This window comes from Mercenaria mercenaria, unplaced genomic scaffold (genome assembly GCF_021730395.1).
Source record: "Mercenaria mercenaria strain notata unplaced genomic scaffold, MADL_Memer_1 contig_737, whole genome shotgun sequence".
NCBI lineage: Eukaryota > Metazoa > Mollusca > Bivalvia > Venerida > Veneridae > Mercenaria > Mercenaria mercenaria.
Window position 1 is genome coordinate 1 of NW_026463634.1, and position 61,001 is coordinate 61,001.

At 34.5% G+C, this 61,001-nt stretch overlaps 1 protein-coding gene and 1 long non-coding RNA gene across 2 annotated transcripts; both read right to left on the bottom strand.

The window, feature by feature from the left end:
* Window positions 1-4,733: 4,733 nt before the first annotated feature.
* On the bottom strand, window positions 4,734-38,939 carry LOC128554780 (usherin-like; the record flags this gene model as incomplete). The annotated part of the gene is made up of 9 exons (XM_053536087.1): window positions 38,906-38,939; window positions 38,297-38,449; window positions 33,428-33,580; window positions 27,028-27,180; window positions 23,580-23,720; window positions 17,667-17,981; window positions 14,040-14,339; window positions 11,441-11,638; window positions 4,734-4,826 (listed from the first exon to the last, which is right to left on the bottom strand). Coding segments are annotated over exons 1-9 (1,540 nt in total), but the record flags the coding sequence as incomplete, so codon positions are not given.
* A 10,810-nt stretch (window positions 38,940-49,749) lies between these two features.
* Window positions 49,750-51,483, bottom strand: LOC128554779 (uncharacterized). The gene is made up of 2 exons (XR_008369693.1): window positions 50,995-51,483; window positions 49,750-50,202 (listed from the first exon to the last, which is right to left on the bottom strand). It is a non-coding gene; the product is annotated as an uncharacterized LOC128554779 (long non-coding RNA).
* Between the last annotated feature and the right edge of the window lie 9,518 nt (window positions 51,484-61,001).

Sequence of the window (61,001 nt, forward strand, 5' to 3'; positions counted from 1 at the left end):
CTTCGGCTCAATGGTTAGAGCATTGGCCTTCCCTCCGAGCGACACGGGTTCGAATCCTGCCACAGGCACTTAGGGGTTTTCTTCATTAAGAAAAGACAGTTTCATGTAAAATTGCAGTGAATTAAATCTTATGATCTTACGTTATTTTAATGTTCGATGATTAACATACTTCTTATTATTATAAACCTTATGATACCTTGATTTATTTTGGATATCATTATATCATTCTGTGAAATGAAATTCGCAGTCACGTTGTGACGTTGTAGACGTCATGTTTTATTGATATATGACCTTTATAAGAAAGTTCCACATACCTTTTTGTTTAATGAATTTTAAGAACATACATTAATAGAGATATCTTTCTATGCACACACTTTCAAATCTTTCACTTCAGTGATACATTTTATTTTTATTTTTACTGCAGTGAGACATATTTTCTATATTTTCACTGATTTTCCAGAACCAGTTTTATTAAATTAGTACTTTAGGGCAGTGAGTTTGGTAGAGAAAAATGTAAAAGGATAGTGAAGAAAACTATTTCATATCAAAATATCAAATTCATAACGATCATAAGTAGCTTATGACACATTCTATTGGGTGTGCATTAGTACAAGTCATTATCTTTCTACAAAGGGAAATCACTCAGGAGCCTATTTCGCTTTCAACCTGTAATGCCAAAAAATATGACCGCAACAGTGTGTTGAATTCATCAGTAACTACAAGCTGTAATGAAATATTTATTGTTATTGTTGTCGTTCGTTCAAGAAGTAAACAGTAAAACAAACAACGTTTTCATTTCAATCACAATTCAAGTTTTTGTCATAACTATGGTTTTTATTTTCATCAAAAATAAAATATGTCACTAGATTCGTATTAACAAAAAAAACTTGAATGTCCACAATACATCTCTCATGTGCCATTTTGATGCAGACTATATATTTCCTACAAGAGCTATTTTAAGGTACAATTTTCAAAGGTTTTGTTTCTATAATAGCCGTAAAGGGAAAAAGAACGAGAACAATAGAATATATATTATATATCCATACGACATACAGTATTTCACTGTACTCAATATTTGGAAAAAAACAGCAATTAATTCGACTTAATTCATACACGAATACCAGCAATTTTTGGGGGATTTCAGGCTTTCCAATTAAAACAAAAAATTTCTGTTGTGGCTGGGATTAATGCACTGTTTTTATGCAGATAGATAGTCACTGTACAAGTTAATCTACCCTAAAACCTTACTAGTTGTTTTCCGGTTTTCAACTCTAAATGATTTATAACACGTTTGCAGCTTCTTGATTAGATTGTTTTCGTATCAATTTTGTCTGCCTTTGCACGGGCGAGGAAGTGTTACACGAAGGACGGAGTTCTTCTGATAAACCTATCATGTTTTCTTCTGATAACTGTTACGGAGTTCCTGGAAAACGTTACAGAGTTCTTCTGTTTTCTGTATGATAAAACAAAGAATCGGTCGACGAAATGGTAATTATCGATTTTTTAAAAGAGAGAATGGGTGTAAAACTTAAGTCTGATGATCAAGGTTGCCTAATGTTTTGTGCTATGTGTCAGAATAAATTGTTTAGTCCAATAAACAGCGCCACTTCTCTGAAATCAAGACATTTTCAGTAAAATATCGAAATCGTTTGCTTATTCATACACATTAATCTACTCATTCACGTTCTTCAACCTCACCACAAGCAATAGCCTAATTTTAGTGCAAAGCTGCAAACATAAACCACTATCTAACAATTTTATGCCCGATTTTTCAAATGTTACGGAGTTCAGGTGATAACTTTTGTTACTGCCAGGGTGTTTCTTGAGCAATGTTAAGATACTTTTTAGCTAATTTTATTAGTTAGAAAGGGTGTTAACCATGTTCTAATGTAATATGTTTATACACGGCACAGTATTGTGGTTATATAATGTATGATATGAGTCTTTTGTAAAGTTTAAAACTATGTGCAGTATAATGACATATATATAGTAAAATACGAATGGGTAACAAATGCAGTAAATTGTAATGTTCGTTCTATCAATGGATGTGCCAATGTTCGTCAACAACGGTTTAGTGGATTCCGTTTGGATTAAATTCAAATCCTTTATCTTTAATTTAGGGTACATCTAAATGCTGAATTTGCAGAAGCTGTTTTTTTCTGAAGTGGTTTATTTGCATTACCATATATTACTGCTGTTGTCATCTCATGCGATTCAATTGCTTGTCTTGCTATGCATATTCATATTATGACCTTTACGTTGAGTTGATATGTGGTAGGTTGAAAAAGCCAGTATGCTAGGTAAAACTTCAGATAACTGTCCTTTTTTCGGAATGCAACATTCAGATGTAAATGCTGTCACAAAAGATTCCTGACACCGCCTGACAACAATGAGGCCGTGTGGTAAAATTAAACCATGCGTGACCATGCTATGACAAGAAGGAAATGATTCTAAATTAAAATTGTTATTTTATGATATTTGTTGGTTAGGGACCATAATTTGCCACGCGACTGTAGATTACTCAATAATCAACAAAAATCGTACAATAACTAATTAATACGTAAACGGCGACAAGAAATTATACTAAAACACACACAAATTATAGCTTCAAATGTAAATGACAATATACATATAATTTATCAAGGATAATTGTGTGCAAGCGATTTCGTTAATGTTTATCGCATGACCATTTTCATCAAGTTATAGACCCAAAACATTTGGCCTTAATCCGAACGCTTTCGCATACTATGCATACAGTTGTATTCATATCAAAAGATTTTCATAAAGAATATAATAATGGTAATAATAATGCTATATATCATCAGTAACAAAATAATAAGTTTGCGATCATAATTCTTCTAATCTTCATATAGTAAAATTTTAAAAGTTGACGTTGAAAGAATACAGTCACAATGCGACATTACACAGAGGGTGAATTTAAATGTGACTGGCGTAAATTCTGCGATTAAACTTAATTGGTATTGTCATAGCATCTTACAGAATGCATATAATTTTCGATGCGCTGATCATGAATTCTGCGTACCAAAAAGGGGCTTGTCATCCTCATACATGCATATACTATTTGTCTTAAAAACATCATAATGCATATTAATGTGAATTTGAAAGTGCTATCTATATCAATCCTTCACCAGAAACGACATTTGCATCTGCCAAAATGCTATAAGATGAATAGAAGTGCATTTTGAGTTTAGTTGGAAATATTGTAAAGAAAGAGGAATAGTTAGCTAGATCATCATTATGAGCGTACACAGTCCCTTTAAAAGTAACATCTAGTTAGAATTAAAAATATAACACTAAAACGTTATCACTGGAACTCAAAAACACGCATACCATACATCATACAACCACAATACTGTGCCTTGGATAAATTTCTTACATTAGAACATGATTAACACCCTTTCTAAAAAATAAAATTAGCTAAAAGGTATCTTAACATAACTCAAGAAACACCCTGGCAGTAGCAAAAGTTATCATAAGAACTCTGTGACATCTTCAGAGTTATCACCTGAACTCCGTAACATTTGAAAAATCGTGCATGAAATTGTTAGACAGTGGTTTATGTTGGCAACTTTGCACTAAAATTAGGCTATTGCGTGTTGTGCGGATGAAGAACGTGAATGAATAGATCAATATGTATGAATAAGCAAACGATTTCGATATTTTACTCAAAATATCTTGATTTCAAAGAAGTGGCGCTGATTATTAGACTAAACAGTCTTTTCTGATGTATAGCACAAAACATTAGGCAACTTTGATCATCAAACCTTAGTTTTAAACCCCATTCTCTCTTTCTAAAGATTGATAATTACCATTTTGCCGACCGATTCCTTGTTTTGTCATACAGATATCAGAAGAACTCAGTAACGTTTTCCAGGAACTCCGTAACAGTTATCAGAAGAAAACATGACATGTTATCAGAAGAACTCCGTCTTTCGTATCACACTTCCTCCCCCGTGCTTTGAAAATTAGCAAACCCGAAGAAATGTTGTACGAAAAAGATTAAAAAACAACAATTTCTTTTAGTTTACTCTCCGAAACTGAAACACGCATGACTCCTAAACATCCGAGTACCACCATCTGTGGGAAATCGTTGTAATTTTTAGTAAATCAAGGGAAATTCTGCAAAAATAGCTTTGATATCTTGGTGGAGTTCCTATATAGTGTGATGAATCTATGGAATTAAGGAATCCTACTTTTAGTAAACTGCCATTTCTGTTCAAACTTTCCATAAAAGTAATTTTTGTCTATTTACTCATAATACTGATTATGTTCATGATTTAAAACGAATTTTAAAACATTAAAGTTATAAACTTCTTGATAACATGTCGGAGGCAAGTAAAGATATAAGTATCTAAATTTCATTCTAAGGTCACTATGACGTTGCCCTTTGATGTACATGCACTGAACTATAAAACTACAGAAACAATCTTCTGACTGCATGATTCAGTTATTGTATAAAACAAATATGCATTAAATATTGACGAATGAGTTTTACAATAAATCCATGTTAAGGCGTAAACTTTCGTTTTGAAACTTGTGCATGATTATCAAAATGTACATTTAACATGTACCATAAATATTACAAATAAAAAGCATTTTTTCAAGATTAATGTTGTATATCAAAGTCAATCAACTCTATTCAAGATGTTAACTAAAACTACGAAAAAGTAGCTTCCTATATGAACTTGTGATGATGGGAATAAAATACTTACATTTTGGCTTTGTCATGCAAAACATCGATTGTCCATAGTTTGTTGAGATGTATTGTTCATTTTCTGTAAACACTTTAAACCTGTATGACGTTTCTGAAAAGAAGATTTATTTTTCAAATTGTGGAATGTGGATCTGACACCTATGCACAAAAGCGTACTTATTTGAAAATCCATTTAACTGTTTCAGAGGTATGACTATCGAAATGATTTAGGACACAAATTCCAGCACTAAATACCTCTGTATTTGCATATGTTGCCTCACGACATTGCATGATTATCCAAATAGGAAATATCTAATTCATCTCCATTGCTAAGAAATCAAAACTGGAAAGTCAGTTTGAACTTGCATTATACCTATAAGAGTGTTAACAAAATTGAATGTTAATGTCTAATGACATTTATGACATTTTATTGGTGTTTCTTTGACACGTGCGCTGTACAAACTATAGAACACCTTGGAAAGTAGTTATTCGATATTGATTTTGAATGCGCATATTTAATTAAATGGATATAAGAAGAGTTATCAAAGCTGAATATTATCTTTAATGGCATTAATGATCTTTACATAATTAAAGTAATATATTAGAGTCTGATTGATGTTTCTTTGATCCATGTGATATAAATAAATTATAGGACACCTTAGTCGGCCGCTAAAAGAAGACAAAAGAAAATAGATACGGGTAGATTTCTCGGAAGCACAGAGCACCTAAAACACAGCCTCGGACTCACGCATTAGCAAAGTAGGCCCAAAACAAAAAGAAGCTGTACATGTAATGGAAAAATATTACAGACGGGTTGCTTCAAACATCGTACATATTACTTTATGTGGAATAGATAGGGGTGGGGGGTTGGGGGGGGGGGGGTAAAATGGGGGGGGTGGGGGGTGGGGAAGGAATTTGAAGTAGAAAGAAGAACAAGGATGAATATACTAAGGGAATGCTAAATTCCTTAATAACAGTCACACTACAAAAGGACAGACACTTATATACCAAAATCAAACGCACAACCATACCCAACTAAATAACATAGAAAGTAGTAGGGCACCGTCTTAGACTCACAATCACATTAAAACTATTTTTCTGATCTCTAAAGTAGGCCAAGCGCACACAGATCAAGTTTGGTGAGATCAATATTTTAGTGAAGAATCTAATGCTTTTTGGTCTTTAAATTTCATTGAGGAAAGATGTAAAATGTATGCTAAAGATTACGCTTGGTGAAAATATATCGGGTGGTTCATACCGCGGAGTAGTTTTTATGTTGTTTGTAGTTCTCACGGTCCCGGTATAGGGCAAAGAAACATAATTTGAAAAACACTGCAGAGAGGTCAAGGGATGCTACAGAACAGATTTGGAGACGATTCATGTAATTGCTCACGTAAAGATGATTTAAAATATATTTTTCTGTTTTTAGTTCCCTACAGTGTTTTTATATCTTACTTGTCTATTTATCTAGGTAAGTAAGTTGCGAGTGCGTGTGCGATTGTTTCTGTGTGTGACTGTGCGTATTCGTGTGTCCTTGTGCGTGCGTGTGCGTGTTTCCCTTTTGTACGTGTCTGCCCTGCTGGGGTTTACTTTGTAGGGTAACTGAGATTAAATATTTACATAACGTAACATTCCCTTTTGAATATTCATCATTGTTCCACTTTCCTCTTCCTTGCCCCGTCCCATTTCTACGCTTACCCCTTCCTCTCCCTTTTTCCATAATTTGCACCTACAAGATTTTTGAAGCAACCCGTCTATAATATTTTTTTTCCGTTAAAGCTTCTTTTTGTTGTGGGTCTACTTTGCTAATGCTTGCCTCTGGGGCTGTTTTTGTGGTGTTTTGTGCTTCCACGAAACCTGCCCTTACCTATTACTTCTGGTAGCCCCCCCCCCCCCCCCCCCCCCCCTAACATGGGTTATGCAAAACTACTTGACTTGAACAAAGTCTAGGACGGTTCATACAAAGACGCTGTAGCAAAGGTTAAGCATATATCTATCAAGTGGTTTGTGAGAAGTCTTTTAAGTTCAAGAAGCCCAAGTTAATCAATTTTTGAAGAATTTAAGGATACTTCATGAAGATCTATCAAGTAGCAAATGAAAGTCGCTTAACGTTTATATAGCATTTAGGTTGCTCCTTAAAGTAGCAAAGCTTTTCAATTTGTAGTCGAGTGTGGTCCGTGACAGAGTACTATTTTCCGTTTGGGCACCTAGGATAATCTTCCTACATTATAAGCTGGGAAATCGCCATATACCAATACTTGTGTTGGTATGACGTTAACCCCAACATCATCAAAGCCCGGAGAGGACTGTAAGCGTAGCTGAACCGGTACGCATTTTTATCGAGATTCCAGGCAAGAAAAGATTCCATCATTTTGCAATAGTTCACTAAGTGCTTCCAGTTTTTATAACCTAACTGAACCAAAGGTAATCCACATCAAGACCAAAGTCAGTAAAGCTTACTCCAGTCATAATCTTTGACTTGACTCTAGATCTAATAAGGAACAAATGTATGTATGTTTGAAGTCTAATCATCGGTAAAAGCAAACGAAGGCTTTAAAGGTCGATTTGACCTCGACACCAAAATCAATAGGGAATGTTTATGCCCTTTGAAAGATTCTAAGAAAATCAATCGGATAAATAAAGTTTTCCGTGAGTCATATGCAATGGTCACGTTACAAATATTTACCGCGTAATACAAGTAGCTCAACACGTACACAAAAAACAACAACAAAACATTTATATAATTTGCAAATGTATCTGATCAAAACCACATTTTTATTTAAAAATCAGTAAGTGTTCACATTTATTGCATATCCATAATAATTGCATGGATCTGTTTACTCTCATTATCTCATATCTTTCAATTCATTATAAGTATTGAGCTACTTTTACGGCGCATGCACGAAGAAAGGTAGCGCTGAAGCTGAACCATGTGTTCTTGGCCTTGGTCACTTGATTAATATTTACATCGTAAAGTAGTAAAACGCATAGGCAAAAGAGTTTACAAAAACTTAGGCTGTTTCCGATTCATCAATCCTGGGGTAGAGCAAGAGATTTTGTGCGCATGCGCACTTAAATTTCGAATCGAACGTATCGAGTGACATGATGTAGTTTTTGTGCGCATGCGCACTTAAAGTTCGAATCGAACGCATCGAATGACTGGATGTAAACAACAAATATAGCACTGAAAGACGTGTTTTTATGTCTTAAAGAATTATTAGACAAGCACTTCTGTTTTAAACAGATGAATCAAGTTTTAACAAATAAATATCTCGCGCTTTTTCCACCGGTTGCTCGATTTACTCCGAATTTTCCCGAGATCAAACTCTTGACCTTTGACATCGACGCTAGCGTCAAACCTTGGCGTACGATTGGCTTTTGAGTCGTACTAGAGTCGTTCGAGTGGTCGAAACGAAAACAGCCTTATAATCCATGCCATTTTTTCATTTACAAATCATGAGTACGAGAGGTGTTCAGTTTATTATGAAACACTATCAAAACACACCTATAAGATTTTTCAGCTAACAAAACCTCGTGTAAAGCGATTAATTCATGTAAAGCAGTGTACGGTACACATACTCAACACATTTGAATTCAAAATTCAATATAGTTAGACCAAAAATAAATGAATTAGTTTAGGGCACTAATTTAGGGTTCTCGAAGCAAAAAATGTCCTACAGTAACATGGGACATAATGTTTCTGTTGCTGCTGTGCATCGCATTCAACATGGTAACGGTGTTATTCGAAATAGCGTAAGCAAAACAGGTAAAAGTGGACCATTTACCAAACTTCGTACAGCAGCTACTGCTGACGTCGTACGGAAAATCCGTAATATGATAAACTGGTGAATCCGCCAACACAAAGAGAAATGGCAGCTAAGTGTGGAGTGTCTCTAGGCACTGGTAACAGAATTATAACCAGATTTATTAGAGCCAAACTCAGGGAAAAATGCCGTGTTCATCGACGTGCTCGATCATGGCGTCTATATCTCCGTCTTAACTGTGGAAAACGGAAAAACCTAGTCACTACTGATGAGGCTATGTTCTATATGGGCGGTAGTTATGACTTAAACAAACTGAAGTTCGTAAAACGAAATGCATTTGCACCTGCGTTTATGGTTTGGGTCGGTGTTTCTACGGCAATATATCTTTGATTTGTATCAATAAAGGGGTGAAAGTCAATGCAAAGTATCAAACAGGCAAGGATCTAAAGCCATTTCTGAGAAAAAAGATGTTCAGCGCCTTTTTCCTGGAAGAGAGAATGATATGATGTTCCATCAAGACTCGGCTTCTAGTCACACGCTAAAATGACCATTGATTTTCTCAACAAACAAAAGTTAATTATATAACTCCTGCAGAATGGATGTCAAAAGGCCCTCATGGACTTTGGTATTTGGGGCATACGGAAACGTAGACTACAAAAACGTAAGGTCTATACCATGACTGATCTTAAAAAGGCTCTTAAAAACAAATGGAACAAACTTGAGCAGTCGTGCATAAACCGGGCTTTAAAAAGCTGGCATTTCATATTGCCATGGATCCCGGATTCAGCATCTGTTGTAATAAAACGTATGCGAGTTTAATTAAGCTGTGTTTAAAACTGTTTCATAATAAATTGAACACCACTCGTATTCACATTTATTTCATATGCTAAATAAATAGTATCGATCGGTTTTCTCTCAAACCATGAATTTCATAGAAGTACTGCACTTCTTTCATATCGTCGGTATACGTAGTTTGGCGACTTTGGGAAGGCTAAGCTTCCCAAAATATCCTTTAAGTAGTTTCAGAGGAGAGGAGAAGTAAGTCTTCTGCGAAGGAAGAGGGACAATAAACCATCTCTCTGTACTAACAGCTAAAACCTGAAGAAAGGCGGGATGCTGTTTGGTAGAGCGTGTATTTGTTATAGTGTAGTCCTGAGTGAAGTGTAGGGCTGTTATGATAAACTCTTATACATAAATGCAGATCCTAAACGCCCCGTGTGGTTCTCGGACGATCTGTGTATGAAAAGAATTAGAACCACTGCCTCACCCTTGCATGATCGTAATCGGCGACTAATAGGGTCTTAACACTTGGTTTTGCTGTAACTCTGTGATTCCAGCAAGTGTGCAAATTTTGATTCCATACCTCATGTTTTTATTTCGAGGTAAATGAGATGTAAAACCAAAATTTGTAGTCCTGTTTGGCGCCATATAACCCAAGTAAATAAATAAATGATGACTGTTAAATTATTATCTTATGGGGTTTAAGCAGTTGAGGAGTGGTATGAAAGAAAGCAATAAACATTTAAAAAGTTTGCTATAAAATGAGAGGAACCACATTGGGCAACGGATGTTGTAGCTACAGTACTCGTGACGTGAGTGAAAAGGTAGGGAAATAATGGATTCAAAGAAACAATACGAGATGGCAGTTAGTGTGATTAATGAGAAATAAGTGTACAATGTAATTAAAAAAGATTTTTTGGGAGTGAGAGAAACAGTATAAAATAGTTATAAGGTACAGTGTAACGAAAAACAGCATTTCATAAATAAAAAAAACACTGTTACAAAAGCAGCTCCAGTGACGTCAGTCTTAAGGAGTAGCTAAGTTAAACTCTAATCCAAAATATATGTCTGAAGACACTCACCAAGATCAATCTTAATGTTACGATCTGAGAATACCAGAGCACTAGTTAAGAAATAATGAACTTTGGCAGCTTACCATGAATCTAAAACCAACATTAATACAGTTTCTTATCGTGTTACTTAAGTGATTGTCCATAATATAAACCAAAACTGTGTCTGCGTTTAAGCAAGCATTCTCCTTATGCGAAGGTTGTTGACTAGTGGTAAAAGTAGTAAAGAAAATATAATGAAACTGAGAAGCTTGCCATACATTTTTCATATAAAAACAATAGTGACAGAGAAATCATAGCAAGTATAATAGCCATTTTTACTATTTGCCTAGTCAATCGAGAAACAAAAATAAAAGATTCATAGCGTCACAATGCGATACATCAAGCCTAGAAGTCAGAGAGGTTTCACGTTAATCCGTGAATGTTTAATATTCTCCTCCAATTCAGTATGATGATGTTTACTTAATATGAATAATTAAACTATTATATGCCGTCAAACGTTGTAAAGAATATAAATAGCATTCTTTATTTCACTATAAAATTTTGTTGAACCGTTGTACCATTTTCTGCGTATCAGTGTTTGATATTCGGAATGAAATTCCAGGGTGATGATGCATACACTTAGGCCAGACAGTATTTCAAGGTTATCCAAACTGGCAACTACTATACAAGTTTGAAATCGAAAAATGAATAATAATGGCAAAATTGAAAACGGGTTTTTAAAACAGTAAACAAGTCCCGCAGAACAAGTTTGTCTGCTACGAAGACCACTCATTTTTCCAAACAGATGTCAGTTTGGTCCCAATGTCTCATTCCTTACTCAAGTTATTTAGTTGAAACAGTTTACAATCAACCCAGTCAGTAATGATCAACTTCGGAAAACGACAAAAGTGTAATTTGGTGACAGATGGTTTTTTCAAGAACTCCTGCCGTTCTCAGATAATCAGACAAAAAACTTAAAGTTTTTACCTACAGCAGTTTTACGACTTTAAAATACTAATGTTTTAGATATTGCTCCGCTTTTAGCAAGGGATAACAATTATTATCATTAAAGTATATAATACATGTATAAGTATATAATCAGTTACAAAGAATACAGCATATATTATTACCTGGGATCAGAGAGACGACTGTATGGCTTTCCACAACCTGTTCTGTGCTTGTATTAAACAGCGGTTGTTGGTTGAGATTTAAGACCTGTATGATATATTTGACAAGATCTCCGTTTGGAAACAAAGACCCAATCCATGTCACGGTAATTGATTCATCTTTGATAGTGTCACATAGTACAGAACTTGGACCGCTCGGCACTGGAATTAAAATGTTTACGTTACGGATAAATCATATTACATACAAACGTTTGTATTGGTATATAAACACAATCATAAACTTTTTTGAACGACACAGATCAAGAAATAAGAAACTTAAAACAGAATGATCACAATTCGCTAAAACGATAGTTATATATCAAAATTCATACACCATACTTTGATAGTCTGTTACAAATATACTTAACGCTGTTGAATATGATAAACGTATGTTAAACAGGTTTGTTATTACATATTTGTAGAAAGGTAATACAGTGAAATCAATAATATAAAAGGGAAACAAATTTTAGCCGATTTCGTAGATATATTCATCAATGCAATTTAACATCAAGAAATATTAAAACTTCATATGAGTTCCACCTTAAAAAAAATCCTTGCAAAAAGTCACGTTGGTCAAAACCAAAAGAATTTCTTTCATGCTGATGCAATTAAATGATTTCTCAATACGTTTACATTTTTACAAACGTTATTTATATACATAAAGGAAACAACTAGCACGCTTCCTGACTGCCATGCTTTTGTACAAACAAAAATAGTTTGAACAGTTTGTAAGAGAAGTGGATCATTTGTGTGGAATTATTTCAAAATCGTGTCGGTGGATTTATACAATAGAGAAAAGTTGAAACTTCACAGGTCGCTCAACACGACAAAAACGAAAATGTTGCAGACTCGGTTTGATTGAGCCTGTTCATGGAGGTAGTGGAAATGCATGCTACCGTCCACGCCCTCTAGCCCCGGGTTGAGCAGAACTCAACATTTACACATGCTAAAAGTACAAAAAGCAATTTAGAGACATCCGCAGATGTATTCAAACGGCGGTGAACATGGAACCTTCAATGATACACGTGTTGAGGCGTGTAATTCCTTGAAGAGCGGCGTTTGGTCCCCAGATAAAGTAAAGGGTTTGCCCCAAACGAGAAAACAATGGGCAGAACTAAACTAACTGGAATTTAGGAAGGGGATCTGAGGTTATGGAGCCTGCGTATCACAGGAACTGTCAAAAGACAAAATTAAAAAGCAGGCACCATATCCAAGGGGTGATTAAACAGTACCCAAGGCTATGAAAGCGGGGGTATTGGAACCACCCAGGCCGAAATGGTCATGTTGAGAAACTAAACAGTACCAATAACACGACATAAAAGTCGTGCTGAACGATCTGAGAAGATCGAAATATAACAGCCCTGATTGAATGTACGGGGAGACTTTTTACGGCCGCAACACGGCACAAACAACGCTGCTGTGATAATAAAATAGAGAAAAGTTGAAACTTCACAGGTCGCTCAACACGACGAAAACGAAAATGTTGCAGGCTCGGTTTGATTGAGCCTGTTCATGGAGGTAGTGGAAATGCATGCTACCGTCCACGCCCTCTAGCCCCGGGTTGAGCAGAACTCAACATTTACACATGCTAAAAGTACAAAAAGCAATTTAGAGACATCCGCAGATGTATTCAAACGGCGGTGAACATGGAACCTTCAATGATACACGTGTTGAGGCGTGTAATTCCATGAAGAGCGGCGTTTGGTCCCCAGATAAAGTAAAGGGTTTGCCCCAAACGAGAAAACAATGGGCAAAACTAAACTAACTGAAATTTAGGAAGGGACATATATTTGTACGGTTTTCACTTTATACTTCTTAAGAACAGTAAACACGCCCCCGCAAGGTCATGTACTTTTACGAATCGATAAAAACAAAACAAAAAAATCAATCGACCAATTTGGGTACACTAAGGACCATTTGTGTGACAGTGTTTCGAAAGCCGGCAAGCAATCTAACACTAGAAACATTTTAAAAGTATCCATAAAATACATTTAAGGAAAAGTGATCATGCCCACTTGTGGCCATGATTTCTTACAAATCATAATATTTTGAACAATCTTGGTAGAGGGTCACAGAAGGACCATTTGTGTGAAATAAATTCAAACTCTTACCATCGGTTTAAGAGAAGACACTGTTTTTTTTTTTTTGTTTTTTTTTTCAAACTTCTATGGCTCTGTTGCGAAACCATTTGAATAATGTTGAAAGAAGACAAACCAAGAAGCATCCAAATCAAATTTTATAACAATCCACACGATTTCAGAGGAGATTTTGGTCGAAGACGAGTGTTAGTTGATTTGACGGACGGACGACGGACGGACATAGGCCAGTGACAGTTCATAATAACTCACCCCGAGCACCTTGTGTTCAGGTGAACTAAAATGTAACACTGTCACTAAAATTGTCCATATATTTCTGTAGGCTGAGAATTGAGATTGCGGTCCAAAGTACAGAGTGAAAAGCGTAATACACTTTTACATTACAGACAGTATAAAAGATTCTATAGTATGAAAACCCTATGACAGATATAATACCAACAAGTAACTAATACATTTTAACACATTACCTTGAACTACAGTCTTGATCTCTTCCTCATAGAAGTTACCCCAGACATAGTTTGTACCATTATATGCTTCACTCTTTGATGTAATTGTTATATTATATCTATATCCATTTTTTATTTTTGAGCTAGAAAAGCTGACTGTCAAGGATGATCGTTCTACACCAATTATCTCATTTGTGCCATCTAGTAACCGAATCCTGTAACTAGATGCCACACCAATTGCAGGAGCACTCCATCCAATGCTTATAGTGCCATCTTCAGCATTTAAATCTGGTGTTGTCAAAGACCTTGGGATGTTTGGTTCTAAAATTTCAAGAAAAAAAGTAGTGATCAATAATATAGTAGAACTTGTATTATGAGATCTAGATTTTTTAAAGTAAATGGTATCTTAGTACTACAAAATGCGTTCTTTAACATGGAAAAAGCCAGTATTTTGTAAACACACCGCCTTGACGACTCTTACAATGCAGATCGTTCCATGACCTGGGAAATTTTAAATGAAGTTTGACCAATAAATATGACGTTGACCTTTGTGGCAGAGATGCGCTTGACAGATTATCTAGGCAAATATGTCCGCTAGATAAAGATAAGATAATTGCAAGATAAATGTAAACTTTCTCTCATTGATATCTTCATTTCTTTTATATATAAACAAAAGTTATCGATGTATATAAAAAGAATGGCTTGGACAAGGTCTGTTACTTTCTTTAACTCAAACTGTGCCCTTAAAGTTTTGAGACAGGTACATGCTCATTGAGGTACCTATTCCTGAATAAACTATTTCATGGATATCAACGTTATAGCCCGGACAAGATCTGAAATGACGTTAGACTATTACGGGTTACTAAGACCTTTCAGATAGGAATTTGGTGGCTTGTACGAGAGTCACTCAGTCTCATCAAGGTAACATTTTTGCCAGATTAAATCAAAATTGCCACGAAGAACTGATATCGTTTCACAGCTCAAATAGGTAACAAAAGAAACAGTTTTGCCAAAGTACTGCATAAGGATTTCAAAGCGGTACATATAGGTAAAGCTAGATGAACCAATGTTTTGAACGATTAGTTTTGCGTTTCACAATTTGAGTAGAGCGTAATCTATACATTATAACTATGAAATATTTACGAAATAACACAAGTAGTTTAGGGGATAATGTCGTTTAAAGGTTTACGTAGCTGTGGTGGCAAAGTTTTTGTTTGAGAAATCTGGATAACGGCAGATGATCACACATGATCACACATATCTTTGCCTTTTTTAAATCAGTTGGATGTAGTGCAACGGCTTAGATTATTAGGGAATACTTTCATTTTGATCTCTGACTGCCATATTTGTTTGAAGAATCTGAATACTTCGAATACTATTGGAAAACAATTATAATAATAATACTTTTATTATTTGCGTAAAATCATTCAAAAATCGGGCTGGTAGTATTTGTCAAGATGTATAAAATGTCCAAATATGCAAACAATGAAAACCTGTTCTTATTTGTAGAGAGTAACCCAAGCAACAAGAGGTCTATGATGGTCCTATATAGGTAAGCTGACACTGTTCGTAAATATATGCGATGAAAGAATATTTGTAAAATCAAAGAACTGTCTAGAATAAACGTTTGAAGACTTTTTTTTTTCAATTTTAACAATCATTTGTCATTCAAAAATATTCTCATTAATATTTATGGCCAAACGAGTTTATGAAAATAAGTCACTGCGAACAAAAGGCCACCTCTATTTTGGTACTACATTTATTGATTTATTACCTAAAACTATACGGTTGTACGGTTGTTGCCTTTAACACAGTGTAAAAAATATACAGTTCATGGAAACATATATTTCATTTTTCATTCATTTGGTCCTGCCTTAACATTTGTGCATATCAAACAATTGAAAGAGATGCATTATAGAACTTACAGTGCCCGCGAAATGATGGTTAAGTGACTGCATAACGGTACTTTCTCTTTGATGTCATTCATTCCGTTCTGTTTATGTGACTATTTTTCTTTTTATGTGACTGTTAGAACAATAGAGAGAACAATGGGGGAGTCACATAAAGACCGTTTCGTTAGAACGTGCAGTCCAATGTCTAAGACAAATTTGAACAATCTTTGTAGAGATCAACCTAAGGCCGTTTGAGTGGTGAAATTATTTATTCGGGCCAACATTTTGCTAAGATGATTCACATACGGAACCTGACAACGCCCTTTGGTTATGTCTGAAGACTTAAGGGGTTACCAACTTGATTATTTGTGTAACATTATCTTAAAACTGGACCATTAGTTTCTGAGGACACAGTTTATATGGGTAAAATGACTATGCTTACCAACATTCATTTTTGACAAAATAATTCAAATAACCTTGATATAATGACAACCAAGGAGCATTCCTATCATTATACATCAAATTGTGAGAAGATGTTGTTTTGTGTGTTAATGGTGTGATATTCCAGTGAGAAGCTGGGCACTAAGCTCACTGCTAAAAGTAGACATCGTCGTTTATATGACATATAAATTGTTGAAAAAGACGTTAAACCGGAACACATACATATAATCCCAAAGCTATATCCCTTTTAGAAGATAAAATGGATTTAAACAAATACAAATAACTAAGAAATTTATATTTTCTAAAGTTATGATTAGAACTCACCAATTGCAAGGGTTAAGGTGCAAGGTCTATATACACATCTAATAATGATAAACAAGTGTAAAAAGTTTCAAAGCTGTAGCCCTTTCACCGGAATGTGTACCTAAACCTAAATTTCAACAAAGAAATTCTAATCTTCTAGATTCTAAATTGGCATAGTTCTTACAAAATATATCAAGAATTTGTAGAAAGTCTACCACTATTAAAACCTTAACCAACTTAGCCACTGGCAACGCCGACAATCACAAGATGTAAGTACCTAACAAAAATTGTGATAGTTAAATGAGCTAGATAATCACAATAATCATATCAACGTTATTATCGAGACAAAACTTGAACACACTTGCTCGCACATATACTACACAGCCGTTTAGTTAAATATGTCAATTCATTTTAAAATCTAAATGATAACTTCTCACATCATGGGCGAATAACTGAGTTGTTAAGTCAGTATTTATGAAATGACTCTCGTGAAACTAGACCATACAATAAAAAAAAATTCTGCTTTTTACTTTTGACAGTGTCTTAATCTCACTAAGTAGTGGTACGTGCAATATCTCACTCCCCCCTTACCAGTGTCAGCAGACCTTCATTCCAATCAACATTGTGTAGACTCCATAATCCATGAAAAGACCAGAAAATATAAAAACACTTAAGTTATTGTTCTCAAACTTTCGTAGAAGAGAGAATGTTTAAAGTCGTTTCACAGCTGTGTAGATCTAATTATATCCACTTTCAACCAAATTAGACAGACATTGAAATAAATGACTACGTTTTTTCATTAAAAATGCCAAAGTATATATTTTTTTTCACTCCCTTTCAACAGAAATAACCCGAACACTACGACGTCTAGCACTATATTTTAATTGTGTTTCCGTTATTCCGTCTTACTGAGATCTTTTAAACTGTTTACAAATATTTAGAATAAGACCGTGTGACTCAATAGGAAAATGCCGTCAAAGGTATAATTATTTTTAACAAACTGTAAACTTACTTGCAGCTTGTTCCTTTGACAATGATGTTGTTCTAGATGCTCCAGACTGTGTCCAAATATTTCTTGACGTTACAGTAACGGTATATGTTTTACCAGATGTGACGCCAGTATTGATCATCAAGGATGTCGCCGTTCTTAGAACTTCTTTGCTTCCGCCAGCTAGACTATTTCCTTGTGTTTTCAATTTCCATTCTATAACATAACTACTTATATGTGAAGCTTTGTTTGCGGATGGAGGTGTCCAAACAACTTTGAATCCAGAAGTGTTTATGGTGTCTGACGGAAAGGTGATCGCTAATACTTTCAATTCCAAGACTACGACGAAATAATAGACCAGCATTATTATTAAAATGTATCAAATTGATCTGTTAAATACCTAAACATTTAAATATAACCTTTTGAAATCTAACAACTGATACGTGAAGATAAGCATTTATACAGGAAATTTTGCTTATTTAAACTATCCACTTCATTTCCACAAACAAAACAGTAGAATACTGAGTTTTGTGCAAATTATCATAAATTAATTTTAAAATAATTTTAGTATAACGTTTCATCTGATATTCTGTCTAATCAAAGTCGTCTTTAGCTAAATGCAGGGCCAGTGGAGTTGACTGAAATCATTTTTCGTGCTTCATACCTCTCGCTTCACAGTCCAAACTTCATGACTCACACTTCTCTGTTAACACTTCATAATTCATATTCTCAGCACATCTGATACTTCACAAACACATTTTGCACAGAAAACTATAAAATCGCGAAAGTCTTAACTGATGATGCCTATAAGATTCTTTCACTGGTTGTAGTGCAGATGGGAATAACCGGCCTCGATGGTAACTATTAAGGCGGTAACAAGGCTCCCTGAACAGTTACCCGAGAGACGGATATTTCCATCTGCACATATATCAAGTGACAGAATCTTTTTCTTGCATACCGATTTCAAAAAATAATAATAAAAATAAAATCAATCGAACGGCTTTCTTTTTAAAACTATTTCTTATGGCAGTGTACATGTATTTAAACAAAGCGCGGGAAGCCAACGTCCGTAAACAAGAAATACGTCATGACGTTTCCAAAGAAACAACAATGCTTAGTTCCGGTTTTGTTTTATCAGCTGAAGCGTAACGTTATGAATTTTTGGTAAAATAATGTGATTTGAATCGAGAAATATACAATCAGGAACAAATAGGAACTGTCAAGGTACTGAATTTTTATTCCGTTTTTTAAATAAAATATAAATTACTACATAAATTTTCTACATATGTGTAGTTCGTTATACGTCATTTACAGCATGAGAGTCATCTTACACCACGGGGTGTAAGATAGATTTTTCCAGCATCGGTAAAGATACCGGAGATCCCCGTCTTGTATGCAAGAAATGTCTGTTAGTTTGTTTCATAAGAGCCATTTTCTCTCAATAACCTTCAATTGATAACAATATCTAATTAGTATTTATATGTTACGTGATCGGTATCAAGCACCTTATCATCTACAATACAACTTCTGAGAAGCAGCGCGTTGAAAAGGTGTATGCATCTAATTACTTTGAAATAGAACAAGACCTTCGCAAAGCTGGGCAATATTGTCCGAAATTCTAGATCAGAGGAGAAAAGTTAAAATTTAAAAAAAAATGGAATATGTGTGTGCCGGAGGTGGGGATGTAATGTTTTGATGGATTTGTGTTGGGGATTTTGTATGCTAGTAGGAATGAAATTCAAAGGCATAAGAAGTAAAAGTGATATTTTGTTGGAGCAGAGGTAGGTTTATGGGATAGATGAGAACTACATTTGTGTACTTGAACTAAGACTACCAACCCAGATCATGTCTTTGTCTTATCGCCACCTATCTATAACCCAAGTTTGAAGTCAATACATTGTGTGGTTATTAAGTTTTGCTATGGGGCACAAATTGCGATGTACATATTTTACTTTACTGAAACCGGGAGCTTTGATCTATCGACCTCGTTGACGTACCAAGACGTCACCTGAGTTAAACGATGCTCTATCTACCATTTTTTGAACGAGGAGAAAATCACTTCCAAAGATCGACTCGTGACTAGTTTCTTTATTTCTTGGCAAAAATTATAACAAATACATCTACTTGTTCCTTGCGTTTAGTTTATTCTGTCTATAAATATTTTTTCAAACCTATTCATTAAAACTTTTCTGCAGTTATACATTTTTCACTTTGGAGATAATTTGACAAAAATAATAAAAAATGTCAAAGGTGTATTGCTCTACCAGGAGATGGAGCACTATAAAATTACAACATTGGGCATTGCTCAAAATAATACTTATCATACAGAAATCAGGGCCATGAATTTCGAATGACCTTTTAAACAGTAATGACAGACACTGTTCTCATTTTGAATTTTCAGGAGGATTGGTTTTGTTTTACATGGGTTATCGTCAAACCGATACATTTAAGTATAGGCCATATTGCAACTTTCAAGCATTTCATTGCGGAGAAAGCCCCTAGGTGCATTATTCCGTTGGAACGTGCTGTCACCTAACTTTATACATGTCAGCTGGATGGCTTCTTCAGATGAAATAATTCTACACTCAAAGTGAGGTTTTGAACAGTTATTTTGCCAAATTCTTTACCATGCTGCCCAACAAGATAAAGATATTGAACTTTAATTACTCGATAACAGCAGTAATGAGCAGTAATGACTGTCAACAATGAACCCTTAATCTTAAAATCTTTTTGGTCATATCTATTTTATATCTCATTACGCTAAGTAAGTAAGTTTAACTTTAACATAGTGTTAAGCATTATGACAATACCTAATAACATTGACTTTGCAACTTAATATTCTCAGTTATTGATATTATCTTACACAAAAACAACCGTTTTTATTTTACTCTTAGTTTTCTTTAGCAGCTGTTCAGTGCATCAAACTTTGTCATTTATACCCATACGCTTAGCAGAACACAACCAATGTTATTTTCATGTCAATTTATTATTTATAAGGTCCACTCCCAATTTTATACATATGGGGGCACATGGCCACTTCCAGGCCACTAGAGCTAATGTTAGAAATACAAATCAAACATGACTATAGCATCATTATAAGGACCTCTCCCAATTTTGTTCAAATCGGAAGGAACGGTCCCTTTTAAGGGATTTTGGTACGTGGCATTCCCTGTTTGATATTTGTCTTTGTTTTTACCAGCGCCAATAAAATTATAAATGCCTTTAAATGATTCCATTTCATGAACAACTCAATTGATCTTTTTCAAACTTGATTTGTAGCATCATTATAATTTCCTTTACTAATATTGTTCAGTTGGTGGCACTTGGCCTATTTCAGGAGCTACTAGAGTTAAAAGTAGATATACTTGTACAAATCTTCTCACGAACCACTTGATGGATCTTCATCAGACTTGGTCTAGGGATCAGTATAAGGTTCTTTAAAAAAATCGATTGGGGACATTTGGTCGCTTTTAGGGCCACTTTGTCTTTAAATAGAAAAACCTATTTCTCATGAACCGCTTCTTGGAATTCCATTCTCCTATGGGATCATTAAAAGGTTATCTCCTACCTTTATTCAAGCGGAAGCAATTTGCTCCTTCCATGGTGCACTAAGGCATACTTATTAGATCCAGTTATCATATATTGTCAGTTGGGGGCACTAACAATAATATAATACACTAGAGCAAGCTTCCTTATCAGAATCATATGTTGGAAAATACCGTAATTATATATATTTAGTGTTGGCATTTCTTAAGATTCAGCTTCAGAATGACGAAACAATTTCTATCCGATATACACGTATCTACAGGACTGTTGCAGATCATGCAAGTATTTCCATGTCAATAGCTCCACAAAAGCTATGTGTTTGTATAAGTAATAAAATGATAAAATAGTTTTCGTAAGCTATTAAAAGCAATTTACTTTCGCATGTCGTGTAGATAGGAATTCTAAGTATATTTGTACGCTTTATATTCTCAATGTTTTGTTATTATTACATGCACGTAACTGCGCTTTCGATCAAGATTCAATGACTTTACTTGGAGATAGAGAACTCCTTTGCAAAGATGATCACGTGATGTTAGTTTATGTGTATGATTGGTCAGGAATAATTCTAAACAGTACAGTGCTCCGAGTCCTGGAGTACTTTAACCGTTTCTGTAACATTCGAACGGAGAACATTGAGCAAAGAATTACGCAGGATCTTCCCGTATACGTCACAAATTACGTTTTCTTGCTACAGAACAATTATAGAACTTGGCGACATAAACAAATTGATATAAAAATCTCTTTTTTTTCAAAGATGGAGATAGAGCACTATAAGAACCAGGCGACGAAGATAGTGATACTAAGGTAATTTATTCTATTCTTTTGGGTTTAACTCCTACTTTAATTCCATCACCACCTGTTTATTGTCAATACCTTGAATAGATTTGACGTTGTGATCCAATCACAAAATACAAAGGACAGAATTGTACTTGTGACCTTTAACTTTGACATTCCCACCAATTTTATGCGCTCTGCACATCGTCTTATCGACACTTACTTACATGTCAAGTCTCAAATCAATTCGTTAAATGGTTATCAAATCCTATTCTTGATACAAATTGTAACAGATTGGTTAGACCTTGCTTAAAATTTGACATTTGACTAACAAATCTGTTTCGTGAATTCTATACACTGTTCCATCGCCATCTACCCATATGCTAAGTCTTGAGTCATTTAACATCGATTGTTATTAAACTGTGTTCCGTGCAAGAAATAGGAAGAATATATTTGACATTTGAGCTTCAATTGTGACTGTAACAGTAAAATCACTTAATTCTCGTTAAACCAGATGAATACTAAAGACTAAGCGGACGACGCTTCTAAACAACTATTTTGTTGCCTTGTTTATCTATTATTAATAAATTTGAAAGTTATTCAAATAAATATTTAAACCATTTTCCGCCCAAACACTGTAAATGTTGATCAGTTTACGTATGGTAATCCGTCTCCTGAACACTTGTTCCAGACGAAGAGGTCTAAGCTTACATTGGTGGTGTCAAGTTTAACCTATTTTTGTCATAATAAAGTAAAAATAAAAGTACAGAGTTCTAATCACAGCATATACGGTTAAAGGCATTGTTGAAAGTATTACATAAACAATTAAAACACGGCATAATAATTAATACCGCACCAACACACTCATATGAAAGCACCACATATACATATGAAACAGTCGCATATAAAGTTTAAACACCGAATATATTGATGAGTGCTCCCAATATATATTGCTTAGCGTATCATACTTGTAACTTAGAACTGAACATGTAAGTACAGACATTTATATACCGGATAAAATGCAGCATATAACTCAATACCAATTTAACCGTAACGCTCGATTCGTGACATTTGATCAACAGACCTTGTTTTATATGCGCCCTGCACATAACTATATGCCATATTACATTTGTTCAAAACAGGGTTATAAACAGTGAAAAATCCAAATATTTCCTTACAAAAGAAAATGGAATACATTGCAGGCTCGGTTTGATTGAACCTGTCAGTGGACGGACGTGGTAATGCATACTACCGTCCATGCCCTTTTATATGTATCAAAGAACAAATCTTATGGACATCCGCAGATTTGTTGAAACAGCGATGTATATGAAATTTTCAATGATTCACAGCTGTTCGCTACTTGTGATATATCAAGAGTTCTATTGAGCCTACGCATTGTGTATATTTTGAAGGTGCAGTTAATGTTAATGTACAGAATCTGTAGAAACTATAGATTTTTAGAACTGGAAACCATTTGAATCATACATGGGGTTTAAAACAACATACTAATCTGCTTGTCTTGGAAAATCTTTAATATTTTGATATTGATTATGCAAATTAGTATAACATATGGCATACAGAATGCTTAAAATGTTACAAATTAATGTTCAAACCTACCACTTGCACAGTTTCCACCTTCATTAAAACCATTAGAATCATAAAAGTCGCCACCACATGTACATTTACCATCCAAACATTCCGCAGCAGAATCAGCGCACTCATTTTGTTTTCCTGTACATGACATGCCAAGAGCTTTGTCTAAAACATAAGAATTAATTTTATCCACTAATATTACGTATATTCCTTATATTGGTTAAGCAGGCAATTATTTGCTATAATTGTGAACTACCCTACATTTTCTAATATGTTCTGACAAAGAAATCACAAAATCAGTTCATGTCTCATCTGGCAGGCATCTTCATAATGCAGAAGGGAGACACAAGTAACAATATCAAGGGGTGGGGGGAGAGGGGGTGATACAGGATTTTGTGTTAGAGAGGGCGTAAAATATTTGTATTGTAGTGGAAGTAGGGGGTGCGGGGGCATGCTCCCCCTGAAAATTTTGAAAGCAATTGATCCATCTGGTGCATTCTGGGCGTTCTGAGGTACTTCATTTGCTGTTGACAAAGGACAGATTTTGTGACAAAATAAACCCAAATAATATGCTAATTATAGTCACACTTTATGAATTGTCAGATTTATTCTTGCGCATGTACCTCGGAATTTGTTAGCCCGATACCTGAGGATTTTATTGGGAGGGTTAACCTAGGACTATTTAACATAAAAATTGTATAGAGCTTTATAGGTAGAAAACTACCTGTACGATAAAGAAAAAAAATGCATATTATATATTTTTTACCCAACAAAAGATAAATTATCAATGCGAGCGAAGCTAGCTAGAATAATGCATATTTCCATTCTTCAGCCAAAACAAAAGAAAAACTTTATGTACGCGAGCGTAGCGAGCGAGAAATGTATAATTTGCACTTATTTCACCCAGAACATAAGAAAAATTACCTACACTCCGGCGATTTTAGAGGGAGCGTGCGCCGGGTGCGCCCCCCACTGAATCCGCTAGTGAATATTGTATACAAAGACATCTATCAAACATCGTGACTGGTTGGAAACGTGCAAAATGTGACTGAGTTAGTTAAGTGAAACATGTATACACACATGTATCATGAGATGGTGGGTATGTTTTCCAGGATGAAATACTTAACAATTCTTATATTTAGAATGTAAATATACATGACTGTATGATAATATAGTAATACATTTTTATTAAGTGTAATTTTCTCACTTTGTAAATGTTTCGATCAGGCACGCCAACAAGGGGGCCTAGCCAAACCATTTTAACAACTTTAGAAAGGGTCATATTAGAATGCTTCAAACAATGTTCGGTGACGATCCATGGTGTGGTTTTAGTGAAGAAATAAGTATCATATTTTGTCTGCTTTTAGCTCCGGCGACTCCTGAAAGTAGCCTAACAGGACCTTAAAATAAAAATGAGAGAGGTCAATACCTGGATGCTGCGGATCATTTTAGTGTAATTTTGACAACTAGTTTCAATGTAGAATATGCTCTAATACAAATCTTAACGCAGGATACTCGACGCCACTGAACCATTTACCTATACTAATATCTCATCCTAAACAAATTTCAGGTGAGATTATAAAGCATGTGTTAAATAGTATGTCCAAATTCAGTTGAAATATGCAATATCTAACATACAGAACAAGAATGACAAGAGACTCTATTTTAGAAAGCGCATGATTTAATATTCATCATTTGAACGGGAGTTTTAACTGATACATATTACCTGTGTAAATCTTTAGAAAAACTGTCATGCCATATTACTATTAATCAAAACTTATTAAACATTGGTTAAATGTCATCTTTATTGCTTGCGAAAAATCTTAAACCTCTGATGGAAACTAGACACATCATTGCATGTCTGCAATATCTCAACTCATCTTATACCATGCATTTTCTCTCAATGTTCCGTATCATCTATGCAGATTCAATAAAGTCCCTACTTTAAGATTTATACCCTGTAAAAAGCAATAAAGGGATATAGCTGAAAAATAAGAACGGTAAGAACGGTAAAGTTATGCACCTCCTGTAGTCTCCTCTAAGAGTGTATGTGATTTGAATAAATTCCTTACAGTAGTTTAAAAGTTATATCCTGGACAAATCATTCAATATATGGAAATAACTGGAAAGGAAAGGATGTTGTGTTATTGTTCTTTTTGCACATGGCACATCATCATGCAAATCGGATCGTTGGTGCAAAGTTGTTGTTGTTTTTAAATCCATAGAAGCATGACAAAGATACAAACTGGACAGAAATTACAGGAGGACATTCAATAAAGGGAGTTATATAAAAAGTAAGCGGGACAGGTTCAAACTTGAAGGTTCTTTCACGTTACATATTGACTTGTCATACTTATCACTGGTGCTTAAGTTTTTAAACCATTCATGAATGACAAAGTTATAACCGGATAAAAAATCTGAACAGGCATTTAATAAAATGAGGTAATAAAAACACCAAGAAGGCTACATTTATGGCTCTTCTTTGTGACACATCATCATGTCATATTGATTATTTCTTGTCAACTGTTCTTAAAATTATGTCTATGAATGGCAACGTTACAGACTGAACACAATTTTGGGATGTACGAATGAAAGAAAGAACTGCAACTACTTTAAGGTGCCCTAAAATGGTGGGTAAATACGTATAAAATGACAAATGACCATAACTCCTGTAAATAATAAGGCTTAATAATGACCAAATGAATGAAGTTGAACTAAACGGAAAGGAGAAGTACTACGGAAAAACTTAGTGATAATATGCTCCCCTGAAAATTGTCATTGAGTAAAATGGAGAGTCTGAATTCACATTTTCCCATAAAGTTTCTCCTAATGTTTTTTTTTTAAATTTAACAGTTAACAGTTTTTGAGAAAAATTCCCAAACTGACTGATTTTTTGTCGATAGCCATATGAACACTGTAGCTGTATTAGTGAATTTTGGCGTGTTTTCTTCATCCCACCAACAATGTTATCGGCAACGTTCTCAAATTGAGCCTAAAGAAATATTATATCCGAAGTCATTCACTACCTATTTGATAATAATAACTGAATTGTAAGTATTTAAAAGCTGAATTACTTTTTTGAAACAAAATATTTTAGTCTATAATATAATGTAATTTGTTTGTCCCCTCTTGCCGTCAAAGTATGCATTTTTTAAGTCGGTTGCCGTAAGTCTTGTCTGGCTTTGTGTCCCCGCATGCACAACCTCTCATGCTGAATAACAATCCAGCCAGGTTTAATCACACAATGTACAGTACTTCATACGACACAAAATCGGATGGACAAGAGCAAATCTAAGTGCCCCTCCCCCCACTCCAAACTAACCACATCCTCACTCTATAAAATTTTTGGGAGGCAAAGATCTATCTAAATTATCGCCTTCTGCAATGTATTTAAATTTTACATCTGAAAAATATAACGCCTTAATATCTCAAATAACACATACATAAAAGAATATTCTATTTTCAAACTTACCAGACTCACATATTCCACCCGAAACATTTCCATTTGAATCATAGTATCCAGGCAAACACGTACAATATCCACCGTTTGAAGTGCACTGTGACTTTATATCCTTACAAGAGTCTGACATAGATTTGGAACACCCTGCCTCTCCGAGTTCCTTCTCTGTAAATTTTTGAATATCATATCTAAATAATGTTAAAAGCAAATTATAGTTATTTTTAAATTCTTTGAAAAAGTCTGAGATGCCGGTTCATTTTTGAGCTTTGACATTTAACGCCTATATCAATGTCATTTCATATTTCAACAGCGACAGATATATTAGGTTATTATATAGTTAAACAAAGTTATTATAAATTTCTACATGATACAATAGTGTGCTATATTTCACACACAGATAGTTTCATTTGATATTCATTGCTTAAGTTATGTTTAATGTCACACCCACACAATAAATGGCTGATGAAGTCTTAATGGGTTTCTATGAGCATTGTGGGCGGGAATATTAGTACAACCACCAACCTTCTGTATGCAAACTGAATGGCTTTACAACTAAGGTAGATCTGACCCAACAAACCCAGGGGGGAGTGAATCAAATTCAGCTGCCTCCTCTAATCACAATGGAAATAAGAGTTTATTAAAACTATTTTTTTGTGTTATCCTTGACATAAAATGTGGTTTGACATTGCTATATTAATTCATACATTGTTTATTGCATGTATTGGTGTCATACTTGCCATGTAATCTGGACGTTTTATGTTGAAATAAATCTATCTAATCTATAATCATCTATGGAGAACCCTAATAATTTTTAAGCAAGAAGTCTGAAAACTGAAACTGAAACCTAAACTGCTTTATTTGATTAAACGTCTAATTTTACACATAGTATATACACTTGCGTTGTACATTACAGTATATATTTTATGATAAAACAGACACACAATGGTATCAAACAATGAAACACGACATATTTGACAAAATCATTATACAGTTCAAATTACAAACATTGCATATCAAACATACGTCGATCACACTACGTAATAGAGTATACTCAACTTTGCTTTCATATTCAGTCCACTAACAGAGAAATAATCAAAATTATGATTCAAAGCTTCTAAAAATAGTGTTTTGAGCTTTTTCTTAAAAGTGTCCTTCGAATCAGAATTCCTCATGACTACTGTTGGTTTGTTCCATAGTTTCAGCCCTACCGTTTGAAACATTCTATCACCAAATGTTTTTGTTTGTTTAATGGTACCTCGTAACAATGTTACAGAGTCTGAAGACCTTAAACAACGTCTTGGTGCTTGTTCCGATAATAATTCAGTCAAGTACGAGGGGGATTGACCGACATGACAGTTAGAATCTTAATTTAGATTCTAGTTTAGATAGGGAGCCGATGCAGTTGGAACAAAGCTTGTTTAAACTGTCGTACTTGATGAGTCTTAAAACGAATTTGGCACAAATTTTTGTATTCCTTGCATTTTCTGAAATTTACACTGAGGAATACCATACAACATTGCATTGCAATAATCTATATGTGAAATGAGTAGTGATAATACAAGAATTTCAGTAGCATATTAGTAAAAGTATTTTCTGACTTTTTTGACTCTTATATGATAAATCATTGCGGTCTGACATTTTCTCTTCACATTATCCTTTAAATTAAGACTTCCAGCTGCCTTTTCTTCTAGTATCAATAGAAATGGCAAATTGCTCACAGGGCGGTAGTTGGATAGCACACGTTTAAGTCCGACCTTTTTCAACAAAGGTCTGACTGTCGCATGTTCCCATTTCGATGAAAAAATTCTTGACGTAAGGACAAATCAATAAAGTCAGTTATTAAGAAAAATTAATTTCTTGAGATGCATCTATTATATGTTTGTAGGTAGTTCATCTCACATGATTTGGTTTGAAGTTCAGTTATATTTTTTTCTCAATTCCACTTTACTGAGATCTCTGAAAACCCTAAAACACCACACATCCTTATTTTCTGGTACGTAACTTTTATAATTTCTAGGTGATTCGCGGATTTTATCAATTTTGTATAAAAATATCTGCAAATTTCTCTGCCAATGTTACGATGATTTCTTCGGTGGGCATTAGATTTTGAGACTTTGTTCTAGTGAGTTCATATATCAGCTTTTTTTACAGTGTCAAATTGGTATAGTTGCCGGTATTTTCTCCATATCCGTTCAGCTTTACAGTCCATGAATTTAAGTAACATCAATTAAGGTAGTTCTGCACGTTTGATGAACCGGAAGTGATGGCGTAACGTCGTTTATCCGGAAAACGTAGAATAAAGGCTGGATTCGGCGTACGGAAATAAAAATAATTTTCTGAATTAATCGAAACTTGTGGGTAAATTTATTGCAATGGCACAGCTGTAATATTTCTAAAGTCAAAATATGTGTTAAAACATATGATACGTTAAATATCTTAAAATAATGTCATAAATCAGCGAGAAGTGTCCAGTTTACTTTAATCATGGTCAAATATTTCAAAAATAAGCACATGGACCTATACATTTTATTTCACCAAATTAAAGGCCATTATCTATTTTACAACTGTGAGAAGTTTCACGAAAATCTACATTGTAGAAAAAAATTTATTCGCGAGAATGTTATCAGTGATTTTCAGATAGAATCCCATTACAAAATATTGCGTGAGGTCCAATTTTTTCAAAACAGTCTAGCAAAAAATCAAGCACACGACCCTATCATTTTTATTTGCTGAATTTTCTAGTTGTATTCTGAAGTTTTTTTAAAAATCAGAGTTTAATCGAATTCTACATTGTTGAAAAAAAAAATCGATCCAAACGTGCAGAACTACCTTAAACTGCAGTTACTTGAAATAAGGATATCATAGGTTTTGAAACATTAACCTGATTTTCATGCTTACTCAAATCTCACATCAATTAAAGGAAATTATAACGAATGTACTGGCAGTAAATTACGAATTGTTCATTCAAACTATTCGGACTCAAAAAAGGTACCTGATGGATGTTCTGAGATGTGTTTTGCCAAGCTTTTATATACAAAGTGTGCTATAGATTGTTCTATCAACTTATTTCAAAATCAACAAAGGTATCTGATGTTCCTGATGTGTTTTGGCAAGCTTTCATATGCGAAGTGTGCTGTAAATTTATTCTTAAAAAACAACAGTGATATATATCGTTGGGATTTTCTGTGCCACTTTCTTCAATTGGGTTAATACTAACTGCAAATGTTAATGAAATCCGTCCGGTTTTCTCGAATATTTAGCCAAGACATGAAGATATAGAGAAATAGACAATCACTTCAAGAATAATTATAGAATTTGTCCTTTCTCTAATTTCTATCTATCATTATGTAATCTCTTTCGGTTCCTTTTAACAGTTGCTAACTTACTGCAAAAGCAAAAAACTACACAAGAGCAGCAATTATTACATGTATAGGAAACTATCTTGTGCTTGCAGTTCCTCTCTTTAATTGAATATATATCATTATTCCCAGTTTCTTTGAAACTTAAGTATTTAAAATTGAACAGTGAATGGTGTTACTGTATACTATTAAATAGATAAACCAAAGGACTATAACTTAGTCTTTTCGTATTAAAGGAATTTCGTGGACATAAATACTTCCAAGTTTTGGCATGGTTCTTGCATATAACAGTTTTACTAGCGTATTCTTGCAGTTTTGAGCGAATTTTATTAGACAATGTTAATATTAGCCATGCAATATCATGTGTGACACCCCTAATATTAGCAAATAGATTTTAGATAGATATTAGGTTTTCAAAGAATCGTTTCGCTTTTAACCTTTTGAAATTACAAAAAGATAAATGTATATTATTTGGTAAAATACAATAGATATACAAAGCAATAAATATATCAGAAGATATTGTGAACCTTTAAAAAGTAAGATCAACCAAGACGAGAAAGAAGTTTATTTTCAGATAATAGAAGCGAAAAAAGTGCATGCTATGGTATGCAACGAGAAATAATCAAGTACAGCAATATAGTCATGATGACCATTTTGGTGTCCATCGTTTGCCCTCGATATTCTGTTTTGACATTCTAGAGGTTTGGGGTTTGAATACCGGTCGCGGCACTGGACATTTCTGCAGATACTGTTGAGTGACTCAAACTTAAGATCAGTACTATTCTTCCCAGAAAAACAGCTTCACCTGTGTCTGTTCTTTACACTTGGTACGTTAGAAAACCACTGATTCTGGTATGCGAGGAATGTGGCCTATGCAGATGATACAGTCAGTGTATTTGCGGTAAGGGTTAATGTACAGGACTGGACCATTGATAGACTAGCTTCTGTTTATCACAGTAAGCTACTGTACAGCTATTGTGCAGTCCATTGCATTGTAATATTTCTCATCTTCTTTGCAAACCAGTTCTTACCTTAATAAGAGTTTAGAAAGTCTGATTAAATCAGGGCTAAACAAATACAGCAATAAGATACAACAGTATTTATTTTTTAAATCAAGTTCTATTACAATACCGCTGGATTTTAATTATTTTAATAATTAAAAAAGAAAAAACGAAAATACATTCAAGCACCTTTTACAAATAATAAATCATGTGTATTTTGAACAATGATATCACTTTATTACTAGATTTTATTATAACTGTCCATATTTCTTTTCAATTTATTAAAAAATGCAACTGAATGCTCCTTTGATAATAATAAAATCCAGCAATGATGAAGTTTTACTGCTTTTTTTTGTTACTTAGATAAAAAGATTACTATAATTGAATAAAAAATACATTTCATTTCGCTTATTCAGTTTCAAATAATTCTTTTATTTTTTATTCAATAAAACTGAGAGTTTTCTAAAAGGGTGTGATTTGCTTTACTATAAGAGTTATAATTAATTGGTCAAGACATTACTCAACATGACTGAACACTTACGATTAGTATTTTCTCAACTAAAATAACCTTGTGTTTATTCTGAAATGCATTTCAATGAATAAAAATCAAAACACAGGCAAAAACAATTATCTATATATATCAAAAATAATTATGATCCTCTGACATTGATCAGACTGGACCAGACATGATACTGTTTATTGGGTATTAAAGTGTCTGGCCTTTGGGGCGGGGTATACAGGAGATTCCATTGCCTTTAATGTCCAAGGCTGTCAATTAAACAAAGACTTATGGTTTAGTTCCCTGGACATGCATGTATCTCAATGATGGAGTTTTACTGTTGTTTTTTTTTGTTTTGTTTTTGTTTGTTTGTTACTTAGATAAAAAGATTACTATAATTGAATAAAAATACATTTCATTTCGCTTATTCAGTTTCAAATAATTCTTTTATTTTTTATTCAATAAAACTAAGAGTTTTCTAAAAGGGTGTGATTTGCTTTACTATAAGAGTTATAATTAATTGGTCAAGACATTACTCAACATGACTGAACACTTACGATTAGTATTTTCTCAACTAAAATAATCTTGTGTTTATTCTGAAATGCATTTCAATGAATAAAATACAAAACACAGGCAAAAACAATTATCTATATATATCAAAAATAATTATGATCCTCTGACATTGATCAGACTGGACCAAACATGACACTGTTTATTGGGTATTAAAGTGTCTGCATGACCTTTGGGGCGGGGTATACAGGAGATTCCATTGCCTTAAATGTCACAGGCTGTCAATTAAACAAAGACTTATGGTTTAGTTCCCTGGACTTGCATGTATCTCCATGATTTTTTCTCTTTTATTCTTGGGGTTTCATGAGTTTTGGCATTCCGAGTGGCTATTTTGAATGTGTTTGCCATGAAAAGCGCACTATATAAATATGATATATAAAATCTGCCATTTTATTCGGTTCTGACATGCAACAAAATGGCTGCCTCTGTCATGTCTGTATCAAATATTAAACAGTTCATAACTTTCTTATTTCTAAGATGGTATTGAAAATTTTTACACTTCCTTCGATATAATAAGAATAGTTGTCTGAAATAAAACTAAAACAACCGTACATGTTCCATTTATGTACTGGTTTCACGATGACAGCTTAGCCCATTATTTTTAGCATTCATGTATGAATCAGAATGATACAAAGCTATCAAAAATTACCTGAAACATTTGACCCCCATGTTTGACAACTTTACGGTTGTGGTATGGGTCTTAAACATGAGAAGTCTTACTATAGTAAATATTTGTACCAAGTTACTTGATTAACCAAACTTGCAAAATTAAGTAATAAACAGGAAAGAAAAACTTCAACTTGTGGCAAATAAGTAAGTCCTAACCAGAGAAACACTGGTAATGGAATAAAATTTTTGAAAAAATCTTCCTCTATCCCATCTTATGGAATAGGGTAAATCAGCGAGATATTGCTTTGTGAGAAAAGAATAGACTAAGTGAAATATTAATGTGCACTCTGTGTAAATTTTAAAACGTTTCTTACTTCTTTTACATGTGCCTCTAGAAGCAGACCCATTGTCATCATAATATCCTGTTTTACATGTACAGGCCAAACCGCTGATAAGGCATTCTGCATTTCTGTCTCTACAGGAATCTGTAACACTTGTGGAACAACTTGTACCTCCTAGGTCAACTTCTGCAGACAAAATATTTTCTTATCTTTTAACAGATCTCGAAGTGTGTCTTTAATACATGTAACAATGATAACGACGATTACAAAAAAATATAATAATAATAATAATAAAACGTCACGAAGTGTCATTTCCATACTGACTCATCTAAACATTTGAAGTTTAGATCCATGCTATGCTAGTTTATTAAGGTCATATTTGGAGTAGTTACTATGCAAGCTTGGGGGGGGGGGGGGGGGGGGGGGGGGGGGGCAGTTGAAAATCCGTTACTCACTGAATCAACACTAGGGTAAAATGTGACACTGAATAGAAGCGAACGCTATCGGTGAAGTAAAGTTAATCAAACAAAGGCGCTTCTACAGACAAACACGTAAAGCCTAAAAATCTGTCGTGTTAAAGAAATAAAAGGTTTTCAGTTAAAAGTTATGATAAAATTTGTGCTTTTTTTACAGATTTATTCTATTATCTGAGAACTTTTCTCGAAAATAAAATTTTCAAACAACTAAAAATAGTGTTATATTTTTTTTTCATTTGTATCAATAATATAATATTACAATAATATTAGGTTAAATCTGAGAAAATATGCAAGTTAATTTAATTATTTATGGAACTCGACTCATTGATTTCACACATTTGAACAATAGTTTCAAACAGGTCATTTTTTATATTGACCTAAACTAAAACTGCGAATAACTAATTTTCCTGTCTACCTGAAGAAATGCAATGGTTACCTTAACGATAACTGAAATCGACAATAAGTATTGAAGTAGATACGCGTAAAAAAAAAGAAGTGCCAAAGAGAAAACTTTTAATGTTGTACATACATTTGCATCGCATTCTATTTTCATAAAGCTTGATTACAGTAAGATGCAATGCATTTCAATGCAAACCTTTTTTTTTTCAGTTTTCAACATGTTTGTTCTTTGTTTTGTAATGGTGACCAGTGTTACTGGATTCTGTTCCTGTATTTACTTATTCACCGAAGATAACTGCTAACTTTTACATATCAGAGGCGGGCGACAAAATGCGTTCAGCTAAATGTCTTAAATCAAGTCACGGAGGCCATTCACCTTGTCTTGGGACTCTTTGGCTACAGTTCTGCGCTCTTCAAATTGTGCTAAGCGGTTTGTCTAGAGAACATCACGCGCCTTTTCATAGTTTACTGAATTTACCAAATGAGTTGAATGAAGTAAAACATGTGAGGCTTTGTTGATATATATAAAGAGACCAGCCTGCTTAGCTCAGTAGGGAGAGCATTGGTCTACGGGTCGTAGGGACGTGAGTTTTATCCCCCGGCGTGGCGTATGTTCACCATGACGTTTCGATAAAAGGCATTATGTCTGACATCATTCGTCCTTTACCTCTGGTTATTCATCTGGGAAAGTTAGCAGTTACTTGCGGATAACAGGTTTGTACCGGTACAGAATCCAAGAACCGCCCAAATCACGGAACAGCCAAAACAACATTTATATATAAGGACTTCATTTCCATCTCACAATAAAACCACCAAGTATGATTAAGTGCATACCTATAGCCTTGATTTAACATGAATTTAACACAGAGCATGTTAAAATATTTTCTACCTGTATCTGCTTGTTTACTATCTTAATTCAGAAAGAACAAGCAGATGGCATATACCTTGAATTAATGAACAAGTTCTAAAACCAGATCCATCCAAAATTTCAAGATGACTTTTTCCAAGCAATTGCTTACAACATGAAGAGGCAAAACAATATAACCTTTTACAATTGTAAGTTATTTCTGTTTAAATAGCACTACAAATTTATACACAGCAAAAATGAATGCAGCCTTATATTTTACATAGTGGTCTTCATCATCTATCAGGCCCCATGCATAAATTCATAATAATACCATCAAATAATTCCTCTTTTTTTGATTGGCAGATGAACAAACAGAGGATAAAAAAGCAGACAAAATATAATTAAATGCGTACTGCTGATATTGCAATTATTAATAATGAATACATCTTAAAAGATTTACATTGTGACAGTATGAGTCCTTTTGACAATTACACAGAAGGTCATACACAGACAACGGGCAAACAGGAAAACTTGTATGATACGCATAATTATCAATAATGTCCTCAAAATAATGAAGTCATAAAAGATCTGTTTCGTAATTTGTTTAGTTGATTTCAAGCCCTTTCATTAGTCTGAATATATCGAATAGACATGTTTACAGCTAAAAAAAGTTAACAGATCAAAAAACAACTCCAGTGGCAATGAACACCAAAAAGAGGGAAAGAGAAAACTGCGAAAACAACAACAGGAGGCGTTGAACTAGCAAAGGAGACACTGCACAATATTCGCTTTGAATTAGTGCACAATGTACCGCAGGATCCAGTTGAGGCTCAGTTCAACTTCTTTATTTGATCGAACGTCGTAAGTAGACAGTGCAAACTCTAGTCCAATACGGTCGTCTGTGTTGAGCGGTCAAAAGACTTGATTCCCTAAACCCGATACTGTAGGAACAATTCGGGGTAACAAAAAGTGTTTATATTGGAGGTGCACTATACACATAGTTTGGTATATATGAAGTGTATAATGTACACTTTTCGTATGGGAAAGGTATGGGAAAATAGTAATATTTCTTACGTGTTTCATTGCTATTTTATCAAAATTGAGGTTACTTACGTATTTATATTCATTAATGAATAAGTTCATATTGCTTTATCCTTGATTTAGTTCTGATATTTTATTGCAATTCAGTGTTTCAGTATTGGTATTGGTGATAATGACAACGTGTAATCAATCATTTCTTCAGTTAAGAAAGATAACAGGAGATCGGACGTTAATAATTGAGACAAGAATTTACTGTTACACTTTTTTGCATGAGAAGGGCAAACGTTAAACAAAATAATTGAAGTTATTCAAAATTGACAAGATCAAACAATACAAAAATACTATGCAGTCAAACATTTAGCGACGCACTGATTACCCATTGTATTTGCATTTTATCGTGGATTATAGTGGACGCAACTTGACCCCGATGGTTGACCTTTGTATTATAATACATAATGAGGCAAAATCTATTATTGAAAAGGAGTGTTGAGAAAAAAAGGAGCTACACGAGAAAATGGAAATATCAATTTGTGTAAATATAAATTAGTGTATTGAAAAGTTCTAACTGATCAAATTTAAGTATACAGACATTGACACTGCACTGTATACAAATTAATTCCATATAAATATACACGACTACCCTAAGCACCCTTTATTTCTACAATGAAATAATCGATATGAATAATCAGCCTAAGGTCAACCACCGCGGTCAAGTTGAGACTACTATACAACTGACAGTGTGGCAGTGAATCTTTATATTACGGATATTTACATATTTATATACTAGTAATGTATCATATTTAGACATGAAAATGTGACGCTTATAACCGAATTTTCGCTGTATCCGAGTTTGTTGCAATCGTGTAGTTTTTATAGAGAAATTGGGCCGGAAAAATTCAGGAAATTTCCATATAATCGCATTCAATATAAATAAGTTTTAGAGAAGATCTCCGTTATAAGCAGCTACTTATCCTTTAAGTACCGGGGCTGAAGAATTTAAAAGTTCTTGTTTGTTTCATTCGATTTACCGTCAAAAAACTGAATTATTATATATTTGTTTCAATGACAGAATTTTTATTTGTGACGTTTGTGTAATTTTGTATTTGTCAAGTTTAAAGCTCGTAAAATGTTTTCTCATTTGCGTAATTTGTATCTATCGTCGAATTTAAACATATCTGAAATATAAAGATTGTACGACTTTGTGATGGCTTTTTATAACTTTCACCTGCAATCTTATTTCCTGATGGTTCATCTTTATTTCTAGTTATTTCTAACACTTTTGTTTATTTACAGTCACAATCGAGTCCATTACTTTAGAAACAACGATCGTATCTCACTGAAGAAGGCTCATTGTGTCCTTACTTGTCACAGCTCAATCACAATGTCTTTAACAACATGCAAAGTGTGTCTATATTAGAGGAATCACGATAATCCTACTTAACGTGTTCTACGACAATATTATTCAATGAAATTTTAAAATAATAATTAACTAACGAAAGAATTTAAGAAATTAAGGGATTGGGATACATAATTAACACTTTGTGTCAGTTCATAGCACAAATGAAAAGCGTCAACACCATTGATATATCATGGTGGTGTAGCTCATACGAAACAAATATAGCCAACAAGAAAATAATCTGTTGAAATAAAACTGATGGGGTGAGATATATTTTAAAAAATTCACTTCATTCAGTTGTTTACTTCCTTCAATATTGTAATTAGATTGACAAAAACATTCAACAATGTTCAACTTAAGTTAATTTTAGGATGTATTATATAATATATATATATAAAGATGTATTTTCAAACTTTGCTACGATTTCATGACGTCATATATCCAAATAGTCATAAACTTCTGACTGGCGACATGTTTTGTTTTTGATATTCAGTTAGTATATGTCACAATTAGTCCTTTTTCGTTCACACGGAATTCTCGTTCTGCATACACTAATTTGGAAGTACAGAAATTGACAGCAGATTTAGTTTGCCCTACCCTGTTCCAGACATATATGAAAGTCGCAATTTTCGCAAGTCTAAGTAAAACTCTACTATGCCAGAACTAGTATTTATAAATATGTTGTCCCTAACTTAGTAACACATCAATGTGCCGACTGTATAATAAGTAGAAAGAGTACTTACTGTTTCTACATGTTCCACTAAAAGCAGATCCATTGTCATCATAATAATCTATTTTACATGTACAAGTTCCTCCGCTGACAATGCATTCTGCATTTTTATCTTGACAGGAGTCTGTAACACTTTTTGAACAACCTGCACCTCCTAGTGCAACCTCTGCAGACAAAACAATAATTGAAAAATGTATTAAAATATTAAAGTTTTCCTTTTGCCTTTTTAAAAACAAATTTATTACGTGTAAAGGCATAATCATTTCGAAACATAGACAGAAGGACAGATATATATGTACAGGTGTTAACAAAATTGATAGAAAAATATTAAGTAACTAAGTTCTAGTACTGTCTTTACTTCATACGAAGACACAGTTTTTCTCTTGCTTACTTAACAGTTGTAATGAAGAACCAATCTGTTTGCTGTTCTACTGTTTTCCTTTCATTAGTTTAATTGAAGGAGTAATTCTCTTTCATGAAAGACTGATACTGACAGCGATCAAAGGCAAATGGGTAGAATGAATAGAATATTTCCAGTATGAGACCAAGTATTGTAAAACACCAGCATTTTTTTTCAATTTATAATATATAAACTTGGCTTTTGAGCATGTCATTCAATTACTTTTTTTTCTGCCTTCAACACTGTTGACTGCCATGTTTATTTCTTAAATTATCAAAGCCAAGCATACAATAATGGTTTTATTAAATCTCAGTACACATTTAATGAAAACGTGTAAACAAAATTACATACTGGGCAGGTGCTCCTCATAAAACAAACCCTTTATCAGAGCATTTGACAGCACTACTATCCAAGAAAAATAGGATGAGTTCCAAACGCTACAAGATCTTGTAGACGAAAATCATCTGGAAGCTGCACTCAAAAAGACACTAATGGGGGACACAATGTACTGTCTACACTATACAAGTTGTTGTAATTTATGACCTGTGCAAGTTTTCTTGAATAATGTAGACGGGCCTTTATGTTTGATATACATTTTCCTTAGTCCATAGTACTGTATTTAAGTACCTATGTCAACAGATAATATGCGCTTACAAACATTTTTTTTTTTATTTCTTCTTGACCTAATAATTTTCTTTGTCAATAGCGTAAGTAGAGGAACTGCAGTTAAGTATAAAGAAACATATGGATGCTATAATATTACTTTGAGAGAATTTTTTTTACGCGCTCATGATCTTCACGCAACACGTTATTTATTTCTATTCATCTTTTTTTTTTTTTTAACTTACCGACATTCTAGATACACTTTAGTAATATATATAGAAGCACTGTCCATGTCGGGAAACATAACCATTAGTTTGAATGGATGAAATAAATATTATATCGTTTAACTGGACTAAATGAGATTAAGAATAGAATAGATGTTTTTAAATTTCTGAATGAGAAATACCATCACATATACTGTTTACGCGATACTCATTTTACTAAGGGTCAAGAAAAGAAAATATTTACTCTTAGTGGAATAGACAGTACTATATCAGTTTTCTAAGCCTTATGTTAGGAGCGTAGCTATTTGTCAAATATAAATGTTGAAATTGGTGTTCATAAATCAGTAAGAGACGATGCAGAAATTTTATTGCAATAAAATACGATAAAAAACAATGAATAACATTGTTAGATATGCATGGACCAAATAACAGTAATAACAGTTTCTACAATAATGTCTTTCAAACAGTATAAAACAAACAACAAAAATGTATAATTTGTGGCGATTGAATTTGATTTTTATTCGTTACTGTAAAAAATGATATAAAACAAAAAGGCCAGATAAAATTATATATGATTTAACAAAGAACATCAACTGTTAGATCCTTTTACTTAGCAAATAATCAAGGCCTTCGAGTGGTTTATTGTCTGATTTACCACGGTTCAGTGTTCAAATGCGTAGGAATTGAACCACGAGGGCGTTAGACCCGAGTGGTTTAATACTGAAGCATCTGAACGATGAAACGTGGCAAATAAGACGTACATCACAAGAAGGCCTTGAATGTTTTCATTCTGACATGCTCATTGAAATATTTTGATAAATATTATGCTGGACTTCATTTACCCGAGGAGTAATGTATCGGACGTCAGGCGGCAATTTGACGTCATAATTCATCTTTACCGGTTTGCGCGTAAACAGTTGTTTATCGCAGATTATACAGAGCTTGATTTCCTTCTTTGTTTCACTGGAAATCAAATCGAGTCATGTTAGAATATATAATTAAAAATTGTCCAGATGTACAAAAATATATAGAGAGAGGGAAAAATGCTTAATAGCAAGCTAGACAAGACTTTTTTCTTATAACTGAAGAACTATTAGCACAAGTAAAACTTGTGAAATCAAATCAAGCTATAAGTCAAATCATTCCGTCATTACGTTAAAAGTTTGCTTGTCAAATATTATCCATGGTAATGGACTTTGCAAGGACAATTTTCTTTTAAATAATATTGAATTTCTAAACTGCATGAAGGAAAGAATAAAAGAGACAATACAGACAATACTGTTTACCAGTTTATAATATTGAGAATAAAGACATACACCAAACGATAAAATTCAATTTGTTACCTTTAGAATCACTTTTAATGGCATAACGAGGGAAATATCTTATGCAGGTTTCAAGAAAAAAATCAGTGACAACAAGAAATGAAAATTATGAACAAGAGACCGTCGTTAGAAAATACATTAAAGCAGTGGAATGCTGATAAACATCACTTGTTAAAGAAACGACGTAATACTAATAGAGAATAAGCTTTAAAGGAAATCTAATAAGATCAAATATCAAATAGATTTAAGGACAAAAGCCAGCAAACTTTTTCTGTAACCTTGCAAAAATATATCTATTCAAATAAAACGATTTCAAATTTATGAAAATGAACATGGCAAAGCTGTTGTATCCAAATCAGGTAGTGTAAAGAAATTGAATGAATTTTATCACAAAACGTAAATTAACATAAATATGAAAATTTCATAAATGTAGACTTAAAAAAGAAATTTGATAGTTGTAAAATTCCAAGCTTACTAGATCATTATATGTTATAATGCATTACTTGAAAATAAGAAACTACCCACATCTTTTACTAATTGATTTTGAAAAAGCATTAGACTCAATTCAGTTCCATGGCACTTTATACATAAATAACTAGAGCTATCACTAAAGGTGATGAATGTACCTCCCGCATGCACTGACATAGTAGATTGCAATCTGACGCACATAAGATTGCATAATTATGTGGACTGTATGTATATAGACTGTATGTATACAGTATAGTAACAAAAAAAAAAGACAAAGTCCCATAACTATGCAGATTATTTATCTAAAAGAACACAACATGCACCATGCACAACTAGGATTGGTACTGATCACTTGTGTGAAGTTTCATTAAATTGTGTTCAAGGGTTTGGAAGATTAGGCGCGCACAAGATTGCATATGACGACTGTATGTACATAGTATGTTAACAAGAAACGAAGTCCAATAATTCTGCAGAATATTTATCTAAAAAAACGTAACATGCACAATGCACAACTAGGGTTGTTACTGATCACTTGTGTGAAGTTTCATTAAGTTGTGTGCAAGGGTTCGGAAGATTAGGCGCGCACAAGATTGCATAAATTATGTAGACTGTATGTACATAGTATGTTAACGAAAAACAAAGTCCCATAACGCTGCAATTTTTTTTTTTGAAAGAATCTAACATGCCCCATGCAAAACTACTGTTGTTACTGATCACTTGTGTGAAGTTTCATTAAATTGTGTAAAGGGGATGAGGAGAAATGGTGCGCACAAGATTGTATATATGTATATAGTATATTTACAAAAAACAAAGTCCCGTATCTCTGCAAAACATTTTGTGACAGGAAAGGCCGTACCGGCGACAGTAACCATCAGAACAAATCAACACCCTTTACAATATTTACAAATTTATTTACAAAAGATGATTATTAACAATGAATAGATATGAAAAGAAAAAAAAACTGATTATCAGAAAGAAAAAAAAAAAAGTTCAGTATCTCTAGATACAAAAGTTCTTATACTTCCATTCTACTCTGACGTGACACAGGTCTTTAATGTAATTGTGAACTTTAAGTAGCACAAACAAAACAGATTTCTAAATTCAGTCCCTTTAAACCGTGAATACGTTGATTCCGTGTTGGCTCCCTATGGTGGTAGGTGATTGCATCCCTGAGCTGACTTCAGAGGATAACAAAAATCATCGTCTTTGCGGTTTACGGCACAACCATGGGACGAAAGCTCTGCGCTGGGAATATCACATCCAGGCGAGTGAAGACAAGTGAACCTCGGGCATTGTACTTCCGGGTTATGACATCACCAGGTAAAATCGTCTGGCGGGAAGAAGCTAAAATATATAACATATGGTAAGCACCATAGCAAAACAAATAAGTCAGGGCATAAAACTGCTCCTTTGGGTACACCATACCTCCGTAGGCTCCCATAAATAATACGTGCTACTTATACAAAATATATGTGCTACTAAGTTCAAACGTCACATGATTAAAATACGTCACTTATTACTTCCATTATTACAAAGATTACTTACTTAAAAGACTAAAGTTAAAGTATGAAAAAGATATGAAAAGTATATGATGAAACATTAGAGATTACGGACATGATAAACTGCAGCTATTATTTACAACTACAAATTAACAAAATTCAATGTAAATCAAACGTTATATGATAGTTGGCATCCATATAATATCTAATGCCATACACTACAACGGACATTAATTAGATGTGCTATAGACTGGCACACAATTACAAATTACAATAACATATTACAAACATGGCACTAGACTTGCCATATAGATTTATACATAACAATACAATGCAGTAATGGCGTTCCATAATTAACAAAATGTTTGACATAAGTTTTTGAAACAGTGCTTTACAATTATCACGATACAAATTTCAGTATAAATTTTACATCTTATATAAACGAAACATTTAGACTCCTCTTTCTAAATAATTTACAAAAGTCTGAAAAATTTAATAAATTATCCTGACATACCGAAACTAGCCAAAATCATATGCCGAAAAGTAAATGTTACAGAATTCTGTAGAATGAACAAAAATTTATCAAATAAAAATCGTAATGCAAAAATCATACAAAAATCTAACAAATAAATTTCTTACCTCGATCGAGCATAAATTTCTAGCAAGAAAATAATTCAGACATAGATTCGTCTATAAAGTCGTAAGGTGGTGTGCGCAAGGCATATCTAGCCCAGTCTATTTAAAGGATAATGTCCCGCCAAATACTAAATTTCATAGGATTCACGGCTAAGCCGTGGACTCCGACTATTGTCATTTTCACGGGATTCACGATATAGCCGGGGAATCTAACTACTTTGGCGCGAATTTAAATTGACATTTGAGGCCCATTATAATGGTTTTGGGATAAAAACATAAATTACTGAAGTTTATAAAATATCAACTTTCTTATTACTGAACAGAATTTAATGAAATTTACATGGAAATTTAAGTTATGAAATACAGAAAAACATGAGAGGTATTTCATGCGTGAAATCTGACATTTACCTCAATAACTCAAAAATTTACAAAAAGATGATGCAATACCTGCATTTACAATACAGATAAAATAAGGCCCGTATGTCAATTTGTGACACACGTCCCCCCTTAAAAAGAAAATTCATAATTTTCTTAAATGAAAACAAATTGGCATACTGCACATAGCAAACACAACAAAAAAAAAAAAACACGCTGTCACTATCTGTACACCATATAATATAGCCACCTGTCTACACTCTACTTAAATAATCTGCACCTACATTTTCTCTACCAGGAATTGCTCTGATACTGATCCTATATGGCTGCAATGCCAATGCCCATCTCATCAGCCTGGAATTGCTAAGTTTCGCTTTATTCAAATAAGTGAGCGGCTGATGATCTGTCTCTAATACAAAGTCTTTACCGAACAAATACCGGTGAAACTTAGCTACTGCCCATACTATCGCTAAAAACTCCTTCTCTATCACTGAGTACTTTTGCTCCCTAGGTAGCAATTTTCTACTAGCATACGCTACAGGTAATTTCTCTCCATCACTTTCCTGAAGCAATACTGAGCCTAAACCTAAATCTGAAGCATCTACTCTCAATATAAAAGTCTGATCTAAATCTGGCAACTTCAAAATAGGCGGACCCATTAAGCTAGCCTTCAAAGTCTGAAAAGCCTTTTCTTGACTTTCACCCCACTCTACAAGATTTGGCTGACCCTTTTTCGTCAAATCTGTGAGCGGAACTGCAATGGCGGCAAAATTTGGGATAAACTTTCTGTAAAATCCGACTACACCTAAGAATGAACGTATTGCCTTCTTGGTTTTCGGTCTCTCGGCATCCTGTATAGCCTGTACCTTATTTGGAACTGGTTCAAGGGTCTGGACATCTCCTATCATGTGCCCTAAACATTCTAACTTCTGAAAACCTATAAAACACTTAGTCGGTTTTGCTGTTAACTTAGCCTCTCTTAGTCTGGTTAACAACTCAGTAAGGGCTACTACATGTTCTGGCCATGTGATTGTATACACCAGGATATCATCTATGAAGCTATCTGAGTGCCCTAGGTCCTTCAAAACCTTCCGCATCAGTCTACAAAACGTTGCTGGTGCGTTAACTAATCCAAAGGGCATCTTACGGAACTGGAACAAACCTTTCGGGGTTTCAAAAGCAGTCATGGGTTTTGCCTTTTCAGACAAAGGAACCTGCCAGTAACCTTTGCTCAAGTCTAGTTTAGAAAAATATCTATACTTAGATAGCTTTGAAAACATCTCCTCCATGTTTGGCATAGGTTCCGCATCGAAAACCGTCAGTTTGTTGACCTGGCGAAAATCTATACAGAACCTTATACTGTTATCTTTTTTCCTTATGAGGACAATAGGGGAGGAAAATGGAGCATTTGATGGTTCGATTACTCCCAACTCCAACATTTTATCTACTTCCTCTTTCACTACTGGCTGTGAATGAAAAGGAATAGGATAACCCTTTACTCTTATCGGATCTGTAGTTGACAACTGAATATCATGTTCAACTAAGTTAGTATTTCCAGGAATATCTGTCAGTACATCTGAGAAATTTTCTAACAAGTCTACTACTTCCTGCTTACATTCTACTGGTAACTCCGGATTTATCTCTACATCTTTGTACGTTTCTGTACCCTGCTTTATAGGACACAAAACTATATCCTTTTCTACTCTACTCGAAAACTCATCACTACTTTCATTCGGATCTAATCTATCATAATCTCTCTGATCCTCCTCTACAATAGCTGCTCCAACCTTACTTAAAATACCCTTATCTGGTATAGACTTACTATCGTCCTTCCTTTCACAGTACTGTTTCAGCATGTTTGCATGAAACGTTTTCAACTTTCCGTCTACATCTATCCTGTAATCTAGTCTATTTACTACCTCTACTACTACGTAAGGACCCTTCAATGTAACAACAACTTATTTATGTTTCGTAGGTAACAATACAAGTACCTTACTACCTGCCTTAAACTCCTATCTCTAGCTTCCTATTGTAATACTTCTTGTATCTAGCACTACTTTTTGCTAACTGTTGCTGAGCTATCTTACACGTATCCTCCAACTTTTCTTGCAAATCCATAACATACTGGTAAGTGGTTTTAACCTCATCATTCTCCGTCTTACAGCCCATAACTCTCTTAGCACAGTTATCGGTCCACGGATTGTTCTACCGTAAAGTAATTCAAAGGGAGAAAATCCCAAACTTTCTTGCGGAAACTTCACGGTAAGCAAACAACATAGCATTCAAATACCTATCCCAATCTCTAGGTCTCTCACTACACATACGCTTCAACATTTGCTTCAAACTACCGTTAAACTTCTCTACTAAACCGTTACACATAGGGTGATACGGTGTTGTAGTTAACTGCCTTAATGACAATAACCTACTAACTTCTGCCATAAGGTCTGACGTAAACTGCGATCCACAATCGGTAAGCATTTCCTCTGGCACTCCTAATCTACTGTACATATCTACTAATGCCTCTGCTACTCTCTCAGTTTCAATACTAGGTAGTGCTATAGCTTCTGGATATCTAGTAGCATAATCTACCATAGTCAAAATGTACCTGTTTTTCCTATCAGTCATAGGTTCGATCGGACCAACGATATCGACGGCAACTCTCTTAAACGGAGTATCAATCAAAGGCATTTTTCCTAACGGAACTTTACTTACTCTACCCTTAGCTATAGTACGCTGACAAATACTACATGACTGACAGTACCTCCTAACCTCTGCCATTACTCCTGGCCAGTAAAATTCGCCTAATACCCTATCACTAGTTTTCCTTATACCTAAATGGCCTGACAGTAACGAATCATGTGCAACTTTCATCACAGTTTCTCTAAGACATTTAGGTACAATCAACTGTCTACTTTTGTTTAAATTCTGGGCGGTATACTCTCTATATAACAATCTATTCCTTATCTCAAACCTAACTGAACCTTTACCTCTACACTGCTTAATCGTACCTTCCTCAGCCTTCTTTCTACACAAATCTAACGTGCTATCTTTCTGTTGCTTATCTAAGAATTCCTCTCTAGATACATCTAAAATCTGAGACGGAACTTTAAGCTTTACTTGCTTCTTAACTTTGGCTTGCGCCCTAGTTTCTACTGCTGACGCTAAACTACTAAAGTGAGGTTCTACAGCTCCCTCTACATTACCAATTATAACATCATTGGTAGGATTTTCTACAACCAACGCCTCTACTGTACCCTTGAAATACGGACAATCAATATCTATTCTAGCTACATCTAGCCTATGTTCACTCCCATCTATGTACTTACATCTACGTGTTTTCTCTAAAAACTGACTTGCTTCTACTAAGTTCCATTTCACTATCACACATGTACAACCTGTATCCCGCATAGCGATTACATCCCTACCATTACAAGTACCGGGTTTTGTAGGACATGTACTTACACTAAGCATACCTAACTCCTCTACATCACTTAGTTCTATAATACTATTTCCACTCTCTGACCTACTTGACTTACTCCTATCTCTATCTCTATTTCTTCCTCTACCTCTACTCCTAGATCGGTCACGGCCTCTACCTCTATTTCTACTTTCCTTACTATTTCTATTCTCCCCTTTACTACTTTCCTGTTCCTGCTCTACCTCTAACTCTGCTGCTGCATTGGCACTATTACCGCCGTACTTTCCACTCCTACAGTAATATGAGCTATGCCCTATTCGACCACACTTATTACACTTCAGTACACCAAAGGGTTGAAAACCTCTACCTCTATTAGCAACATTGCTCTACCTCTATTACTAGTGCCTACATTACGACTAATAGGATACTGTCTCTGAGGTATTTCATATGGTTTATGGCTCCGGTCCTTATTGGTTCGATTCACGACATACTTGGGACCTCCACGAGTCTTTGCAAACAAATCTGCATCTTCTGCTACATCCTTAGCGTTAACTAACCTCTTACTACTCAAATTCTGGTATAGTTCTCTATTACATACATCTAAAAATTGGTCCCTAAGAATAAAATCTAACAATCCTTCGTACGTTTTATTTACCTTACTCAATCTAAGCCAACCATCTAAATATCTACTTATTCTGGCTAGAAACATCACAAAGGTCTCATTATCCCGAGGCCTCTCAGTTCTAAACTTTTTCTTATAGCCATCGTCAGTGAGTTCGAACTGACGTAGCAAAGCGGCTTTCAGTTTATCATAATCCTTCCTATCTTCCAACGGAAGCCTATCAAAAACCTCTCTTGCCGTACCCTTTAGAAGGAACGGTAAGTTAAGTGACCATATCTCTTTATCCCAATCCTGCGCAACAGCGTACGTTTCGTACACATTCAAGTACGCATCCATGGAATCAATTTTCTCATCAAAGGGAGACATCTTAACCTTTACCTTTTTCTTACTCATCTTTTCTAAGTCTGTCTTAAACTTATGCTCTGTTTCTAATTTCCTACTTTCTGCTTCCTCCTTCTCTGTTTCTAACTTCCTAGCTAACATTAACTTCTCCTTTTCCATTTCTAACTTATCCTTTTCTAACTGTACACCTAACTTAAGTTCAAATTCCATCTTTTCCTTCTGCAACCTAGATTCTAACTCTAATTTTTCCTTCTCTGCCTCTAATCTTTCTCTCTCTCTTTCTCTCTCTGCTTCTACTCTTAATCTTTCTGCTTCTAAACTACTTTGTTTTTCATATTCTATCTTTTCTTTCTGCAACCTAGCTTCTAACTCTAATCTATCTTTCTCTGCTTCTAACCTATCTTTCTCTGCCTCTGCTCTTAATTTCTCTGCCTCTAATCTATCTTTCTCTGCCTCTAATCTACTATGTCTTTCCTCACGTTCCCTAGCCTGCTCTTCCTTAACAAAGTTACGTAACTCATCTCCTTCATAACCTAACTCCTTTCCTACCTTCGTTAACTCTACTACACTAGTCATGTTTGATTACACTACGTTAACACTATACAACACTACGCACTACAGCTACTATAACAACCTGAGACACTAAATAAACAATCGTGAGGGAATACTAGACTACACTAGTTTACACTAAGGCTCTACAGTTACCACTGAAGCCAAAACAAAATACTATACACTACGTATATACTACACAAAACGTCCTCACTAAAATAATACACTAAGTTGCGCAACAATACTATGTGTCAATCAAGGTTGCATAGGCAACAATTAACAAAGTACAGTGACAGTAGGCTGTAACAATACCTTAGCCTTATCAAATATCAATCAACTGTAACTGGTGTTAACACTTTAGTGTAACAAATAAACAAAATTAAATCAAAGTGCTTTACCCTAAGATAAAGTATAGGTATAACACAACAGTGTAGCACTAAAACATAAGAGTAGGTTAAACGTATATGCAAGTAAACAAGCTTGCTAACACACACAAATTAAAAAAAAAAAATACTGTATCTGGTATGTATACAGTACACTAATACAAAATAGGATCACTGGGAGAAGAAGGGCGACGCACCAGTAAGAGTGAGTAGGATAACTCTCCTTGTCAAGGGCGGTCACTCTCAGCACAGATATATGGTGGCTTAATCATAGAGTGACACAAAATAAACCCAAAAGAAAAATAAAAGGAACGAACTCACCCCAGAATCCAAGTGTCGTAAGCAACTGTCTATCAGTCTGTGGCCACTAAAGCTGGTTAGCTGAAGCTATGGATCTGTCTTGTCTTGTCTGAGGTAAGACGTCACTCTGAAAAATGAATAAAACTATTATATGTGTAACAATAGAACAAAACAAGAGGAATCTTTACAAATTATTGCTGCAGTTAAATGGGTGTTAATAATGTTCGAATAGCTACTGTGTCTGGTCGACCAATCCCACTTCTGACACCATTGTGACAGGAAAGGCCGTACCGGCGACAGTAACCATCAGAACAAATCAACACCCTTTACAATATTTACAAATTTATTTACAAAAGATGATTATTAACAATGAATAGATATGAAAAGAAAAAAAAACTGATTATCAGAAAGAAAAAAAAAAAAGTTCAGTATCTCTAGATACAAAAGTTCTTATACTTCCATTCTAATCTGACGTGACACAGGTCTTTAATGTAATTGTGAACTTTAAGTAGCACAAACAAAACAGATTTCTAAATTCAGTCCCTTTAAACCGTGAATACGTTGATTCCGTGTTGGCTCCCTATGGTGGTAGGTGATTGCATCCCTGAGCTGACTTCAGAGGATAACAAAAATCATCGTCTTTGCGGTTTACGGCACAACCATGGGACGAAAGCTCTGCGCTGGGAATATCACATCCAGGCGAGTGAAGACAAGTGAACCTCGGGCATTGTACTTCCGGGTTATGACATCACCAGGTAAAATCGTCTGGCGGAAGAAGCTAAAATATATAACATATGGTAAGCACCATAGCAAAACAAATAAGTCAGGGCATAAAACTGCTCCTTTGGTACACCATACCTCCGTAGGCTCCCATAAATAATACGTGCTACTTATACAAAATATATGTGCTACTAAGTTCAAACGTCACATGATTAAAATACGTCACTTATTACTTCCATTATTACAAAGATTACTTACTTAAAAGACTAAAGTTAAAGTATGAAAAAGATATGAAAAGTATATGATGAAACATTAGAGATACGGACATGATAAACTGCAGCTATTATTTACAACTACAAATTAACAAAATTCAATGTAAATCAAACGTTATATGATAGTTGGCATCCATATAATATCTAATGCCATACACTACAACGGACATTAATTAGATGTGCTATAGACTGGCACACAATTACAAATTACAATAACATATTACAAACATGGCACTAGACTTGCCATATAGATTTATACATAACAATACAATGCAGTAATGGCGTTCCATAATTAACAAAATGTTTGACATAAGTTTTTGAAACAGTGCTTTACAATTATCACGATACAAATTTCAGTATAAATTTTACATCTTATATAAACGAAACATTTAGACTCCTCTTTCTAAATAATTTACAAAAGTCTGAAAAATTTAATAAATTATCCTGACATACCGAAACTAGCCAAAATCATATGCCGAAAAGTAAATGTTACAGAATTCTGTAGAATGAACAAAAATTTATCAAATAAAAATCGTAATGCAAAAATCATACAAAAATCTAACAAATAAATTTCTTACCTCGATCGAGCATAAATTTCTAGCAAGAAAATAATTCAGACATAGATTCGTCTATAAAGTCGTAAGGTGGTGTGCGCAAGGCATATCTAGCCCAGTCTATTTAAAGGATAATGTCCCGCCAAATACTAAATTTCATAGGATTCACGGCTAAGCCGTGGACTCCGACTATTGTCATTTTCACGGGATTCACGATATAGCCGGGGAATCTAACTACTTTGGCGCGAATTTAAATTGACAATTTGAGGCCCATTATAATGGTTTTGGGGATAAAAACATAAATTACTGAAGTTTATAAAATATCAACTTTCTTATTACTGAACAGAATTTAATGAAATTTACATAGAAATTTAAGTTATGAAATACAGAAAAACATGAGAGGTATTTCATGCGTGAAATCTGACATTTACCTCAATAACTCAAAAATTTACAAAAAGATGATGCAATACCTGCATTTACAATACAGATAAAATAAGGCCCGTATGTCAATTTGTGACACATTTTTCTGAAAGAACCTAACATGTCCCATGCAAAACTACTGATCACCTGTGTGAAGTTTTATTAAATTGTGTCAAGGGGATGAGGAAAGATGGTGCGCACAAGATTGTGTCTATGTATATAATATAGTAACAAAAAACAAACCCCGTAACTCTGCCATTTTTTTTTTTTTTTTGAAAGAGCCTAACATGCCCCATGCACAGATACTGTTGTTACTGATCCTTGTGTGAAGTTTCATTAAATTGTGTCAAGGGGATGAGGAGAGATGGTGCGCACAAGATTGTGTCTACGGACGTACAGACGGACAGATAGACAGACAGGCAGGCAGGCAGGCAGACAGACAGACGGACGGACGAACAGACGGACGGACGGACAGACAGACAACCTGAAACCAGTATAACACCCTTACAACTTTGTTCTTCGTGGGGTACAATTAGAGTTGTTCAATTATAACAACTAAAAATTATATAATATATATTAATATATTGGTTAATATTTTCTTAAATAATATTGAATCAAAAATAATTTTAGCATATTTTGGTTTCTAAACAGAGATATTTAAAGTAGGTCGTGCCTGTCGTCAAGTGGATCCTCTATCACCATATATTTTTATCCTCTGTAAAGAAATACACATTCATAGAAGCAAGAAATGACTCACTTAAAGGCATTTATATTAGGGAATTTTCGTCGCGAAGCGACGACAATCGGGATCGAATCCCACTACGGTAACATACGAGGTAATCCAAACAACACATACTATCCAAATAAGAAAATATGGAATTCCGGTTTAGATCATGGGCGTGCGACGACCCCGATGAAATTCGGGATATCGCGGTCTTCGTTAATGTTAATAAACGTCCGTCAGATCAGTAGGCCAAACGCAATATCCGCACAATAAGATGTCTGCGACACGAAAGAATATTCAAAGTAAGCTGTTAATTTTGTCGCGTCACAAGCTAATCAGCCGGTAACATGACTACACTGATATAATTTGTGATACAAACATGCTTTATTCATTACAGAGTAGCATTTTTAAACGGCGACATTTTGAATATTTTTATCTTTACATTGATTTACAGTGAAAGTAGATACAGTTACACTGGCGCCAACATTTTGAAAATTTGAGAAAACAAAAACTTTCTCCAACGAGTTATTCAGCTAGGGGAATATAGAGAATAGATTAAATTTTGTGTCACCTTTGTGTCGCTTTTCAGTTCGTATTTTAATCCCTTTCCGGTACTTTAATTACTTGGAACTTCTCTGTTACTCGATCCTATATAAGCCTATATTGAATTTTTAGAATTAAGAAATCCGTGATTTTACTTGCAGGCATGACGGATTAATGGAATTATTTTACTTTTATATAGAATATGGACGGTACTCCAGTACAGCATGTGCATGGTTGGACCTGTTGACATTTTTAGAAACGTGAGCAACTAACTTTCCAATGTAAACAAACACCCCACCCATAAAAAAGCATAGAAATTCCTTATTTTTTCACCATTTTATTTATTCATCCATTTGAAATGGGCCTTTAAGATTACTTTTTCTTAATGCTCACTGCATACACAGTAATTAAGTTGAGCTAATGATTCTGCCCATAAGTAGTGCTCAGTCTAAATATAGGGAATCACATTGGCTTATAGAAAACAAAGCAGTATAAAATACACAGAATCGCGACTGGCTGTAATCTCGCGTGATCTCCTGTCAGAGCGTGAATCGGCGTTACCTTAGCAAAAACAAATATCGACGAGCATGGAGTTACAATTTGTAACTACATTTAACTACTGTTAAACTACATTTAAAATATAATGTTAGCTTCTAAAACAACATTACTTTAATGTGAAATTTTCTTAAGACACAAAAGTACATCTTTCTTACCATTAAACGAAATGTGGTCATAGTGTGATAATTAATTTACCAATGAATAATTGCTTTCGCATACAAAATGGCGCGTGGAGAACACGTCACTTCCGGTTAACGAGATATCATTCAGTTGTCACGTTTTATTTTTTTGGTGAGATTTGCTTATATATGCCTTTTAAAATGTTGCTGATCTATTTATTTTGATAGCTCTTTATAGAAAAATATATAGATTTTAAAAGGTTTTTCATGTTCTCAGAATTTTTCATATACTGCATTATTTTTCATGACTGGACACAAATTTGACCTTGTTAATCAGCGTTTCTATAAGAAATCATTTAAGCCAATAATTTCGCACATCTGATTTTAAAATAGGTCAGTGAGTCCCAGGCATACAGATGCTTTTAACCGTAACCATGACTGCACAGTGTTCGAAATAAGAGGTAGTTCAATAGCCAATGACTACAGAATTTCAGCTCGTGTTACTGATTTGCCGCAGATACAACCTCGACCAGGCTACCATTTATTTCCTAATATGATTGAAAAAGCATGCGTCTTAAATGCGTAAATCTTGTTTATTTAGTATGATTTCCATTTATAACACTTTTTTTTCTAGAATGCATCGCACATTGTACAGGTTGAGGAACACTTATTGATTTACGAGCATGCTCGATTAGTTGGTCAGAATTATGAAGGAATTGAATTCAGACAGATCCATAAATGCAAGAGTTTAAGAGTTAGTCAGAAACATAATCACGCAGAATGTGTAATTACTTTCACAAATCACAAATTTTGCACTCGCTAAATGCAAGTAGGCTTCATGGAATGCGAGTTAAGATAAAAATTTCACACAATTCATTTTGCAAATACAAATAATAGTCAAAATTGTTGCGGTTTTTGTTAATGTTTGTAGATTCGCTTTCATATGAGGACAATTAAAGGCAGTGACAGTGTTTTCCCTACATGCAAATAACAGAAAACGCAACACCATTTGTTCCAGGTTAGCCATTTTTTGCTGAATGGATTACTGATTATAAAGAGAGGTAGAGGTCTATCAGATAATTAAATCTAGAACGCAGGCTACCTTACTACTTCGTACATATGATTGAATTGGTACTTAAAATATTAGGTACGAAAGTTTGCCTTGCTGTAGTTTCAGCCTGTAGTTAAGTTACGCCATCAATGATGCGTTCCCAATTACTCTGAGGGTCATTTTGAGCTATAACACACAAAATTGTACGCCAAGGAAAACCTTGCAAACAATATTGATGTTCTAGCATGATTTTGTAGGATATTCTGACATTTTTAATTGAAAGTCTAAATTTGCAAGCAGATTTTTAGACTTAGCAACAACAAAAAAGCTACTTACTAAAATTTGCAATTGGTCAAAAAAGTTGAATTTGAGCTCTGCAAATGCAAACAGAAGCTGCTCACATTACTTGTTGGAAGACTTTCCGATGCATTCATTTCCTGTTTTCCTAGGAATCCCCAATCGAGCATGTCCTAAACAATATGATGAAGTATTTTGAGGGTATGAGACCAGTTGTTTTATGGTGCAAAATTAAGATATTTTATGGTGCTTTAAGTTCAGGCAAGTGAATATGGTGTCAGGCATGGAAAATTTTCTATCTGGTTGCCAGAACGGGTTAGTTGAAATCTGAATTTTGTACACTGCACGCATACTCAAATACGTTTAAAGTTATACATTTATGAATCATGGCCGTCAGATACCAATAACAATGATAGCATTTTGTCGGCTCCTGTGTTCGTACGTAACTGAGAAAGGCAGAACAAATTCATCTAGCAGGTTTACCAGTCTGTCAATGTTCAATGATATCGAGCAAAGTGAAGGTCATAGACCACCAAGTGAAAAAGGTACATGGAATTCACTGGGTTAAAGAAATGTTTGGCCGTTCTGGCTGGTCAGTCCTGTAAACAAACGTACTCATACAGTGACTTTTTTTTCAAAACTGAAATTTTTAACCGCATTTACTTTGTTTCATGATACATTTTGACAAAATTTGCTACTGTTTTATTTTCATTGAAAAAAGTTTTATTTAACAAATTTCTCCCGCCACGCCAATGACATAATTGGAGTCATCTTATATTGGCATGAAAATTGAAAATCGAAACAGCTTTTGCAAAAAAGATGTTAGCCACTTAGACCTTAGAAATTTCAAAACAGCTGGTTGTCCATGGTTTCTTGCTCATTTTTCACTATTTTCGGGCATCTTGGTCTATTATACAGAGTATTGTAGTACTGCTCTAATGTGCGTGCTTGTTGACAGACTGAAACCACTTGCTTGCAGCTCATAAGATATTTATTTCTATCTTTCTATTTCTTTATAGTTGCAGCTGTGGGGAGCAGTTTCAATCATTTAAAAAGCATGGTATACTGTAAAATCAGTAGTATTTGTGTGGATAGATTTTTGTGGTTGAGTCAGTGCACAGAATCAAATATCAAGGAACATTAGGCATAAAAAAAAATTGTTTGTTTCCGGTATCCCGACCTACCCTAATTTTTTGGCCTGACCCTAAATGTTTTTATGGCCTTGGAGAACATTTTTTTCAACTTTTTGACAAAAAGTTGCAAAACTGCACTTTTTATGCTTTGAATATGGTCAGTGATATAAATCAATTTAATGATGTTCTAGAGGCATAATCCCACTATTTGTATTCATTTTTTAACACAAAAATAATTCGAAAAGTCTCAAAACAAAAGTCCACAAAAAATGTTTTCCGACCTACCTACCCTAATTTTTAAGCATGTTACCGGAAACAAACATTTTTTAGGCCTTTTTTTAGGCACTTGATGTGAAAATCCATGATATGGTATCTGAATGAAAAAGCATTTCTCCAGTGTCACTGGGTGACATGTGTTAACAATTTGTAAAATATCTTCTTCAGAACAACTGGGCAGATTTACACCAAACTTCAAAAGAATGATCATTGAGAGGTCCTCTTTCAAAATTGCCCAAAGAATTTAATTCCATGTAAAACTCTGGTTGCAATGTCAACCGAAATGGCAACTGAAAAGAAAAACTTTGAAAATGATTTCTTGTCAGAAATTGTGAGCCGGCAGGGCTTTTAATCCTTAAATGACAGAGGCCTATATTCGGCCACTTCCCAATCCAAAAATATTGCATTTTTCCCAACTGTGGCAGAGAAACATCCCAAAATGCAAGGTAACTTTTCCCGAAAATCACATCAACATGGTTTAATTTTGTTTACATTTTAGTATTACCGGAGGAAGCAGTTCTCGGGTATCGATTTTTATACTCCCAAAGGGACGTAATATGTTATGATGCTGGGGTCCGTCCGTCTGTTTGCAATTTCGTGTCAGCTCTGTAACTCTTGAACCCCTTGAAGGATTTCAAAGAAACTTGGCAGAAATGTTCACCACACTGAGACAATGTGCAAAGCGCATGTTCCGGATGACTTGCTTCAAGGTCAAGGTCACACTCAAAGGTCAAAGGTCTTTTATGACTGCTTTGTGTATATTGCTCTGCATTGTAGTGCCCTTGTTTTTACTTGGCAGATCTCTGTTTTGTTCACTTACAATATTTTTTTTTAAATTACCTCCCTTTTATGTTACTATAAATAGCTTATTCTAAAACTTTTTTTTTTATTATTGGCCGTAGGGAAAAACCGAAACCACTTTTCTTTGGTACAACATGGATTGTACCTCTGATTTTTAGGTGTATTTTTACATACCTGTACCTGATAAGGTTTTTTTGTGGACTTTGAATATTTTTTTTGTGGACTTAGATTTGTTTTTTGAAGTTTTCCTTTTGTTGTTCCACTCCTTTTGGCTACAACAGTCAAGTTCTTCATATTTTACTCCCATCCTATGATGTAATCCTTCGGGCGTATATTGCCCCACTTGGCGGAGTTCTTGTTTGTCTTACTATAGCGCAAAGTACTGCGTGTTACGCATTTAAATACCAGTCTAGTCTGTTATGTTCCTTGCCCCGGAATTTATATTTTAGTTCGTGCTTCAGGGGAGATAAATTTAATTTGTCTTTTGGTGTTTACTTCCGGTTGATTATTTTCCTGACAAAAAGTCATATAACGGGAAATATTGCTGCAAATCTATCAAACACGCGGCAGTATCAAAAGAAATTGGAGGTAATCTTTCGACCGTGGGGTAAAAAGGAGTAACTTTGAGGGTACGGGTAATAATACCACCGAAGAAACGGCCTGTGATTAGATTTGTAAAACTGGTAAATGCTGAAGTCTAGTCTATTACAGTAAAAATTAAATTTGATTTCAAAATATTTATTACTATTCAAATTTATACACTAACACCATCTTTCCATGAATAAGATTTCTTCCCAAACTGGACAGTTATCGCACATAAATTTCCAAATTTTAAAGGCCTCTATCCAATTTGCTGGTGATAAGCCCAGGCTGGATTTCAAAAATATTTTATAGAAATGATCTCTAGTTAACCCTCTACCAAAATTGACTTAGCCATTCTGTTTCGGTTAAAAGCAAGTTCCTCTACCAAGTCAGTTCAGATTATCCCCCTAGAGTCAAATATGGCCCTGCCATTTGGTCATATGGTTTACATATACTTGTTTAGGAAAAACTTCGGCCAACTCTGTATTGAAACAGCTGAAAATATTTCAAATTGTTCAGAATGATGTCCAATTTTTAATAGAAATTTGATATTTATTTGTTTTAGTTTGCCTGCTTTCTGAAAGCTTTGAGTATGAAAACATGTCTTTTTTTTGTTGGGGTCTCTTTTTATCAATTTACAATGTTTGATTTGTGTTTTACAGTTTCACTTCTTGAGAGCAGGCAGCTACAAAATGGAAGGTCAACAAAACCAGTATACTTGAAAAGCAAGAAAGAAACACCAGAAAATATGAAAAGACAGAAAACAAGGGAACTTGAATAAAAAAAAAACTTTTAAAGATAGGAATTCAGGATTTACTTTGAAACTAAATTTATTTTGAGAACAGCAGTGATTGACTAAGCTCTGTTACTTTATGAAATAAGAATGCTTTGGCCTAGGATCATAGCTTTTGTAAAACAGGTGTAACATGATAAAATAAGGTTGTTTGAATTCGAGGTCAGTAGATCAAAGGTCAAGGTCACAGTGAAGTGACCCTGAACAGTTGAACCATTTCCGAATGATAACTTGAGACCTTGAGCCTAGGATGATAAAGTTTGGTACACAGGTGTCACATCATGAAATACAGGTCAAGTTTTACTTTGAGGTCAGTAGGTCAAGGTCACAATAAGGTAAAACAATGAAATGTTTTTCAGATTATAACTTGAGAATGCTTGAGCCTAGGATCATGAAAATTGTTAGAGAGGTTGATTATAACCAGCAGGTGACCCCTAATGATGTTGAGGTCACAGGTCAAGGTTACAGTGACCCGGGTCTTTAAAATAATGCACAGAGGGGCACCTGGGATCTTCCTCCACCATTAAAGCTGGAAAGCCGCCATGTGACCTATCCTGTGTCGGTGTGATGTTTAATCCAACAAAATAAATAACGGTTCTTTAAAACGTTTTTTGGACAATAACTTCAGTATGCATGGAATGAGGATCACAAAATTTACTACAAGGTTGGTCTTGACCAGCAGATGACCCGTACTGATTTTGAGTTCCAAAGGTCAGGATGACCCGGAACATTTAAGCCTTTTCCATACAGCAACTTGAGAACACTTAAGCGGAGGATCATGAAACTTCATATGGAGATTGATCTGGACCAACAGATGATCTGTATTGAATTTGAGGTCATTAGGTCAAAGCTCAAGAAAGTGCTGCTTTGACATTGGCTCAGTTCTGTGATAAAGCCATATTGAGGGGGTATAATTCGTCACTCCTGTGACAACTGTAGTGTTTAGCTCACCTGAGCACAAAGATGAGCGTTTGCGATCGTCCTGTATTCGTCGTAGTCCGTCCGACGTCAACAATTTGACTCTAGAGGTCACAATTTTGACCTAATCTTAATGAAACTTAGTCAGAATGTTACCCTAAATAAAATCTTGGACGAGTTTAATATCGGGTTATCTGGGGTCAAAACCTAGGTCACCAGGTCAAATCAAAGGAAAAGCTTGTTTAACACTCTAGATCTCACAATTTTGACCCAATCTTAATGAAACTTGGTCAGAATGTTACCCTTAATAAAATCTTGGACGAGTTTAATATTGGGTCATCTGGGGTCAAAAACTAGGTCACCAGATCAAATCAAAGGAAAAGCTTATTAACACTCTAGACGTCACAATTTTGGTCCAGTCTTAATGAAACTTGGTCAGAATGTTACCCTCAATAAAATCTTGGACGAGTTTGATATACGGTCATCTGGAATCAAAAACTAGGTCACCAGGTCAGGACAAAGGAAAAGATTGATAACACTCTGGAGGTCACAATTTTGGCCAAATCTTAATGAAACTTGGTCAGAATGTCACCTTAATAAACTCTTGGACAGGTTTAATATTGGGTCATCTAGGGTCAAAAACTAGGCCACCAGGCCAAATCAAAGGAAAAGCTTGTTAACACTGTAGTGGCAACATTTCTGACCATATCTTAATGAAACTTGGTCAGAATGTTAATCTTGATGATCTATAGGTCAAATTAGATCTGGGTCAGGTGGGATCAAAAACTAGGTCACTAGGTCAAATCAAAGGAAAAGCTTGTTAACACTCTAGAGGTCACATTTATGACTGTATCTTCATGAAACTTAATCAGAATGTTAATCTTGATGATATTTAAATCAGGTTTGAATCTAGGTCATGTAGGATAAAAAATGGTCACCGGGTCAAATCAAAGGAAAAGCTAATTAACACTTTAGAGGTTACATTTATGATCATGTCTTAATGAAACTTGGTCGGAATGTTGATCTTGATGATCTTTAGGTCAACAGGTCAGGTGAGCGATACAGGGCCTTCATGGCCCTCTTGTTTATTTGTTCTTGTTGCAAGAGAAATGGTACATTTTAGAATACAGATTACAGCAAGTCACATTTTCTTTATTTTGACAATACTTACTTCAAAGCCTGAGAAAAGCATCCAGTACTGTTATTAAAAGTTGTTATTCACAGTTCAGCTTTATTTCATGTATGGATAAAACAAATTATGTGATCTGTGATCATGATAAATGTGTACATGTATATAGATAAAACTTAAACATGTAGACAGTTTATTCAATAAATAAAGTGTGATGTAAGTCTTTGTAATGTGTATATAGAAGCGAAATTAGGATTTGTTTTACCAAACATGGTACTAAGAGCAAGCAATTTCAGAATTACAATTAACGTAAGTAGAAAAAATCAAGCCTGCACAAGAATGCTAATTTGTCTCCCTAGACTGAGCTCTTAACCTGCCGTGGTGCAAATAGATTGTTACATGTGTGTCTGTCTGTCTGTTACAGTCTTGTTAACAGTGAGTTGCAATCTAGTAACTTTTCAGTTTGTATGATTTTTAGCTCACCTGAGCACAGTGTGAGCTGATGTGATCATTCTAAGTCTGTCATTGTGCTTCTCAACAATTTGCCAGTTAACACCCTAGTAGACAGTCTTTTTTTAAATGTTAAAGGGACGAGTTGAAGTCTGATCGATTCCCGACTGAGTCAGTGCCTTATTTCATATTATCTCAATATGCTGATGCAACTTCGTCTTTTCTTTTGGATGGATC